The sequence below is a fragment of the Felis catus genome, chromosome B3 (assembly GCF_018350175.1).
Source record: "Felis catus isolate Fca126 chromosome B3, F.catus_Fca126_mat1.0, whole genome shotgun sequence".
Lineage (NCBI taxonomy): Eukaryota > Metazoa > Chordata > Mammalia > Carnivora > Felidae > Felis > Felis catus.
The window spans coordinates 69,894,522-69,966,610 of record NC_058373.1 but is presented as its reverse complement, the minus strand read 5'-3'; the positions used below and the strand labels follow the sequence as shown (position 1 = coordinate 69,966,610).

Below are 72,089 nucleotides of genomic sequence, written 5' to 3'. Positions count from 1 at the left end.
AAAAACAAATCTGGGGGTATCACAATTCCACATCTCAAGATATACTGCAAATCTGTTGTAATAAAAACAGTATGGTACTGGCACAAAAACAGACACATAAGGGGCAGCTGGTTGGCTCAGTCAGTTGAGTATCTGACTCTCGATTTCGCTCAGGTCATGATCCTAGGGTCATGGGATCAAGTCTTGCATCGGGCTCTGTGCTGAGCATGGAGCCTGCTTAAGATTCTCCCTCTCTCTCCTTCTGTCCCTCTCCCCTGCTCACACGCTCACTCTCTCTCTAAAAAACAAACAAAAATAAACAAAAATCAGACACATAGATCAGTAGGATAGAATAGAAAGCCCAGAAATAAACCCAGACTTATGTGCTCAATTAATCTATATAACAAAGAAAGCAAGAATATACAATGGAGAAAAGAGTCTGTTCCTTAATGGGTTCTGGGAAAACTGGATGGCTACATGCAAAAGAATGAAATTGGACCATTTTCTTACACTATACACAAAAATAAACTCAAAATGGGTTAAAGACCTTAGTAAGACCCCATAAAACTCCTTGAAGAAAACAGAGGCAATAACTTCTTTTACATTGGTCATAGTAACATTTTACCAGATATGCCTCCTCAGGCAAAGAAAGCAAAATCAAAAATAAACTATGGGGACTACACTAAAATAAAAAGCTTTTGCACAGTGAAGGAAAAGATCAACAAAACTAAAAGGCAACCAATTAAACAGGAGACTATATCCCCAAATGATATATCAGATAAGGGGGTAATATCCAAGATATATGAAGAACTTATGCAACTCTACACCAAAAAAAAAAAAAAAGCTAGTAATCTGATTTAAAAACCAGAACATCAGAATAGACATTTTTCCAAAGAATACATACAAAAGCCCAACAGATACCTGAAAAGATACTCAGCATCACTCATTATCAGAGAAATGCAAATCAAAACCACAGTTATCACCTCACACCTGTCAGAATGGCTAAAACGAGAAACACAAGAAAAAAGTGCTGGCAAGGATGTGGAGAAAAAGGAACCTTCATGCACAGTTGGTGGGAATGCAAACTGGTGTAGCTACTGTGGAAAAACAGGATGGAGGTTCCTCAAAAACTTAAAAATATAAATACCATATGATCCAGTATTTCTACCACTGGATATTTACCCAAAGGGGGAAAAAAACACTAATTTGAAAAGATATATGTACTACTATGTTTACTAAAGATTATTTACAATAGCCAAGATATGGAAGCAACCCAAGTGTTAATCCATAGGTAAATGGATGAAGAAGCCATTTCAATGAATGAAGCCAAAATGAATGATATTTTGCATTTATGACTTCATGCATGGGTGGACCTACAGGGTATTATGCTAAATGAAATAAGTCAGACAGAAAAAGGCAAATACCATATGCGTCACTTATATGTGGAATCTAAAAAAAAAAATAAAAGAAAAACTAAAAATTGGAAACAGACAATAAACAGAACTTGATGGTTGTAGGGATGTGGGGAAGGGCAAAATCGATAAAGGGAAACAAGAGACACAGACTTCCAAATGATTAACTCACAGGGATAAAAAGTACAGCAGAGAGAATATAGTCAATGGTAATTTAATAGTGTTGTATGGTGATTGATGATAGCTTCACTTGCGGCGAGCATAGCCTAATGTATAGAGGTTTCATATAACTAAGTTGTACACCTGGAACTAATATAACAGTAACATTTTGTGCCAACTACAACTTTAAAAAAACACTGTAAGGGAAATAAATGACCAGTAACTTCTGTGACAAAAGATTTTAATTGAGGCAAATTCTACATCTCTGAAAACCAGACAGGAAAAACCGGGGAGAGATTTCTTTTGGAAAATGAATATAATAAAAATCACTCATTTGTACTTGGTAATTGAAAAAGTCATGTGCATGTGCAGTCAGGACACATGCTCATAAAATGCCTAAAAAGATGCAAAATTCCATCCCTGGCTGATTTCTAGGATGGTACAAGAGAAAAGTACAGGTTAATGAAGGTTTTTTATACGGCCTACGAGTTTAGGGAGTAAATTAACTAAGACTGGGAGAGGCTTTTTGTTTTTTTATCTTTTATCCTATATGTTTGTTAATCCAAACGTGTTTGGTCAAAGCTCTGTATCCAGCTGCCATTTGGATGATCCCAAGTTCAGTGGAAATGCTGAACTGCAAGGAGAGTCTGCAATGACCAAAATTCAGAGGGTGGGAAATCAAGTGTCAAAGACCCAAGTTTTTCAACAAATAAATTTATGGAAAAGAAAAAGATTGGAGGAGAATCTACACTGAAAAGATTGGAAAGGCATGTCAAATGAAAAAGAAATGGGCAAGACAAACTATGTATTGTCTTGGGATGCATATTTGGAAGACAAAGCTGCAAAAAAAGAAATGGAAGGAAGTCTTTAACAGAATCACAGTTACTTGTGAGGGGAAAGCTGGTTGTGATTTGGACAAGTTACAGGGATTTCTGGGATGGACTACTTGACTTAGTTCTGTATCTTGACTTAGGTGACAATTACTTTATAAAATTTTATTAAGAAATAAACTTGTTTTGAACCATTATCTGTATGTTTTATTTTGTAATTAAAAAATAATGAGTAAATAAAATCAAAGCCAAAGCATGATGAATGAGTGGTAGCACAAAACCTCCCACCTATAACCACCCTTGTCTAGAGACCTACATTCAACTATTGTTCATAGAGGCTAGTCCCACCAGTGCACCTGTATTTTTAATACTAAAACACAATGGGCAAGGGAAGGTGTGCTCTTCTGCCTGAGGGCATACAGCAACTGTATCTTTAGGGAGTCAGAACAACTCAAAAAGTTTTTGTCTGCTGCACAATTCTCCCCTGTGCAAAGAGTTACACAAAATACTGCAATCATAAAAGCAGTTAATTAACAGCACTAATTGCGCTTGGGTAGTGACCAAGTTCAACTTGGAAACTTGGTGCTGCCAGCCAGAAATCAGTCTATTATGGGAATTGTCTCCTAGAATCATGTCGGTTTTCCCAGAGTAACTATGGGGAGAAGCGGTTAATGAGTCACCTGGGAGGTCACATCTCTTTCTGTAAATTACCATTTCCTTCCCCTACTTAAAAAAAAAAAAAAAGTGGCCATGAAGGCAAAAGAAAGCTCTTGAATAACAAGGAAAGCAAGTAGTAAAAATAACAGGAAAGGGAAAATTGCATTAACAATTACAGCACTGCAGTGTCCCTCAGCCTTTGAATAACTTCTTCTAACAGTATAAACTAACAAGGTTCTGGTCGATCAGACTCATTCTATGTATTCCAATTTGGGTCTAGGTTTGTAGTCAACCAAATAAATCAAACTGTTATGGTCACTCCAAGCCTTCTGAGCTAACACAGAACCATTGTTTAGTGTAATAGTATCATTAAATGTGACCCAATCCAACATTATTTTACTTCTATCCTAGTCCAACACCCTTAGGATCCATTCCCATACATATGTTACAGGTGTCTGTGGATACAAATATGTAAAATCTTAGTTATTTTGGAGTGTACTGTATCTTGTCATAGATTCCACTTTGTCCCTGACTCACTGGAGTTTTCTGGGACTTGAGCCTGACTATAGGACTACGAACAATGTGAAGAGGTGGGAACAGGCACTGATAATTGTCAGCAATCCCCTGTCTGGTAACCAACTCAGGAGAGGTCGTTATAGTTTTCAGATAAGCACAGACAAATCTCTTCAGATAGAAGAGGAAAATTCTTCCACCAGGAAGAATAATTTAGAAAACTTATGAATTCAAGTTTCCTTCTTTTATTAGAATCTGCCAATATTCCCCATCTTGATTTTCAAAGGTTTACCCCTTCCCAGCCAACCCATAACTTTAAGGGACAGTATGAGATTGTAAATTCAATTTACCTTGTAACTCAGCAAGCCACATATCAGGATTTCCCCCCCCTAAAATCCATGACCTTGCAGCTATAATAAAAGTATCTTTGAGGGCAATCACAGAGGCTTTCTGGTCCCTTACTTGGCCTTTAGATGGGAATTTAAAGCCTTGAACTCTCCCATTTTCTTTCCCCATGATCTCCAGACTACTATAAACAACCAACCAAACCCAGTATACTCCACGTTTTTACTGAATGATTCTGTAACAATGTCTTGATCATCCAAAGACTTGCCTCCTATCAACACTCAATTGCTAGTGTTTACAGGTGATAATTGATGTAATTGTTTTGCTACTGCATGGTAATGACTACCTATATCCCCTTTATTGCTGACAACAAGGTCATTAATACTTTTAAATCTAATCTGATCAGAAAACAAATTTCCAGAAATAGAAATAATATAAAACCAATTTAGAGAACTCATTCTCTTTTTTATTGTAATGTAATTGATGTATAAAATCACATTATTTTCAGGTGTACAACTTAATGATTCAATATTTGTATATATTGCAAAATGATCACAATAAGTCTAGTTAACATCACCACACACAGTTACTTTTTTATTATTTAGAGAGAGAGAAAAAGCGCAAGCTGGGGAGAGGGGCAGAGGGAGAGAGACAGAATCTGAAGCAGCCTCCACACTCAGCATGGACACAGGACTCGATTCCACAATCATTGGATCATGACCTGAACTAAAATCAAGAGTCAGGCACTCAACCGAGCCACCCAAGCACCACTTTTTAAATTTTAAAAAATTTTTATTTCTCATGGTTACATTTTTTGTTCTTGTGATGAGAATTATGATATATTCTCTTAGGAACTTTTAAATATACAATATGATTTTATTAACTATACTCACTATGCTATACATTTATATCCCCAGGACTTATTTTAAAACTGAAAGTTTGTACCTTTGACTACCTTCACCCATTTTGCCTACACTCCATCCCCCAACTCCCTGCTTCTGGCAACTGCCAATTTGTTCTCTGTATCTACAAGTTTGTTTATTTGTTAGATTCCACATATGCATGCATCATATTTGTCTCTGACTTATTTCACTTTACATAAATCCATGTTGTCACAAATGGCAAGATTCCCTTCTTTCTCATTGTTGAATGATATTCCATTGTGTATATATGTCACATGTTCTTTATCCATTTACCCTTTGATGAACACAGGTTGCTTCCATGTCTCAGCTGTTGTGAATAAGGCTGCAGTGAATATGGGAGTGCATATATCTTTTCAGTATTTTAGTATTTAGTATTTTATTTCCTTCAGTATAGATCCAGAAGTGAAATTGCTGGGTCACATGGCAGTTCTATTTTAAATCTTTTGAGGAAACCCTGTACTGCTTTCCATAGTGGCTGCACCAGTTTACATTCCCACTAACAATTCACACAGGTTCCCTTTTCTCCACATTCTTACCAACACTTGTTAGCACTCATATTTTTGAGGATAGCCATTCTAACAGGTGTGATAGGTCAGGTGTGAGATATCACAATGAGGTGATATCTCATTGTGGTTTTGATTTGTATTTCCCTCATGATTAGTAATGCTAGGCAGCTTTTTATGTGCCTGATGACCATTTGTATGCCTTCTTAGAAAAATATCTATTCAAATCCTGTGCCAATTTATCAGATTTTTTTTCTATTAAGTTCTGGGTTATTCATATACTTTGGATATTAACTCTTTATTAGATACATACGTTGCAAATGTTTTCTCCCATTTTGTAGGTTACCTTTTCATTTTTTTTCTTTTGCTGTAATGAGGCTTTTTGTTTGACACAGTCCCACTTAATTTTGCTTTGTTGCTTGTGCTTTTGCTATCATATACAGAAAATTGCTAAAAAGACTAATCAAGGAGCTTCTTCCCTATTTTTTTCTCCTAATTTTAGTGTCAGCCTTACATTTGAATCTTTAACCCACTTTGAGTTAATTTTTAGTATGGTGTAAGATAGGAGTCCAATATCACCTTTCTGCATGCGCTTCTTCAATTTTCCCAGCACCATGTGTTGGAAAGACTGTAATCATTTGCTTTATTTTGTTCACATCATACTTAGACCCAAAGTTAGGATACACAGAATGAAGCTGATTTGCCATAACGTCCTTAGTCTACTGTAGAAGATATTCGAAGGCTAAAGGGAGACTGTAATGCTGCTCACTCATTTCCAACCACGTTCCCCATGAAATCCACAGAATACTCCATCAAGACTAGAAGAAATAAAATCAGAAAGGAAGTTCTAGCATTATGGAAAAGGTGTAGGTCAAGAATGTCAGCACTGCCTTTAAACTTGGCTCCCTGAATTCAATAGGGCTGATGAGGTAATTAGGGTATCAGTGGCCAAGTGGCAGCACTTAATTGCCAGACATAATATGGGTGTGGTACCATAAGAAGCAACAGAACTAAAGCAATAATAAAATAGTTTTACCTGACAATACCTTTGGCATTAGATAATTAATCACAGTACCTCTAGAACTGAAAAAAGATGGGTAGCCTAATAAAAGCCTTATTTGATTTGTATGAACAGAAAATATTTCTATCTGGTCACCTGGTCACCAAGAATGTGACAAATAAAAGCAACAGAGATTCACATTGTCTCTACAATTTCCAGACTTTAGCCACTTGACAAATACAGGACTCTTTGAATAAAAAAAAGACTGGATCTCTTTGAAGAAGGACCTAGTACAGGGTAAAAAGAAATACACTGTAAATATTTGTCATTGCTTTTATTAAAGCTAGGATCATTTACCAGACTGAATGTACATTGGGGAAGGAGAAATAACGAGACTTCTGGAGAATTTCTGGACTGTAACTCTGAATTTACACTATTTCTGGACACTAAAATACTACTGTGGTCCACCAGTCAGAGGAGGGCCTACTGGAGATGAAGTGAGGGGAATTTTGCTTGGTTCTATCTCACAGTGGGCCCAGCAGGTCCTAACCCTTTTGGGTTATTTCAGGAGTCCTAATATTCATAGTTGGAATAGACATACATGGCAAATGGAAGAATATTTGCATTGGTTCTCTGATACATGTGATATGAACTATTATAGTATCAGTGGTATAGTGTAAGCCACTACTACTGTCTCTTCATACCAAAAGAGAAAACTAGACACAAAACCAAATTCCTGGAGCAGCTTCAAGGATTAGTGACATCATCATGGACTTGAAAGATATAAGACAGGTGATTCCTAACATATCCTTATTAAAATCACCTATGAGCCTGTGCAGAAGTCAAAGGATCTTAATGAAATACTTTGTCAACTCACAAAAGTGGTGATTTAATTGCAGCTTCTTTACCAGATGCATTTAACTGTCCTGATACCTGGTAGGTAGCTATTAATGTAGCAAAGAGTTTTTTTTTCTCTATACCTATTAGCAAAGATCATAAACAGTTTGCTTCCAGCACCCAGAACCAAAAACAAACCTTCACTGTCCTATGCTAGAGTATACCAGAATTCCAAGTCCTATGTCATAATCTAATCTGCAAGGAACTTCATTTCTTCTCTATTCCAAATAATATCACCATGGCTCACTATATTGTTAGTCTGACAACTGGACCAGAGCAAGAAGTAGCAGCTACTCTAGATACCTTGGTAAGATATACATGTATATCATAGAATGGAAAATAAATCTCATAAGTATTCATGGGCTGTCACGGCAGTAAAATTTCTAGGAGTATAGTGGTCTGGGGACGGCCAAGATATCTTATACAAAGTGGACAAGTTGCTGTATCTTGTGCTGCTGCATCTACCACAAACAAAGAGGCACAATTTTCTGTGTGACTTAATATTTCGGAGGTAACATATGCCTCATTTTGGCATAATATTCCAATCTAATAACCAAGTAACTCAAAATATTTCCAGTTTTGGACAGGGCATAGAACCAGAGAAGGCTTTACAGCAGCTTCAGACTATTTTGAAAGCCTCTCTGACATTTGGTCTCTCTGATCCAGCAAATACTACAAAGAATGTATAACATATAGGATCACTGAATGATGCCTTTGGAGGTTCCCTATGGGTGAATCATAACCTCAGACCTTTAGACTTTGGGAGCACCCACATACCATCTTCTACAGATACTCAATATACTTTTGAGAAAGAACTGTTAGCTTGCTTCTAGGCTCCAGTAGAGACTGAACAGTTGAACAAGTGTCACCAAATGCGATGCAATCTGAGCTTTCCACCATTGTATGGATATACCAGTTTATGCATCCACATATTTAAAGGTATATTGCTTGCTTTCGGTGTGGACAATTGTTAATAAAGCTCTATAACCAGCCATTGCATGTTTTTGTGTGGACATAAGTTTTCAACTCATTTGGGGAAATACCAAGTAGCATGACTGCTAGATAGTACATTAAGAGTATATGTAGTTTCGTAAGAAACTGCCAAACTGTCTTCCAAAGCAGCCGTACCATTATGCATACTTACTAACAAAGAATGGGAGGCCTCACAAACATTTGGTGTCACAAATGTTTTGGATTTTAGCCATTCTAATAGGTATGTAGTGGCATTACACTGTCTTATTTTACAGTTCCCTAATGATGATGTTGAGCATCTTTTTACAATCATTTTCTTACCTTTCCTAGCTCATAATTTATTATGTTTACTCTTTTCCCAGCTTAATTGAAGTCTAAATGAAATATAAAATTGTATATATGTAAGCAGTACGACATGGTATTTTAATATACACGTACACTATGAAATGATTACCATGATCAATATTAACATGTCACCTCAGTTACCTTTGTATATGTGTGTGCGTGTGTGTGAAGAGAACGCTGAAGTTATACTCACCCTGTTAGTAAATTTCATTTATATAATACAAGATCATTAACTACAGTCAACTTGCTGTATATTAGAACTCCAAGACTTATTCGCCCTAAATAACTCGAACTTTGCTCCATTTGACCAACATCTGCCCATTTCTCCTATTCCCTGTATCTTGGAAACTGTTGGTTCTTCTTCTATTGGTTCCAAGTTTTAGATTCCACATATAAGTGAGATCATATAGTATTTCTTTCTGTGTCTGGCTTATTTCACTTAACATAATAACCTCCTGGTTCATCCATGTTGTCATAATATTCCATTCTCTGTGTCACATTTTTGTTACCTACTCATCCGTCAAAACTTTCCATATCTTGGCTACTGTGAATAATGCTGCAATAAACATGGGAATGCTGTTGTCTCTTCAAGATACTTATAGTTCTATTTTTAATTTTTAAAGAACTTCCATACTGTCTTCCATGATGGCTATAGCAATTTACATTCTTACCAACAACATACAAGAGTACCTTTTGTCTACATTCTTAAAAACACTTGTCTTTTGCCTTTTTTGTATTAGCCATTCTAATAAGTGTGAAGTGATACATCATTGTGGTTTTCGTTTGCATTTCACAGATGATTAGTGATATCAACCATCTATTTATATACTTGCTGATGATTCGTAAGTCTTCTTTTCAGAAATATCTGTTTAAGACATTTGTTCATTTTTTAATCAAGTTATTTATTTTCCACCTGTTGAGCTGTAGGTGTTTCTTACGTATTTGGATGGATATTAACCCCTTGTCAGAGTTTGCAAGTATTTTTGTCCCATTCCATGAGTTGTCTCTACAAACTGCTGATTGCTTTCTTCACTGTGCAGAAGCTTTTTAGTTTGATACAACCCCGTTTGTCTATTTTTGTCTTTACTGCTTTTGCTGTTGGTATCATATTTTTCAAAAACACACCTAGACCAATGTCAAGAAGCTTTTCCATATCTTTTCTTTTAGCACTTGTCCTAGTTTCAGTTTATGCTTTAAGTCTTTAATTAATTTTGCATGTTGTTGGGTTTTTTTTGGTATAAGATGTGAAACAAGGATCTCATTCTTCTGCATGTGATATCCAAATTTTCCAACACCATTTATTAAAGTGTCCTTTACTTATTGTGTATTCTTGTGGCTTTGTCAAAGATTAGTTGACCATATATCTATGCTTTTATTTCTGGGCTCTCTATTCAGTTGGTCCATTTTCCTGTTTCTATGTCAGTACCATACTGTTTTGATTACTATAGATGTGTAATATAGTTTGAAATCAGGCAATGTGATGCCTCCAGCTTTGTTCTCCTTGCTCAAGTATGCTTTGGCTATTCAGGATCTTTTGTGGTTCCACACAAATTTTAGGTTTTTTTTTTTTTCCTTTTCTGTGAAAAATGCCATTGGAATTTTGGTAGCATTGCATTGAATGTACAGATCACTTTAGGGAATATAAATATTTTAACAATATTAATTTTTCCAATCTATGAACATGTGATATTTTTCCATTTTATTTGTGTCTTCAGTTTCTTTCATCATTGACTTAATAGTTTTCAATGGACAGATCTTTCCTCTTCTTGGTTAAATTTATTCCTAAGTACCTCATATTGTTTGATGCTATTGCAAACAGTTTAATTTCTTTTTTAAATACTTGTTAGTGTATAGAAATGCAAGTGATTTGGGTAAGTTCATTTTGTATCCCACAACTTTATTGAATTCATTTATTACTTCTAATGGGTTTTTTTGGTGGAGTCTTTAGAGTTTTCTCATATTATATCATGTCATCTGCAAATGGAGACAGTTTTACTTCTTTTCCGATTTGGATGCACTTTGTTTTTCTTGTTTAATTGCCCTGGCTTAACTATGTCAAATAAAAGTGGCAAGACAGCATCCGTGTCTTATTCCTGATCTTAGAGGAAAAACTTTCAGCTTTCCATTATTGAGTATTGTATTACGTGTGGTTTTGTTGTATATGGCCTTTATTATATTAAGTTATATTCCTTCCATGCCTAGTTTATCACCTTTATTATGAAAGGATATTTTTCAAATCCTTTTTCAGTATCTATTGAGATGATATGTTTTTTATCCTTCATTCTGGTAATATATGTCACATTTATTGACATGCATAGATTGAACCATCCTTGAATCCCAGAAATAAATCCCACCTGATTATGGTATATAATTTTTTAATGTGCTGTTGAATTTTGTAGACTAGCATTTTGCTGAGGGTTTTTACATGTATATTCGTAAGAAATATTGGCCTATAATTTTCTTTTCTTGTAATGTCATGGTCTAGCTTTGGTATCAGAGTAATGCTGTCCTAGTAGAATAAATTCCGAGTATTCACTAGTCTTCAACTTTTTAAAATAGTTTGAAAAGGACTATTAATTTTTCTTAAAATATTTGGTAGAATTAACCAGTGAAGCCATCTTAACCTGGGATTTTGTTGTTGGAAAGTTTTTGATTACTGATTTAATCCCCTTTCTCATTATTAGTCTATTCAGATTTTGTATTTCTTTTTGATTCAGTGTTGGTAGATCACATGTTTCTAGAAATTTGTCTATTTCTTCTAGGTCATCCAATTTGTGGGTATATCATTTTTTATAGTAACCACTGTCATCCTTTGTATTTTTGTGGTATCATTTTTTGTGTCCTCTTTCATTTGTAATTTTACTTGTGTCTTTTTTTTTCTTAATACCCTAGCAAAAGTTTTCTCCATTTTGTTTATCTCTGCAAAAATCAGCTCTTAATTTCATTGATCTTCTCTATCGTTTTTCTACTCTGTATTTATTTCTATTCTAATCCTTTATTATTTCTTTCCTTATGCTAATTTGGGCTGGGTTTGTTCCTTTTCTAGTTCCTCAATATGCAAATTTAGGTTGTGATTTTGAGATCTTTCTTTTTTCTTAACATGGACACTTATCATTATAAACTTTCCTCTTGGAACTGTTTATGTGCATCCTGTAAGTTTGGTTATCTTGTGTTTTATTCTTTTTCTCTCAATTTATTATTTTCCTTATGATACTTTTTTGCTTCCCTTTTACTTCTTTCATGCATTGGCTGTTTCCTAGGGTGTTGCTTAATTTCCACAGATTTGTGAATTTCCAAATTTTCCTTCTGTTATTATAGTTTCATACTATTGTGGTCAGATAGGATACTTGAGGGGCACCTGGGTGGCTCATTCAGTTAAGTGTCTGACTCTTGGCTGCAACTCAGCTCATGATCTCATGGTTCATGCCCCACATTGGGCTCTGCGCTCACAGCACAGAACTTGCTTGGGATTCTCTTTCTCCTCTCTCTGCTCCTCCCCGACCCTCTTTCTCAAACTTAAAAAAAGAAAAGATACTTGAAATTGTTTCAATCTTATTGAAATTTAAGGACTTGTGGGGCACCTGGCTGGCTCAGGCAGTGGAGCATGCAACTCTCGGTCACAGGGTTGTGGATTCAAGCCCCACACTGGGTGTAGAGATTACTTAAAAACAAAATCTTAAAAAATTTTTGTTGACTAGTTTGGGGGTTTAACATATGATCTGTCCTGGAGAAAGTTATGTGTACATTTGAGAACAATGTGTACTGTGCTGCAGTTGTATGGGAATTTCTGTACCTGTGAGATCCCTGTGGTCTATACTGTTGTTCAAATTCACTGCCTTATTTATTTAGAACTGAGCGATCTACACATTGCTCAGGATAGGGTACTGAACTCCCTGACTTTTATTGTATTGCTGTATATTTCTCACTTTATATCTCTCAATATATCCTTTATGCATGTAGGTGATCTGATGTTGGGTGCATATATATTTACAACTGTTATATCCTATTAATGAATTGACTCTTTCACCATAATATAATGACCATTTTTGTCTCCTTTGATAATTTTTAAGCCTATTTAATCTGAAATAATAAGTATTCCTGTGTTCTTTTCATTATCACTAATGTGAAATATCTTTCTCCATCCTTTGTATTTCAGCCTATGTGTGTCTTTAAAACTAGTCTCTTCAGGAAACCATCAAAACCCTAGAGGAGTGGGGCGCCTGGGTGGCGCAGTCGGTTAAGTGTCCGACTTCAGCCAGGTCACGATCTCACAGACCGTGAGTTCGAGCCCCGCGTCAGGCTCTGGGCTGATGGCTCAGAGCCTGGAGCCTGTTTCCGATTCTGTGTCTCCCTCTCTCTCTCTCTGCCCCTCCCCCATTCATGCTCTGTCTCTCTCTGTCCCAAAAATAAATAAACGTTGAAAAAAAATTAAAAAAAAAAAAACCCTAGAGGAGAAAGCAGGAAAAGACCTCTCTGACCTCAGCCGCAGCAATCTCTTACTTGACACATCCCCAAGGCAAGGGAATTAAAAGCAAAAATGAACTACTGGGACCTTATGAAGATAAAAAGCTTCTGCACAGCAAAGGAAACAACCAACAAAACTAAAAGGCAACCAACGGAATGGGAAAAGATATTTGCAAATGACATATCGGACAAAGGGTTAGTATCCAAAATCTATAAAGAGCTCACCAAACTCCACACCCAAAAAACAAATAATCCAGTGAAGAAATGGGCAGAAAACATGAATAGACACTTCTCTAAAGAAGACATTCAGATGGCCAACAGGCGCATGAAAAGATGCTCAACGTCGCTCCTCATCAGGGAAATACAAATCAAAACCACACTCAGATATCACCTCACGCCAGTCAGAGTGGCCAAAATGAACAAATCAGGAGACTATAGATGCTGGCGAGGATGTGGAGAAACGGGAACCCTCTTGCACTGTTGGTGGGAATGCAAATTGGTGCAGCCACTCTGGAAAACAGTGTGGAGGTTCCTCAGAAAATTAAAAATAGACCTACCCTATGACCCAGCAGTAGCACTGCTGGGAATTTACCCAAGGGATACAGGAGTACTGATGCATAGGGCCACTTGTACCCCAATGTTTATAGCAGCACTCTCAACAATAGCCAAATTGTGGAAAGAGCCTAAATGTCCATCAACAGATGAATGGATAAAGAAATTGTGGTTTATATACACAATGGAGTACTACAGGGCAATGAGAAAGAACCAAATATGGCCCTTTGTAGCAACATGGATGGAACTGGAGAGTGTGATGCTAAGTGAAATAAGCCATACATATAAAGACAGATACCATATGGTTTCACTCTTATGTGGATCCTGAGAAACTTAACAGAAACCCATGGGGGAGGGGAAGGGAAACAAAAAAAGTTAGGTTGGGAGAGAGCCAAAGTATAAGAGACTCTTAAAAACTGAGAACAAACTGAGGGTTGATGTGGGGGGTGGGAGGGAGGGGAGGGTGGGTGATGGGTATTGAGGAGGGCACCTTTTGGGATGAGCACTGGGTGTTGTATGGAAACCAATTTGACAATACACTTCAGATATTGAAAAAAAAAACTAGTCTCTTGTAGGCAGAATTTATTTGGATCATGTTTTTTATACATTCAGTTATTCTATATCTTTTTACTAGAGATTTTAATCCATTTACGTTTAAAATAATTATAGATGAGAACTTATTATTGCCACTTTTCTGTTTTGTATTTCCTTTGTTTCTTTCTACCCACTGTCTTCCTTTATTATTTGATAGCTTTTTTGCAGTGGTATGCTTTGATTCCTTTCTCTTTATATTTTGTGTATCTGCTGTGGGTTTTTGTGTTTACAAAGAGACTTATATAACACATCTTATAGTCCATTTTAAGCTGATAACAAATTAACTTTGATTACATACAAAACTTCTACACTTTTTTTCTGGTGTATACATAACATTTATTGTGGTAAAATATACAAAAAAAATACATTTACCTGCCATTTTGAAGTGTACAATTCAATGGCATCAAGCACATTCACACTGTGGTACAACACTCCCCACTATCCATTTTGAGAATTTTTTCATGATCCCAAGCTGAAACTTTTTATTCATTGACAATAACTTCTCATTACCCCTCCCATAGTTTCTGGTTACCCCTGCCCATCCCATACATATTTTATGATAGTGATTTGACAATTTACATCTTTTGTGTATCCATTAAATTATTGTACTTATTTTTATTATTTTTGTCTTTTTACTTTTATGAAAGGGTTGAAAGTGATTTATATACCACCATTATAGTTTACACACCACCACTATAGTATGGGCATATTCTGTATTTTAGTATATATCTACCTTTACCAGGGAGTTCCATACTTTTTTTATCTCATGAATTAGCATCCTACACTTGATCTTAGCCAAAAGACTGACAAGAAATCATGAATTAATACCCTTTTGTTTCAGTCTGAAGAAGTACCTTTATAGCATTTTTTATAAGGCAGAACTGGTGGTGATGAATTCAAGCTTTGGGGAAACCTTTCTCTCCCCTTCATTTATACAGGTGATATTTGCTAGGTATAGCATTCTTGTTTGGATTTTTTTTTTCTTTCAGCATTTTGAATATATTCCACCACGAACCACCCCTTCCCCGCAAGGTTTTAGCTGAAAAATTCACTGACAGTCATATGGTGGCTCCATTGTATGAGTCATTTTTTTCTTGCTGCTTTAAAAATTCTCTTTGTCTTTGACTTTTGACAATGTGGTTATAATGCATCTCATTGTAAATGTTTTTAATTTCAACCTATTCAGAGTACTTTGAGTCTCATGATTGTGGATATCCATTTCCTTCCCCAGATTTAAGAAGTTTTCAGACAATATTTCTTTAAATAAGCTTTTTGTCTCTTCTCTCTCCCTCCCTCTCTTTACTCCTCTCATCTTTCTCCTCCTTTTCCTCTTTGTTTAGCTCCCATAATGTATATATTAGTTCACTTGATGGAGTCCCATAGTCCCTTAAGCTTTCTTTACTCTTTTTCCTTCTTTTTTTCTTTTTGCTCCTCTGACTCAGTAATTCCAAATGACTTGTCTACAAGTCACTGATACTTTCTTCTGTTTGATCTATTCTACTTTTGAACCCCATCCATGATTTTTTCAGTTATCATATACTTAAGCTCCAGTATTTTTGTTTTTTCAATTCATATCTACTTCCATGCTAATATTTGCATTTTATTAATGCAGAGCTTTCCTGATTTCATTTAGTTGTCTATCCTGTTCTCTACCTAATGAGCTTCTTTAAATGATTGTTTTGAATTTGTTAGGCAATCTACAGATCTCCATTTCTTTTGGATTGGTTACTGGAGACTTTTTGTCCTCATTGGACTGTGTCATATTTCATGATTCTTCATGTTCCTTGTAGGTTTGCTTTGTTTTCTTCATTTAGAGAATCCACTTTCTTTCCCAGTCTGTACGGACTGATTTTGACTGGGAGAGACCTTCACTAGTCAGCAGTGCTCAAAGTGAAGCAAGAGAGAGACCAATCCATTATAGCATGTGTTAGGACTGGAGGAAAGCATCAGTTCTGTGCTTTTCCCAATCTCACAGAACAATTCCAGCTATAACAGCACATCTACCCCTTTCCTTTTTTGCTAGTGGATCCAGAAAACTGAGCTTTTCCATTTTTTACCATTTGATATAAGTGAGATAGAAATTGGCTCCACAAACAGCACTCTGAATTTCCGGGGATTGGGCCCCCTTTGTTTCTTTCCTTTCTTCCTAGAAGAAAAACCTCAGTTCTGTGCTCATTTACAATCTCAAAGAGCATCAGCATCAGCTGTAACTGAATGGCCTTACCTTTTCTATGTTCTGAGCAGTCCCAAAGGACCAGGCTCTGCAGGTTGTTCAGTCCTCAGCATAAGGTGAGACAGGATCTGGCTGTGTTATGGGCCATAGGACAAGTCTCCATAGATTTAAAAGCATTCAAATCATACAAAGTAGGTTACTGATTACAATGAGAATCAACTAGAACCAATAACAGAATTATATCTGGAAATTTTCCCTGGGAATTATAACCTGTGTGTTAAAGAAATTTAAATTGTTAAAGAAATTACAAATAAAATTAGGAAACATTTTGAGCTGAATCAAAACAAAACAAGATCTATAGAAATTTATATATGTAGTTAAGGAAGTGTTTAAAAGGTAATTAATGGAACTAAATACCTATATTAGAAAGGTATCAGATGAATGACTATGGTTTCTACCTAAAGAAAGGAGAAAAGGGTCAGGGAAGATGGCAGCAGAGTAGGGGGACCTTAGGCTCATCTCATGCCACAAATACAACTAGATAACTATCAAAGCATCCTAAATAGCCCAAAATTGACCTGAAGACTGGCAGAACAAACTCCACAACTCAAGGTAGAGAAGAAGCCACATCAAACAAGGTAGGAAATGCAGAGACATGGTTTGAGAGATAAACAGATCATGGGTGCTGCAGAAGGGCAAGAGACAGACTAGCCCATAAGGAAGCACAGGGGGAAAACAAATCCCCATAGCAATCAGCTTGGAAAGGCACAGGGGCTGAATTTCATGAGTTCTTGCAACCAGCAGGGCTTAAAGCTTTGAGTTTTAAAGGTCAGTGGGTAGGGCTGGGATAGAGCTCAGAGGACAACGTACCCTTCTGGGAGAAAATTCAAGATGCTGATATACAGCATGAAAATAGTGATATGAAGAATGCCTGGTGCACACAGTGAGGTGCTCTGTCTCAGAGCACATCCCAAACAGGCAGCATTCACAGAGAGACCCCTCTAAATATAAAGGAACTGGCAAGTACCATTTCCCTCTCCTACCCCTCAGCATAAGCACAGGACCACCTGCAGGAATGAGCACAGTGCTGAAACATGCTACCTAACTTGCTTACACCAAGTCCTGCCATTCCCCACCCACCCACCCAATCTAGTGGAATTGTCCCTCTTAGTGACACTTGCCTTAATCTCAGCTCAGGAAGCCACTCCTCCAGAAGACCAGCCAAAACCCCTACTAACACTGCATCTCCCAACTTGGGAATTTTTCAGAGCCTCAGCTCTAATGGTGTTGTGGACAGATATCATTTCACAAACAGACCAGAGGAGACCTACTTAAAATGTGGCACATTCAGTCGAGGGACCACATACTCCACACAAGAAGTAAAGAGAGCCTCTGCAGACAACAGACCTGAAGTGGCCAGAACAAAGCTGCAGAGTACACACAGCACACATTGGAGACATTCTTAGAAGTACTAAGCACTGAAGAACAGGGGGTACCTCTCAACAGGGCACCACGGGACCTCTTATTCATAAACAGGAGACATAGTGACCTTCTCAAGAACAGGAGACATAGTGACCATCCTAACCACAGACAGGCAGAGAAACTTAGGCAAAACGAAAAGACAGAGAAATTTATCCCAGATGAAAGAACAGGACAAAGCCATGGTCAGAAATCTAAATGAAACAGATATAAGTAACATACGTGAGAAAGAATTTAAAGTAATGATTATAAGGATACTCACTGGACTTGAGAAAAAAGTGGAAGATATACGCGAGACCCTTAACATAGAGATAAGGAATAAAATAGAAAAGATAAAGGGCTCAATAAATGGAAGTGAGAAACACTCTTGATGGAATGAACAGAAGGGTGGGAGAAGCAGAGGAATGAAATAGTGACATAGAAAAGAGTAATGGAAAGTAATCAAGCTGAACAAAAGAGAGTAAAAGAATTATTCAAAACAAGAACAGACTTTAGGTACTCAGGGACTCCATCAAACATAATAACACCTGTATTATAGGAGTCCCAGAAGAAGACAGAGAACAGAGGGAAAAAATTAATTTGAATAAATAATAGCTGAAAACTTTCCTAATGTAAGAAAGTAAATATCCAACCAGATCCCGGAGGCACAGAGAATTTCCATCAAAATCAACAAAATCAGACTGACATCAAGACATAATTAAAATTGCAAAATATAGTGATAAAAAAAACCTTAAAAGCAGTAAGACAAAAGAAGTCATTAATTTACAAGGGAAAATCCATTAGACTAGCAGAATATTTTTCAACAGAAACTCTCCAAGCCAGAAGGGAATGGCATGATATGTTCAGCGTGCTGAATGAGAAAATTTTACAGCCCAAAACACTCTTGATAGCAAGGCTATCATTCAGAATAGAAGGAAACATAAAGAGTTTCCGAGACAAACAAAAACAAATGGAGTTAATGTCCACTAAACTAACCCTGTAAGAAATATTCAAGGGGACACTGAGTGGAAAGGACAAACCAAAAGGGACAGTATAAAAGTAGGAAACACAACAGCAGCAAAAATGATTATTTCTGTAAAAAAATCAATCAAGAAACTCACCAAAAAAAAGGGTATTAAATATAATAACATACACCTAAAACATGGAGAGGAGAGGAGAGAAGAATGGATTCAAACTTAAATGACATCAACTTAATATAGGCTGCTATATGCAGAAATCATATACAAAACTAATGATAACCATATATCAAAACCACTAATAAACATGCAAAGAATAAAGAGAAATAAATCCAAATCTATCACTAAAGAAAATCAGCAAAACATGACAAGATAAAGGCAAGAAAGGATCAGAGACAATCTTCAAAACCAACCACAAAACAAGTAACAAAATGGCAACAGATACATACCTATCAATAATTACTTTGAATATGAATGGATGAAATGTTCTAATCAGAAGACATATGGTGACAAAATGGATTAAAAAATAAAACAAGATTCCTCTATATGCTGCCTACAACAGACTCATGTTAGACCTAAAGACACTTACTGAATGAAAGTGAGAGGAACAAAAAATGTCTATCACACAAATGGATTATCAAAGAAATCCAGAATAGCAATGCTTATTTCAGACAAAATACCCTTTATTTCTATGATTTTTCTTTGGCTGTGTACTGTATACTTTATTGATGGTACAATGCAAGGTGGAGCTCCACAATCCCCTCCTTTTCTTCAAGGACTCTTGGATGGAAACTGTGGAGGTCAAGAGATATTCAGTGTGTTGAGGGATGAGTTGGGACAAAGACTCCCCTGCATCTGAGAGCCTTTCTCTTCCTGTTGCTCTTGCTGGGGCTGGTGGTCCAGGGGGCTCTTACTCCTTGAAGGCCATGTGGGTGATAATGTCTACCACCCAGTCACTGTAGCCAAATTCATCATCATACCAGGAAATGAGCTTGACAAAGTAGTCACTGAAAGCAAGGCCAGCCCCAGAATCAAAGGTGGAAGAGTGCATGTCACTATTAAAGTTGATACTCAGTGTAGCCCAGGATGCCCTTCAAAGAGCCTTCTAATGCCTGCTTCACAACCTTCTTGATGTCATATTTGGCAAGTCAAATCTATGACTGACATGCCAGAAAGGTTCCCATTCAGCTCAGGGATGACCTTGCCTACAGCCTTGGTGGTGTCAGTAGAAGCAGGGATGATATTATGGGCAACCCTTCAGCCATCACATCACAGCTTCCCAAAGTGGCAGTCCATGGTCTTTTGGGTGGCAATGATGGCATGGGCTGTGGTCACATGTCCCTCCACGATGCCAAAGTTGTCATGGGTGACCTTGGTCACAGAGGTCAAGCAGTTAGTGGTGCAGGAGGCATTGCTGACAATCTTGAGGGAGTTATCATACTTCTCATGGTTCACGCCCATCACAAACATGGAGGCATCAGCAGAAGGGACAGAGATGATGACTCCTTGGGCCCCACCCTTCTAATGATCCCCAGCCTTCTCCATGGTGGTAATGACCCTAGTGGACTCCACAACATACTCAGCACCAGATTCATCCCATTTGATATTGGCAGGATCTCACTTCTGAAAAATGAAGATGAGCTTTCCATTGATGACAAGTGTCCTGTTCTCAGCCATGACTGTGCCATGGAACTTGCCAAGGGTGCAATCATAGGAGAACATCAGGAACATGTAGACCATGTAATGGAGGTCAATAAAGGAGTCACTGATGGTGACAATATCCACTTTTCTAGAGTTAAAAGCAGCCCTGGTAACTAGGCACCTAATACACCCAAATCCATTTATTATGACCTTCTCCATAATTTCTCAGGGACACTGCTGGCACTACACCAGAAGAAGCAGCTTTCTGTTGAACATGGAGGAGCAGAGAGCCCAGACAAAAAAGACTTTTAAATCAAAAACTATAACAGGAGACAAGAACACTGTATAATAATAAAGGGGACATTCCAACAAGAAGTATAACAATTATAAATATTTATACACCCAAGTTGGAAGCACCCAAATATATAAAATAGTTAATAACAAATGTAAAGGAAATAATAATAATACAATAACAGTCCTGACTTTAACACCCCACATACAATAAGGGACAGATCATCTAAACAGGTTGTGAACAAGGAAACAATGGCTGTGAATGACACACTGGAACAATTAGACTTAATAAACATACACAGAATATTCCATCCTAAAACAGAATACACATTCTTTTCAATTGCACATGGAACTATCTCAAGAATAGATCATATATTAGGTCACAAAACAAACTCAAGAAAGTCAAGAAGACTAAAGTCATACCATGTGTCTTTTCTGACTACATCCCTATGAAACTAGAAGTCAACCACAAAAAATATATCCAGAAAGAACACAAATACATGGCAGTTAAATAACCCAATGAATGGGTCAACCAGGAAATCAAAAAACAAATTAAAAAGCACATGGAAAGAATTAAAATGAAAACACTACAATTCAAAACCTCTGGGATACAGCAAAGCAATTCTAAGAGGGAAGTTAATAGCAATACAAACCTATCTCAAGAAACAAGAAAAATATCAAATAAACAACCTAATTTTGCACATACAGTAGCTAGAAAAAGAACAACAAAACCTAAAACCAGCAGAAGGAAGGAAATAATAAAGATTAGAGCAGAAATAAATGATATAGAAACAATCAAACAAACAAACAAAAACACAACAAATCAATAAAACCTGGAACTGGTTCCTTAAAAATAAATAAAAATAATTGATAAACCTCTAGCCAGACTTATCAAAAAGAAAAGGACTCAAATAAAACCAAAAATGAGAGAGGAGAAATAACAACCAACACCACAGAAATACAAATAATTATAAGATAATATGAAAAACTATATGCCAAAAACTGGACAATCTAGAAGAAATGGATAAATTCCTAAAAAATGTATAAACTACCAAAACTGAAACAGGAAGAAATAGAAAACTTGAGCAGATCAACGATCAGCAAACAAACTGAATCAGTAATTAAAAAAAAAAAATCCAACAAACAAAAGTCCAGGATCCAATGGCTTCACAAGCAAATTCCACCCAACATTTAAAAGGCGAAAGATTTATACAATCTGAAGAGAAACCAGAGTATTCCACCCAACATTTAAAGAGTTCATACCTATTCTTCTAAAACTGTTCCAAAAAATAGAAAAGGAAGGAAAACTTCCAAATTCATTCCATGAGGCCAGCATTACCCTGATACCAAAACCAGATAAAGATACCACTCAAAAAGAGACCTATAGATATCCCTGATGAACACAGATGCAAAAATTCTCAATAAAATACTTGCAAGTTGAATCCAACAACACATTAAAAAATCATTCACCACAGTCCAGAGGGATTTATTTCTGGGTTGCAAGGGTGGTTCAATATCTGTAAATTAATCAACATGATACACCACATTAATAAAAGAAAAGTGAAGAACATTATGATCATTTCAATAGATGCTAAAAGAATCCATTCATGATAAAAATCCCTCAACAAAATAGATTAGAGGAAACATACCTCAACAGAATAAAGGCCATACATAAACTCAGAGGTAATACCATCCTAAATAGGAAAAAATTGAGAGCTCTTCCTCTACAGTCAGGAACAAATAGGGATGCCCATACTCAACACTTTTATGCAACATAGTAATGGAAGTCTTAGCCATAGCAGTAAGATAGCAAAAAGAAATAAAAGCATCCAAATCAGCAAGGAAGAAGTAAAACTTTCGCTATTTGTAGAAGACAGTATACTGTGTATAGAAAACCTGAAAGATTCCACCAAAAAGCTGCTAGAACTGACAGATGGATTCAGTAAAGTTTCAGGATACAAAAATCAATGTGCAGAAATCTGTTGCATTTCTATACACCCATTATGAAGCAGGAGAAGGAGAAATTAAGGAATCAATTCCATTTACAATTGCACCAAAAACCATTAACATACCTAGGAATGAACCTAACCAAAGGGGCGACAGACCTATAATCCGAAAATTGTACAAGACTTGTGAAAGAAATTGAAGAAGACACAAAGAAATGGAAAAGCACCCCATGCTCATGGACTGGAAGAACAAATATTGTTAAAATCTCTATACTATCCAATACAATCTACACATTTACTGCAGACCCTATCAAAATACCAATAGCCTTCTTCACAGAACTAGAAGAAACAACTCTAAAATTTGTATGGAACCACAAAAGACCGTGAATAGCCAAAGCAATATTGAAAAAGAAAAGCAAAGCTGGAGGTATCACAATTCTGGACTTCAAATTATATTACAAAGCTGTAGTAATCAAAACCTTATGGTACTAGCCCAAAAATATACATGTAGATAAATAGAACAGACTAGAAAACCCAGAAAGAAACCCACAACTATATAATCAATCTTCAACAAAGCAGGAAAGAATATCCATGGGAAAAAGTCCCTTCAACAAATAGTGTTGCTAAAACTCAACAGCTACCTGCAAAAGAATGGAATTGGACCACTTTCTTACACCAGACACAAAAATACATTCAAAATTGATGAAAGACCTAAATGTAAAACCTGAAACCACCAAATTCTAGAACAGAATGCAGCCATTAACTTTTTTGACATCAGCCACAGCAACTTCTTTCTGGACATGTCTCCTGAGGCAAAGGAAACAAAAGCAAAAATAAACTATTAGGACTACCTCAAAATAAAAAGCTTTTTCACAATGAATGAATCGAAAAAACTAAAAGGAAACCTATGGAATGGGAGAAGATATTTGTAAATGACATATCCAATAAAGGGTTAGTATCCAAAATATATAAAGAACTTATCAAACTCAATACCCAAAAAACAAATAATTCAGTTAAAAGGTGGGCAGAAGACATGAACAGACATCTCTCCAAGAATACACAGAGATGCCAAACAGACACATGAAAAGATGCTCATCATCATTTATCATCAGGGAAATGCAAAACTACAATATCACCTCACATCTGTCAAAATGGCTAAAATCAACAATACAAGAAATAACAGGTATTGGCAAGGATTTGGAAGAAAAAAAGGAATACTCATGCATCGTTGGTTGGAATGCAAACTGGTACAGTCACTCTGGAAAATAATATGGAGGTTCCTCAAAAAGTTAAAAATAGGGGCATGTGAGTGGTTCAGTTGGTTTAGCACTCGTCTCTTGATTTCATTGTAGGTCATGATCTACCAGTTCATGAGATCGAGCCCTGTGTTGTGCTCTTCACTGAGAGCACAGAATCTGCTTGGGATTCTCTCTCCCTCTATGCCCCTCCCCCACTAATGTGTGTGCACCCACTCTCAAAATAAATAAACTTTTTTAAAAAGTTAAAAATAGAACTACCCTATCATCCAGTAATCACATTACTGCGTATTTCCCCCAACGAATACAAAAACACTAATTGAAAGTGATACATGAACCCCTCTGTTTATAATAGCATTATTTACAATAGCCAAGATATAGAAGCAGCCCAAGTATCCATGGATTGATGAACAGGTAAAGAAGATGTAATATACATATATAGGAGTATTACTCATCTGTAAAAGAGAATGAAATCTTGCCATTTGCAACAACATGGACGGAGCTAGACAGTAGAATGCTAGGTGAAAAAAATTAGTCAGAAAAGACAAATACCATATTTCACTCATATGTGGAATTTAAGAAGCAAAACAAATGAGCATATGGAAAAAAGAGAGAGAGAAATCAAGAAATATACTCTTATTTATAGAGAACTGATGGTTACCAGTGGGGAGGAGGTTGGGGGTATGGTTAAATAGGTAATGGCAATTAAACAGTGCACTTATGATGAACACCAGGTGATGTATGTAACTGTTGAATCACAATAACATACATCTGAAACTAACAACACAGCTAATTGGGATTAAAATAAAAAATTAAAATAAATAATTAGAAAGTAGAAAAGGCAAATTAAAAACAAATAAAGAAGAATATAAACAATACAAACAGAAATTAATGAAATAGGTAACAGAAAACAACAGAAAAAAAAATACAACCCAAAGGAAAGAAATAATAAAGAGCAGACCAGAAATAGAGACTAAAATGACAATAGAAAAGATCAATAACACTAAGAGCTTGTTCTTTGAAAAGATAAACAAAATTTTCCTTTAACTAAACTAACCAATAAAAAATAGAGTGCTCAAATAAATGAAATCGGAAATAAAAGAGGTTGCAACAGATACCATAGAGTATGATTATAAGAAAGTACTATAAACAAGTATACACCAACAAATTAGACAACCTAGAAGAATGGATAAATTCCTATAAACACATAATCTTCTAAAACTGAATCATAAAAAAATATAAAATGTGAGTAGACCAACTTCTAGTAACAAGATGAACTGGTAATCAAAAACTTCTCAATAAACAGAAGTCCAAGACCAAACATTTTCACTGGTTAATTCTACCAAACATTCAAAGCAGATTTAATACCTATCCTTCTCAAACTCTTCCAAAACACTGAAGAGAAGGAAATGCTTCCCAAGCATACCCTGAACCAACACTACACCAGGACAACATAAAAAAAAAAAAAAAAAAATTACACGCTGATATCCTTGATGAATGTAGCTGTGAAAACCTTCAATAAAATATAAGCAAATTAATTTCAACAATATATAAAAGAATCATACATATTGATCAAGTGGGGATTATTCCAGAGATAAAGGTGATACAACATCCAAAGAAATCAATCGATATGATACAGGTTAACAAAATGAAGTATAAAAATCATAAGATCATCTCAATAGATACAGAAAAAAAATCATATGACAAAATTCGACATTTATTTCTGATAAAAATCTCAACAAAGTGGGTATAGAGGGAACACACCTTAACATAATAAACGCCATGCATGACAAACTCACAGCTAACACTACACTCAATGTTGAAAAATTACAAACTTTGTTTTTCACTCTCATCACTTTTATTCAACAAAGTGTTCAAAGTTGTAACCACAGCAATAATGCAAGAAAAAGAAAAAAGGCCACTCAATTATGAAAGGAAAAATAAAACTGTTACTATTTATAGATCATGTAATACTATATATAAAACAACCCTGAAGCTTCCACCAAAAACCTTGAGGAACTGTTAAATTCAGAAAAGTTTGAGGATACAAAATTAATACATATAAATCTATGGTGTTTCCTATACACTAATAACAAAATATCGGAAAGAAAAACTAAGAAATAAACCCCAACTCCAATTATATCAAAAAGAGGGGCTCATGAGTGGCTCAGTTGGTCAAGCATCCAACTCTTAATTTTGGCTCAGGTCATGATCCCAAGGTCATGGGATCAAGTCCCACATTGTGGAGCCTGCTTAAGATTCTTTCTCTCCCTCTGTTCCTCTCCCCTGCTCACACTCTCTCTCTCTCAAAAAACAAAACAATCAAACAAAATAGTAATCAAAACAATATGGTATTGGCATAAAAATAGACACACAGATCAATGGAACAGAATTGAGCACCCAGAAAAAAACCCACACATATACGGACAATTTATGTATGACAAAGGAGCCAAGAACATACAATGGAGAAAGGACAGTCTCTTCAATAAATGGTGGTAGGAAAACTGAACAGCCACATGCAAAAGAATTAAAGTAAACCACTATCTTACACCATACATAAAAATCAACTCCAAATAGGTTAAAGATTTGAACATAAGACCTGAAACCACAAAATTCCTAGAAGAAAATACAGTCAGTCTTGACATTGGTCTTAGCAATGTTTATGAATCTGACTTCAAAGGCAAGAGAAACAAAAGCAAAAATAAACAAATGGGCATACATCAAACTAAAAAGCTTCTACATAGCAAAGGAAACCATCATAAAAATGAAAAGACAACCTAATAAAGTGGAGAATATATTTGCAAATCACATATCTAGTAACAGGTTAATATCCAAAATATGTACAGAATTCACACAACTCAATAACAATAAATCAAACAGATTTTTTAAATGGACAGAGGATCTAAGTAGACACTTTTCCAAGAAAGACATACTACCAAAAGGCACGTGAAAAGATATTTGTTTATCACTAAATATTAGAGAAGTGCAAATCAAAACCACAATGAGACATCACTTCACGCTTGTTAAAATGGCTATAAGCAAAAGACAAGAAGTAAGGGTTGGAGAGAACATAGATAAAAAGGAAATTTCATACACTGTTGGTGGAAATGTAAATTGGTGTGTCCACCATGGGAAATAGTAGAGGTTCCTCAAAAAATTTACATCTACCATATGATACAGCTATACCACTTCTGGGAATTCATTCAAAGAATATTAAAACACTAATTCAAAAAGATATATGTACCACTATGTGCACTGCAGCACTATTTTCAATAGACAATATAAGGAAGCAGCTTAAGTATCCACGGATACTTTATCCAATGGATGAAAAAGATGTGGTATATATAAACAAGATAAAACTACTCAGCCACAAAGAAAAATGAAATCTTGCCATTTACAACAACATATATGGACTTCAAGGCTATTATGCTAAGTGAAATAAGTCAGAGACAAATATTGTATGATTTTACTGATCTGTGGAATCCAAAAACAAAAAAGTAAAACAAACAAACAAAAACAATACAAACCCAAACTCATAGATATAGTGAAGAGATTGATGCTCACCAAAGGGGAAGACTATGGGGGGTGGGGGGGGTGAAATGGTCAATCATATACTAATGAACAATAACTAGACTTTTGGTGGTAATCACTTTGTCATGTATACCGATGTCAAATAATAACACTGTACACCAGAAACATGTATAATGTTATATATTAATTTTACCTTAATAAAAATAAGCTGAAAAATCTCTGGAATGCTGATAATATCTTTTTAAAAGGTACAAACTACCAATAGACAATGAAAGAGAGGAATATATTGAAAGTCTTAGATATATTTCTTTTCTTATTATTATTTTGAGAGAAAGAAGAGCATGTGCAAGCTCAGGAGAGGGGCAGAGGAAAAGGGAGAGAGGGAGGGAGGGAGAGACAGAGAATCCCAAGCAGGCTCCACACCCGGAACAGAGCCCAATGCGGGACTTGATCCCATGACCGTGAGATCATGATCTGAGCCAAAATCACGAATCTGATGCTCAACCAACTGAGCCACCCAGGCGCCACTTGCAGATATTCCATAAGGAGAGAATATTAGGAACAGCTTTTCCAATAATGATGACAACATAGATTAATATGCACATTTCTTTAAAGACACAGACTACCAACAATTGAATTTATAGTTGAAAACTTTCTCCTAGAGAAAACTGCAGGCTAAAATTACTTTTCTGGTAAATTTTACCAAACGTTTAAGAAAGAAACTACAACATTTCTACAAAACTTCTGCAGTAAATTTAAAACAAGGAAATATATTCTAAAAGGCCACCATTATCCTGATACTAAACTAGATAAAGCACTGTTTCATAACCCAACATCCACTGCTGATTTTAAAAACTAAATAGAAAGGAATTTCCTCAGCCTGATAAAAAGCTTGTATTAAAGACCTATACCTAGCATCATACTTAACAAAAAAATGAAATTTTTTCTTATAAGAATAAAAACAAGTCAAAGATGTTCACCCTAACCACTTGTATATTCAGCACTACACTATTTGACCTGGCAAGTACAATAAGGAAACAGAAATGAATAAAATTATCCATACTAGAATAAAAGAAGTAAAATGTGTTTATGCACTGAAAAAATGACCATCTATGAGGAAGATCCTACTTACTCTGTAAAAAACCAAGAGGAAGTGAACGATTTTGCAAGTTTTCAAAATACAATTTCAATAAAAAAAATCTATTATATTTCTATAATTAGCAATAAACAATTATAAACTAAACAAAAATGCCATTTAAAACAGCACCAAAAATTAAAATAATTAGGAACAAATCTCAAGAAAGATATGCAAGACCAGTTCACCCGAAACTATATAACATTGCTGAAACAAATTAAATGGGACTTCCATAAATAGCGAGATATACTGTTTCCATGGCTCACTCTTCATAAGGATTAAATAGATTCATCATGTAAGAATTATGTCACAGCTGTGATAACACTCATATCAATATTTGGTGTCCCAAGTTTTCTGAATCCAAAATATCAAAGATAGAAACAAAAGGCTATCCCATGATTAGTGAGAAGTCATATATCACTTATGAGATCTTCCTGTAAATCACTAGCTGTCTGCATACTCTCTTGATTGCTGTCTTCATCTCTTTATTCCTGAATGTGTAGATGACTGGATTCAGAAAAGGAGTGATGACTGCATCAAAAATGGCAAGAAATTTGTCCATTTGGGAATTGGGATGTGGCCATGTATAGACAAACATGGTTGGACCGAAAAACAAAAGGACCACAGTGATGTGAGCTGACAGGGTGGAAACGGCCTTGGATGAGCCACCGGAGGAATGTTTCCAAACAGAAAAAAGGATGATGACGTAGGAGATGAGGAGTATGAAGAAGGAACCCACACAGATAAACCCACTGTTAACAGTGACCATGAACTGCAATCTGTAGGTATCTGTACAGGCCAGTCTGAGGAGCCGAGGAAGGTCACAGTAAAAGCTGTCCAATACATTAGGACCACAGAAGGGTAAATTAACAATGAATGCTAGTTGGAACAGTGAGTGACTGACACCAAGGGCCCAGGCAGCAGCCAGAAACAAAATGCACATTCGTGGGCTCATGATGGTCAAGTAGTGGAGAGGCTTGCAGATGGCAACATATCTGTCAAAGGCCATGGCGATGAGCAGCACCATCTCCACACCACCAATGACGTGGATGAAGAAGATCTGGGCGATGCAGCCTCCAAAGGAGATGACTTTGTGCTTTCTGAAAAGGTCATAAATCATCTTGGGTGAGGTGGCAGAGCAGGCTCCCAAGTCAATGAAAGAGAGATTGGCCAGTAGGAAGTACATGGGGGAATGCAAGTGAGGATCAACGGTCACAGAGAACACAATGAGGATGTTCCCGGTCATGCTTGCCACATAGAGCACAGAGGAGAACACCAGGAGGAGAAGCTGGATCTCCCACGAATGAGTGAGTCCCAGAAACACAAACTCAGACACAACCGAGTGATTCCCTCCATCCATTGATCCAGCCAACTGGGCTGCCAATGAAATAAGAACTAAGAAAATGAGGAGGAAAATGTGATTATGGAGATAATAGGTCATAGAATTACTAATGTTTCAATATTCTTATGAATGAAAAGGATATAGTTATCTACTTCCTCAAATATAAAAAAAACAAAAATCAACACACTACCATCACATGTGTGAGTTAAGACATAATTTTAAACTTGGGGCGCCTGGGTGGCGCAGTCGGTTAAGCGTCCTACTTCAGCCAGGTCACAATCTCACAGTCCGTGAGTTCGAGCCCCGCGTCGGGCTCTGGGCTGATGGCTCAGAGCCTGGAGCCTGTTTCTGATTCTGTGTCTCCCTCTCTCTCTGCCCCTCCCCCGTTCATGCTCTGTCTCTCTCTGTCCCAAAAATAAATAAACGTTAAAAAAAAAATTTTAAACTATCACCAATACTCTTACTGCAACGTTCTGTTCTCAAATGAACAGATTAGCCATGAACATGGACAGATGAGTACCCATGACATTCATCGTCTGTTTAAATCACTTTTGAGGGCGCCTGAGCGGCTCAGTCCTTTGAGCATCCAACTTCAGCTCCAGTCATGATCTCATGGTTCGTGAGTTCAAGTCCCACATCAGTCTCTGTACTGACAGCTTGGAGCCTGGAGTCTACTCCTGATTCTGTGTCTCTCTCTCTGCCCATTCCCCCCACCCTCAGAAATAAATAAAAAACATTAAAAAATTTTTTATTTATTTCACTTCTGATATTGACTATTTCTCACTTCTAACATAGTCCATCTTACTTTTATGTATGTCCTCATAATCTACTCCTCTTCCCAGAGTGCTCCCACAATTTTCTGATAAAAAGTAGGATGAGAGGAAAGCATGATTAACAAATCAATTGTCACCTTGAGTGAGAGAGTGACTAATATATGAGTTGAGACTAAATTAAGACTGGCTGTAGATTAAGATTGAATAAAGACACTGACTGGGGTATGTGAAATTGAACAGCCCACTAGTAAAACAATTGTTAGGTGGACTCTAAAAATGGAACAAGTGTTTTCCATCACATTTTATTATGTTCACTATCCTGGGTGCCTCTAGTTCCCATGCAATTTTTCATAACTACAAAGCCCTAAACTGGCCTCGACATTCAATAAAAATGTCATGCCACTAGGATGCAAGGCTTTTTCCAAACCTAATAAATGTGTATTTGAAAGATTTCACCAGATTCTGCTAAGGTGCATGCCTAAAGTGGCCACCAAGGGTGTAACATATTTTTGCAAACAGCTTTTCCCTACCCATCCATATGAAAGTATTAAAGATCAGCACTTGGAATAGCTAGGATTGTATGTTTTAATTCATCAGTGTCTCATCCTCCCTTTGGTGTCAACCTTTATGTCCACTGACATCCCCACCCACACCATTTAAAGTGCTTAGTACCACCTGCAGGTAACCTGTTGTTGTGTGGTATTTTCCTGCTTACTGTGAAATCTATTCAGATATTTTATCTTCAAGGCAATTTGTATTTTGTACTTTTGATTTAGGATTATAAAATAAGAACGTCAAACATTAATAAATCACATTTTAAGAAGAACAGAGGATCTTTCTTCTTGATCTTAAACCATAAAATACAAAATGTGACACTGGAGATTCAGTCCTTTAATATGTATAATATTTATATGTGAAGTGGATGGTGAGCAGACGACAGTGTTCTATTTGTCTCTGTGTTCAGATACCTACCTCGATCATATCCTGTAATAGAGAGTAATTTCCAAAAACAGTAATAAGGTTGATTATTTTAGGAATTGATGAGGTACAGTAGAATGGTATAATGACATCCTTCATTTTTACAACTACAATTCCAGACTTTCTCATACAAAGGAGCATCTAACTGATGCCCTCAGTCATCCCAGACTGCAAAACACATGGAGACTAACACTGTGTCCTGCCCCCCATTCTGGGTCTCCACCACTAGCATGAATCTCTATTCTCAACCACATGTAGTGATTATACTGTTACCTCTTGAACTAACAGTCTACAGTCTCAAGGTGCACACTTTCTATTCCCAGAAAACTGGGGCCTAGAGTAGGGGGCACTTCTGCTGCTCATCCAGGGAGGAAAAGACAGCTCCAGCTCAGAAAAGGACTGACAGGATGGATATGCATGGGGAAGTGATAAAGGCACTGGAAAGGGAGTCAGGAAACTCAGTAATTATTGAAAAAGTCCTAAGGCCTTGATGAGGAAAAGCACATTTCCCCAGCATAATGAGATGAAAATTCTCATGGAACTATATAAAGTCTGTTTTGTCCAATTGGTCATCATTCAGATGAAAAACATGAGACCCATCAAAGTAAACAGAGTTTCCAAGATTCACACAAGTGGCAATCTGGGGACCAAAACTTCTGTGTCTTGATTCTTATTCCAAAAAGAAAAATCCTAGGGAAAACAATCAAGTAAAAGAAAGCAAAACTCAAAACAGTGATTTTTTTCTTGGTTAAAATCAAAGCTAACTAGAGACATTCATCCATAATGTCCATTACTCTATAGCAAACTAGCAATAATTAAATATTACATAGAATGTGTACTCAATTAAAAATTATTTGACTAGTACAATAGGAAATTATACCTGGGAAAGTGATTATTCATTGCTATTATAATTTATATACTGATTCTTTGTATTTTGGTGGTTATGTAACTAGTCGCTACAATGGTAAAAAACTTAATACAATGTTTCTAGGAATTCCATCCTTTGGTCTTTCTAAAAGATTTTTTTAAAGTAGGGGCGCCTGGGTGGCGCAGTCGGTTAAGTGTCCGACTTCAGCCAGGTCACGATCTCGCGGTCCGTGAGTTCGAGCCCCGCGTTGGGCTCTGTGCTGACCGCTCAGAGCCTGGAGCCTGTTTCAGATTCTGTGTCTCCCTCTCTCTGACCCTCCCCTGTTCATGCTCTGTCTCAAAAATAAACGTTAAAAAAAAATTTAAAGTAATCTCTATACCCAGTGTGGGGCTCGAACACATGACCCCGAGATCAAGAGTCGCATGCTCTACCAACTGAGCCAGCCACGCACCCCAGTCTTTCTAAATTTTATTGTCCTCAAAGGTCAGTTAAAATCCCAAATACTTCTTGCAGCTTTTGTTAACCATTTTCCTTGATACTGATTTATTCTTTTGCTAACTCCTGTAAGTCAAAGAAAACAGTTGGAAAAAAAACATGAATTGTACACATACAAATACAAATCTAATGTATTATACAACACATGCCAAGTGAATACTAAAATAAATATGTGGTCAATTGGGGCGTGGGAAGGGAAATGTGCTATAGACATTCAAAGGTAGATGGTAGCTGGTATCAGCAAGAGCAGATGGATAGCAGATGGCTACACTAAGAACACAGATATTGATCTGGCCCTTTGGGAATTATAATTGAATAAAAAGACACAATATGTGGAAAATACCTTGAATTATATAATATGAAAGTAACTTTTAATAGTAACCATCATTATGCATGTAGGTATAGCCCATACTATGAGAAGTTAGAGTAACAACCCCAGGCTGTAGTAAGGCAATGCCTTTAGGTCAGTGATCTGTACTATTTTTTATTCTCTCATTTCTTGGTCTTCTTTTCCAATTGTTTTAAAAGACACAAGGGGAACTTTTTCATTTGAAAACTTACAGTAGCCATGGCTAATAGTCTCCCCATGAGAAGGCACCTAAGGCCTTGTAGCATATTTCTTGGTAGGGGTCAGATAGCATTTAATCTTCAAGCCTATACTCAGCACTCAGTTTATTTTCTTGAAGTCTTGAAATAATCTAGGATGCAGAAAAAAATAAGGCAGAGAGAAAAGAGAAAGAATGAAGATTTTAAATGTGGAGAGAAATAAGAAAAGGGGGAAATTAGGAAAGATATTTATGATAAAGGGAAAAAAAGAAACTGTTAGAAAAAAAGGGAAAAAGCTAAACAAGGTTCAGATGTATTAAATATGGCAGCCAAGGTTAGTAAGAACACAGGTAAATTAAAGAAAACACCAATCTCTCACCTTTAATTCACTGATTGAGGGTTCCTCCTGACTTTGACATTGGATAGGATTTAAAGTAGGCAGATGCTTCTATTACTTGCCTTATTCAGGCTCACAGAGTTTCTGTGAAAATCACACATGATAATAAATGGACAGACTGCCTTTTATACTGTATAATGACATACACAATTCACTGTAAAATATTTAACTGTTTTTTAATTATTTGAGAAGTCTAGTCATATACTAAGCAGGAAAAAGAGGCATAGAGAACAACAGAAAATAGCCATGTGAAATTCTCCCCACTGTGTGTTTTCTTTGGGTTCTACTATTCCAGTAGGGTTATCTGTCCAGTCAGCTTCTCCTGCTGAGGGTCACAGTAACTTCCAAAGGTGGTGTTCTTCTACATGGTGGACTTATCGTACAGTGATAGGCTCACAGTCAAAAGTCCAGAAATCATTTCCAAATTTTCATCTCTATATTCTTCAATCCTAAAAACACAAAAATTCACAGACTTCCTTTCACACATTATAGAATGATTAGCAGCTTGGGCTTTGATGGCAGGCATCACCATTCACTTGCTATGTGAGCACGTCAAAGTTACTTGACCTCTGTGAGCTTCAGGATTCTCATTACTAATGTGGAGATCATAATACCTCTTCGCAGGGTGTTGTGAGAAATGAATGATATATATAAACTTACCTAAACTCAGTGCCTACCACATAGTATGGCACAATAAATGTTTTCTATTATATACTGAAGAATATGCACACGAGTGACTTTTTAAGTACAGAAATCATTCGTCAAATTCTGAAACTTCCATTATTCTAAAGCATTGAAACTAGACCTGGTTTTAGGCAAAGCTTTCATATCCACACTTGTATTCAATCACTTGAGCATATTTCCCAAATAACGATTTTGCTCCTTGTGGAAATACTAATCACTTTCACATCTGCTGTTCCCAGAATCCAAAGCCATAAATTTCAATTTAAAAAAAAATTTTTTTCTGACCACCACAGAGAACACTGGACATTTCTCTTGTCATTAGTGGTAAGAGGGAGAAGGGAATGGAGAAAGGGCCAAGGTGGGTGCTTTAAGAAATTTTTGAAGGCTGTGCCCATCCAGGCTCAAATATGTGCTGATCTGCCAGCACAGACTCTCTGGAAAACAGACTCTTCTTTCTAACTGCCTTTTTCACACAAAATTCTTTCATTTTTACTTCTACTTTAATTGTACGAGTGGAGAAAGCAGGGGTACTTCAGGTACATTATAGTCACATTCAAAACCAAAGTCTTAGGTATGTTATATTCCCCATTCTTCTCACTTATTCATTTTGTTAAAGTGGAAATGCTTAGTATGTGTCAGACCTCAAGATGGACCAATGTTGTAAAAATTCAATCCTTATCCAACCTGTATATAAATATACTTCAGGCATTGCATGACACATGTCATAGAAGTGTCCTCTAATACATGAGGAGAGTGGGAAAAGACAACTATAGTGATGAGAAAAGGCAGCATACCAGATGTGGCATTTGTGTATAGCTTTAAGAATTGGTAAATATTACAATACACAGCATCCAAGAGAGTCATTTCAAGCAGATGGTAAAATATGAAAAACAGGTAAGTTTGGTGCTCACTGGGCTAAGGGTGAAGCATGCAGATTATCTACAGAATAGATATTGGTTTTGGAGAAGAGAAAAAGTAAGATGAGAAAAAAATGGTAGAGATTAGTTTGTGCCTCACCTTAGGAACTAATACAGATATTCAAGAATTATTAAATAAATATACAGAGTCAATGAAGAAGAGGATGCAAGGAATTGGCGATAAGGCCAATAATTAGGGAAGATGCTCCATCTGAAAGTGTGATGGGTCATTTGGAGGAAAGAAACAATGGAGGCAGGAAGTCCTCTAAAGAGAATGCTGAAATAAAGCAGATCTTGGGGGGCTACACAGATGTACTAAAATTTAAGGTTTTAGCTTTAAGACTGTCAAAGCAAAAATGAAAATACTAAGAAATACACAAAAAATTGGTGGCCAGTTAAAGTTGGAGTGAACCCGAAGAGTGACGTCAAAGATGACATCAACGTTAGACCATGAATAGATAGGACAATGGCAGATTCATTTTTATAAATAAGGAAAATGGACACAGAATTTGTGAGGATGGAGAAAATAGATGATTTTATTTATATTAAACAATCAGAGTTTCAGATACTAGTAAGATATCCAGATGGAAATATGAGTCAGGATGTATGGGAAGAAATATAGGTTCAAAATATAACTGTATAACAATCCATATGAGTAATAACTGAATGTACAAGAGTGAATAAGGTCCCTGAGGGAAAGAGTATGGAGAGGGAAAAAAAGCAAAGACCCAACTATATAGAAATTCATAGTGAAAATGTGAAAGGAGACAAAGGAGCCAACAAATTGGACAAAACAATCACAGAGGTCAGAGGACAATAAGTGGTGAGCCAGAGAAGCCAAAATTGACGAGACAAAGTGAAAGATGAAACAGAAGAAAGGGAAGGAGTAGAGAAATTTTATGACAGTGAAGAAAATGTGATGAGAGAGTAAAAATATATATACAAGAAAATTGAGATACCAACTCACATAAATTTCTTTGCTTTGTAAATGGGCAGTTTGGCGTATCAGAGGCACACACTAAATATCAAGTGGGTTCATTAATGAATAAATAATATAATAAATGAGAGAGAATTGTCAAAGAAGGATGAATGAAAGGTCTTCATTAGGGGCTGGATGACAATGTTTTCGAAGAACCTACATGCCGCTGTGTTGTGACACACACTTAATATTCAGCAGCCTGAAAGCAATCAAAGAGCAGTGACCAGTAGGAAGAGGGAGGAGCAGTTCAGTGGCAGGTGAGGCAGAAGTTTACAAAGGGATGAAGTTTCTAGGTCCTGAATAGATGGACCAGGTGGCTAAGCTGAACATAAATCATAGGCCATAAAGGAAGTCACAGAACCTGAAAAAATAACTAAAAACAACACAAAATTAAAAAACACAAGCTCAAACAGTTGGGAAACTTGAAAAGGAAGATAGTCATGTGATAAACTTTGAGTCTTCTGTGATATTCTTCTCTAGCTGTATTCTTATTCTTTGAGGCCTTTCCCCTACTAGATGTACACTTTCCCCTACTCGTATCCTCATCTGCCTATACAGAGCAACTCTCCTTCATGGGCTTGGTTCCTGCTCCATCCTCCTTCTCTAGGATGCCAGCAGCAACATGCCTCATAGAAGGCTGACATTAGAGGGGAGTTGAGGAAAACAATCTTTAGATTCCTGGAACACAGAAATCTTAGCTTGCTGATTTACTCACTAAAGAGTGTCCTTCTGTCCCTCCCACTTACCTGCTTTGCCAAGAAAACTGAGAGGATAGCATCCTTAAAGATTCAGATAGATTATAGTTCTTCCAAAATCAAAGGGATCCTATACAGGATCATTAAAGACACTCACAAATAGCTGTATAAAACAATCAGAACGGCAGCTAATTATATCCCCAGGAGGTAGTGACCAAGTGATGCTGCAGAGATCTGGGATTGCCAAACTGAAATTACTTGGCCTGGGGAATTATTGCCTATAGTTGTTTCGGTTTTCCCAATGAAGCCCAGCAGAAAAGCTAACAGTGTTAATAAGAAAACAATGAGAGGCATTTCACCTTGTAACACATAGGTCTTTTCCATTTTTTAGAGTGGCTTTAAATCTTTATCTTATGATGACTAAAGGTGAATTCCAGAGCAACATTAAAAACTGCCCTTTACAATTTTTAATCATTTAATCATTTCTATGTTGATTACCATAATACTATTCAACTTAAACAGAGAATATATCAAAAAGTATGAAGAACACATGGAGATAAAACCATATTATATGGCATGAGAAAAGTAGAGAGAATATGTAAGAAAATGAGATTTAAAGCGATTTCAAATATAATGATTCTATACATACACTATTGAATGCTCACTGCAAAGTAGGTGTTGCCACCTAATCTGAAATTATATTTCACTTAAAATTATAGAGATATTAAAAGTCTGGTGTATATACGAATTTAGAACAGTCCCAAAATTTTCTTCTCTTTCTCCTACAGCTAACCTCCTTAAATTATAGAAAAGTCAGTATTGCCCAACATATTCATGAAGCACATATGATCCTGAATCCAAATTTTAAGCAAGTACAGCAGCAAAAATAAAACTACATTAAGCTCAATTATGTAAATAAATGCAGACTTTCAGACTAAGAGTCCAAACTTGAGATGCTTTTTTCCTCTTCCTTTATGCCAGAAAAAAACATAAATGTAAACTCCATCCTTAGGCTAGGAAATATATCTACAATTCCAAACCACAAAACATGAAGAAAAAAAACTTATGTGCAACAAAAATTGAAACAGGGCAAGAGTGAATACCAAAATAAAAATCATGCCTCCTAAAATCTTGAGCTAGGCACCAAACTCAGCAATCTCAAAAAGAGGTGGATACACTTCGAAAACAACCGGCGATCTTTCCTTTGAACAGAAACATGGGAGTGTGTGAACCCTCACTCCACAGAGTAACCAAGGAAAGAATCTTAAAGAGAAAGACACAGATACAGCATCTTTGGCGTAAGGAGGCCATTTGTGGAGGAATGAAAGAAAACTCAAGGCAAGAAGCAGGGGGTTGGGTGGGGGGAAGCAGCCAAACACCTGACTGTTCCCATTATGTAATGAAAAGGATAAATCTTAAGACACATGACCAAAATTAACAAGTATGGCTGCTCTGTGCCAGGGAGTAGTTAGCCAAGGAATCCATGAGAGAGTCGTCCCATCAGGTGAGAGTGTATTTGCAGACAACATTCCAAACTCAGATGCCTTCTATCATATCCATTAAATCCCTTAGTTCCTCCTTCACACTATTCTTTCACATTTCCAGTATATTTAATTAGTATATGAGATTAATAATTCAGGTGCCTGAATGGCTCAGTCTGTAGAGCACAGGATTTTTTTTTTAATATAGTTTATTGTCAAATTGGTTCCATACAACACCTGGTGATCATCCCAAAAAGCGAGAGCACATGACTCTTAATCTCAGGGATTTAAGTCTGAGCTCCACGTTGGGTGTAGAGATTACTTAAAAATAAAAACTTAAAACTTAATCATATTATATATTATAATAATTTTATTATAAAATAAATCAGGTGATGACCTATATGAAAATACTTCAGGGGCCCCTGGGAGGCTCAGTTGGTTACGCGTCCACCTCTTGATTTCGGCTCAGGTCATGATCTTGCAGTTTCTGAGTTTGAGCCCCACATCAGGCACCACATGTGGAGCCTGCTTGGGATTCTAGCACTCTCTTTCAAAGTAAATAAACTTTAAGAAAGTCTTCAAGGAGAAAAGGGAAAATGGCATAATGTATATACAATAAACAGAAGGTTTTATGCCATGAAGTAGTGAAAGGAGCAAAATTTTCTATACATTTTTCAAGATATAACTTCTTTCTAAAATGACAGAAAATATACATGGGTTATGCAAAGAAATAACTGACAGAAAATACGAAATGGTAAAAAACAAATCGGACAAATTCAAGAAGCACAAACATACCTCATTTTATTGCACCTGACTTTATTGCACTTGGCAGGTATTGCACTTTTACAGATTGAAGTTTTGTGGCAACCCTGCATTAAACAAGTCTATCAGTGCCATTTTTCCAACAGTATTTGTTTACTTCATGTCTCTGTGTCACATCTTGGTATGCTCACAATATTTGAAACTTTTTCATTATTATTATATTTGTTAGAGAGTTCTGTGCGATAATGCTGGAAAATAGTATGGAGGTTTCTCCAAAAAGGTAGAAAAGGAACTACCCCATGACCCAGCAATTACAGTACTAAGTATTTATCCAAAGGACACAAAAATACTGATTCAAAGGGGCCACATGCACCCCAATGTTTATAACAGCACTACCAACAATAGCCAAATTATGGAAAGAGCCCAAACGTCCATCAATTGAGAATGAATAAAGAAGATATGGCGCACATATATATACATATACATATATATACATATATATATATATGCACATACATACACAGTGGACTATCAGCCATCAAAACAAAGAAACCTTGCCACTTGCAACAACGTGGATGGAATTAGAGTGTATTATGCTAAGTGAAATAAGTCAGAGAAAGACAAATAGCGTATGATTTCACTCATATGTGTAATTTAAGAAACAAAACAGATGACCATAGGGGAAGGGAAGGAAAAATAAGATAAAAACAGAGAGGAAGGCAAACCATGAGAGATCCTTCAGTACAGAGAACAAACTGAGGGTTGCTGGAGGGGAGTGGATGGGGGGCATGGGCTAAATGGGTGATAGACATTAAGGAGGGGACTTGTTGGGATGAGCACTGGGTGTTATATATAAATGATGAATCACTAAATTCTACTCCTAAAACCAATACTATACTATATATGTTAACTAACTTCAATTTAAATAAAATCTTGGAAGAAAAAAAGAAATAAAAAATACAGATTAAAATAAGATCTAAGAAATGAAAAATTAGTGTTCCTTAGCGTTCACTATAATTGGTAAAGAAAAAAATTCAAAAGAAAACTTCTCTGAAATGAAAGAAGCATTGAACTACAGTCTAAAGAGCCTGTCATGGGGCTCCTGGGTGGCTCAGTCGGTTCAGCGTCTGACTTTGGCTCAGATCATGATCTCACGGTCCGTGAGTTCGAGCCCCGCATCAGGATCTGTGCTGACAGCTCAGAGCCCGGAGCCTGTTTCGGATTCTGCGTCTCCCTCTCTCTCTGCCCCTCCCTTGTTCATGCTCTGTCTCTCTCTGTCTCAAAAATAAATAAATGTTAAAAAAAAAAATTTTTTAAAGAGCCTGTCATGACCCAGGGGAAAAAATGTTATTGCATGGGCCACATCAAGGCCAATCCAGTTGAAGTTACCAGACTTCACACACACAAAATAAACAGCCTACAAAATAACAAAACAAGCAAACAAACACCTTAGGAAACAGAGTTCCCTTGAGGTCTTATAAAAGGAAACCATCCAAGAATAAGCTCCACTAATCAAAAAGTGACTAGAGATGACATATTCAATTATAAAGCCTAATATTAAACAATTCTGGAGATTATGATTAAAGAACAGAATACAAACGTTACAAACTATGACACTGTTAAAGAGTAATTAACTTAAACAAAAATTAAAAAAAAAAACATTTCTACTGAAAAACTCTGTTTTTCCTCACCTTTCGCAGTCAAAGAAAATCAACACATCACTTTAAGGATAATTAAGTATGTTGAAGTATAAGGATAATGATTAAAAGAACTAGGAATACTAAAATCAAATCAAACTGAGTGAAGGGAGATGGAGAAGGGGGTAAAGGGTTAAAGTTTAATAGTTTCTTTCTCATAGTGAGAAGTCAATGGATACTGTCTGTGGAGGTAATGCAAAATTAAAGAATTAACTTATAAACAGTGAATAATTAAAAATGAACTATAAACCTTCAAAACGGTTAAAACATTCACACACAAAAGAAATGAAACATCATATGGAGAAATCTTAATGACAGGATTAAATGGATGCATAAAATTTATGCATTTACTAATATTTACTGAGCACCCTGTAAAAGTGTGTTAACTTCCAAATATTTGGGATTTTCCCACATGTCATTCCATTCATCTTTAACGTAATTCTGTTATTGCCAGAGAATTATTTTGTATGATTTCAATTTTTAAAATTCTGGTAAAGTTTGCCTCATGGTTCAGAATATAATCTGTCTTCATGGATATTGCATGTACACTTGAAAAAAATGTGTGTATTTTGCTATTGTTGAGTAGATTGCTCCAGAAATGATTATTGGATCCACTTGGTTAAGAGTGTTACCTAGGTCTTCTGTATCCTAATTCATTTCTCTACATACATTTTCCATCAAGCATAGGTGTGGACTTTTCTATTTGTCTTTTCAATTCCACCCATTTTTTACTCATGTATTTTAAAGCTTTTTCATTCAGGACATGAAAATTTATGATTTTTATGTCTTCTTGTTAAATTTACCATTTTATGATTATGTTATGTCTATTTTCCTCCCTAGTAACGTTTTCTGAAGTGCACTTCAGAAAAGTAATATAAGCTATTAATATAACAACTCCCATTTTTTTTCACCATTTGTATGATACATTGTCCATTCTTTTTAACATATATATCTTTATATTTAAAATGGGTTTGTTGTAGACAGCATATAGTAGGTATTTTTTTTCAATCTGATGACACGTCTTTAATTAGTATGCAGTCCCCTATAGTTAATGAAATTATTAACACTGTCATTTAGGTCTAGCATTTTATTATTTATTTTGTTTTCTCTCCCCATTGTTGTTCTTCCCTTCATCCTTTTGGGTCTCCTTTTGGGTTATTTGAATATTTTTTTAATTTGATAAATTTTTATATTTACTTTTTTTTTTTATTATTATTATTATTATATCCCGGTTACTGTTGCTGCTGCTATTAGTGCTACTCTGGAGATTACACATACCTAATTTTTCACAGCTTATATTTAATATTGTGCCACTTCAAGCAAAATGTAAAAGGCCTACCATAGAGTTCTCTATATACTCCCCATTTTATGTCATGGTTGTCATATGTATTATACCTAAAAGTTCCTTGATCTGAATATCCCACATCTGAACATCGATGATTCAATGTGATGATTTTTACCTTTAATATTCATACATATTTTAGAGAACTTAAGAGGAATATTGTAATATTATATTTTTATATGTACCATTCCTGACCCTCCTGAAATTCCACGCTCTTCTGGCCTTTATGGGCTTTTTTCTGAGTAATCTGTTAACATTTATATCATTTCCCTTCTATATAATGTGTCCTTTTTCTCAGACTGCTTTCTGTAATTTTTTTTTCTTTTTTCTTTTTTTTTTTTTTTTTTTTTTTGGTCAGTATTTTATGAAGTTTCACTGTAATGATTCTGGCCATGTTTTTCTTTAAGTATATCCTGCTTCGTTTTGCTGGGCCTTTTGAGTCTATACGTTTACGTCTTTAAATATATTTGGGAAGTTTTCCACCATTGTTTCTCCAAACATCTTTTCTATACTAATCTCTGTCTCCTCTTCCTCTGGGACTTTGTGAAAAGAATGTTAGACCTTTCCCTATTGTCCCCAGACCTTGAGAATCTGTTCATTTCCTTCCAAATTTTCTTAATCTCTCTTCTTCACAGTGGATCATTTCTACTGATTCATCTTCCAGTTTCACTGCCTCTTCCTTTTACCATCTCCATCTGCTATTGATCCTATCCTGTAATTTTTTCATTTCAAATACTGTATTTTAAAGTTCTAAGTCTTCCATATCATTTTTCTTTATACTTTCTATATCTCTGCTGAGAGATTTATTTGTACTCATGTAAGCCATCAGTTTATCTTTCCTCAAAAATGATAGCAGAAATAGTTGCTGTAAAGTATTTGCCCCTTCCAGCATCTTGGTAGTCTTGGGGCATCTGTTGATTGTTCCCTTCGGAACGGATCACACTTTCCTCATTCTTAAGTGTCAAGTCATATTAGATTGTATCTCAGACACTTTGAATATTAAGTTGTGACATTCTGGGTAATGTGGAATCCTCTGGAGAACTGTTTGTTGCTGTTTGCTTCTTTTAGGAGGCAATAAGTTGGATTCAGACATGAAGTTCTGCTGCACCTTCAAATGGTAGGAGATCCAGGGTCAGCTCCGCTTTCAAAGCCTTAGCTATGCTGTTTTGAGTATGCCTCACTCATGGGACACCCGTTGGTTTGCCTGGAATTCTGGAAGTAGTTTGTACCATAGATAAGTTCTCAAGGGTCTTGTTATCCTATTTTCGATAGGTCTCACATGTGCACAGCTCAGAAACCAGCACAGGATGTGTGCTGCTGCATACAGTGAATTAGGGGATCTCTCTCTATGGGTTGTTCATCTCCAAGAATCTTCCCACACTTTTTGAATTGCAGGGCCTATTTTCATCAGCTGACCAGAAATATGGGGTTTCTCTTAGAGTGAAGCAGCTGCTTCAATTCAGCTGAGCTGCAACTCCATAACTGGGTCCTTTCCTTGGGTAAGGCAGCAAGATAAAAGAGGCAGAAAAAATATGTAAAACTTATTTCACACTCTTCAGATCAAAGGGGCTCTCTCTCAGTTCCCTTTTCCAAAAGGATGTGGTATCATCCCTCAGAATTTGAGCTGTCTGTGACACTGTCACTGCTCTGTAACAAAAGCTGCCCTGGATGGGCAAACAGAGAAAAGAGAGGGAAAGAAAGAAAAAAAAAAAACTATTTCCCTTATACTCACCAGTTTGCAGGAACCACTTCTCACAGTTCCCTGGCCAGAAGTCTTGATTTTCACTTAACATATTTTCTGCCTGTATCATACCAACCATAGCTCTGCACTGGGGATCTGTTCTTAGTGATAAGCTATGAGAGAAAATATCCAAAAAACCTCACCTGCCCATGGGTTGCTTCTTCAAAGCTGATTCCCCTCTACAAAATACCAGATGTTCTTTTTTTCCTTGTCTCAGGTACTTAATTTGCATTTTTGCAAGACTGTTTAATCTAAATAATGGGAAAAATAGGCTGTGCTGAGCTTATTATATTTGGACACCACAATGGATTCTTACAAAACACTATAAAAAAAATCATACATTTCTATTTGGCTCATTTCTCTAATTATAACTCATCTAGATTTTTAGATAAGGAATACACACATGCATACACACACACACACACACACACACACACACACACAATGGAATATTACACAGCTATAAAAAAGGATGAGATCTTACCATATGCAACAACATGGATGGATTTGAGCACATTATGCTAAGTGAAATAATTCAAACAAAGACAAATATCATATGATTTCACTCATATGTGGAATCTAAAAATCAAAACAAATGGATGAGGAGAGGAAGATGGCAGCAGAGGAGGAGGACCGTAGGTTCATGTCATCTCATGAACACAACCAAATAACTATCAAACCATCCAAAATATCCCAGAAATGAACCTCAATACTGACAGAACAAACGCTTCAACTAAAAGGAGACAAGAGGACATATCAAAACAAGTGTGAAGTGCAGAGAAATGGTTCAGGAAAGAAGAAACAGATCACAGGGGCTGCAGAGGGGAGAGAGCCATGGCCACAGAGAAGGGTGAGAGAAAGAGGAGTACATAGGGGAACACACAAGCAGAATGTTTCTCCAAAGCCATTGGCCTGAAAAATGAGAGGGGCTGGATCTTGTGAGTTCTTGCAACCAGTGTCTTAAAGCTTGATGTTTTAAAGGTCTGGGGAGTGGCTAAGATACAGACTGGAGGCCACTGCACTGCTCCTGCACAGAAGGCAGGTCCCCTGGGGGTAGACAACATGCAAACAGTTATCTAAGGAGTGCCTTGGGCACACAGTGAAGAGATTATTTGATCTTCTTGGACCATGTCCCTGAGGGGCAGCATTCAGAGACACCTCTCCAGGAATAAGGAAGCTGGCTGGTGCCATTTCCCTCCCCCACCCCTCAGCATAAACACAGAGCCACCTGTGCACAGCAGCAAAGTGCCAACACTGGGTGCCTAACTTGCTTACACCAGGCCTCACTCCCCTGCACACTGGTGGCACTGCCCTTCTCAGTCAAACCTGCCTTAGTCCCAACAGGCTCCTACCCCAGAGGACCAGCACAAATCACTGCCCACACCACATATCCCAAACAGACACGTCTGCAAGAACTCAGTTCTGGTAGAGGTGATGTCAGGTCTCATGTCACAAGCAGACCAGAGCACACCTAGTTGAAACTCCCCACATTCAGGCGAGGGACCAAATACTTCTCACAGCAGGCAAGGAGAGCCACGGCAGATGAGTGGCCTGAAGGACACAACAGTCCAAATACAACAGCAAAGCACACACAGCACACACCAGAGACACTCCCTGAAGCACCAGGCCATGGGCACTATACGACTTCTTCCTCAGAAGTCCATTACTTTCAGGAGCAGGAGACATAACTGGTTTTTCTAACACACAGAAGAAGGCAAAGTCTTAGACAAAATTCAAAAACAGAGGAATTTATCCCAAATGAAAGAACAAGATAAGGCCACTGCCAAAGATGTAAGTGAAACAGATATAAGTAACATGCCTGATGGAGAATTTAAATCAACAATCATAAGGATACTCACTGGGCTTGAGAAAAGAGTGGAAGACTTCAGGGAGACCCTTACCACTGAGATAAAAGAGTGTTTAAAAAATCAATCAGAGGGACGCCTGGGTGACTCAGTCAGTTAAGTATCTGACTTCGGCTCAGGTCATGATCTCACTGTTGGTGGTTTGAGCCCCACGTCAGGCTCTGTGCTGACAGCTCAGAGCCTGGAGCCTACTTCAGATTCTGTGTCTCCCTCTCTGTCTATCCCTCCCTGACTAGTGCTCTGTCTCTGTCTCTCAAAAATAATAAAAATGTAAAAAAAAACTAAAAAAATTTTTAAATCAATCAGAGATGAAGAATGCAATACAGGAGACTGGAAACACGTGTGATGCAATGAAAAGCAGTCTGAAAGAAGCTGAGGAATGATTTAGTGACGTGGCAGACAATGAAAAAAAAAAACTAATGAGGCTGAACAAAAGAGAGAAAAAGGAATTATACAAAATGAAAATAGACTTAAACTCACTCTATCAAACATAAAAATATTCATATTATAGAAGTAACAGAAGAAGAACAGAACAAAAAGGGGGCAGGAAATTTATTTCAAGAAATAATAGAAAACTTCCCTAATCTGGGGAAGGAAACAGACATTCAAGTCCAGGAGGCATAGCAAACTCTCCACCAACAAAATCAACAAACACAGGCCAACACCAAAATACACTGTCACTTCGTTTGCAAAATGTAGTGATGAAACAATCTGAAAACCAACAAAAGAAGTCCTTAACTTATAAGGGAAAACCTGTAAGGCTTTGGAGATTTCTCAATAGAAACTTGGTAAGCCAGAGGAAGTGGCATGATATATTCAATGTACTGAATGGAAAAATCTGCAGCCAAGATTATTCTATCAGGCAAGGCTCTGAGTCAGAGTTAAAGGAGAAATAAAGGGATTCCAAGACAAAAACTAAAGGAGTTTGTGACCACTAAGCCAACCCTATAAGAATTGCAAAATTTTAAAATAAAATACTCACAAATTGAATCCAACAATACATTAAAAAATCATTCACCACAATCCAGTGGGATTTATTCCTAAATTACAAGGGGGATTGAATATTTGTAAATCGATCAACATGATATCCCACATTAATAAAAGGAAGGAGAAGAACAGTATGATCATTTCAATTGATGCAGAAAAAAACATTAACCATTCACGGTAAAATCCCTCAACAAAATAGGATTGCAGGCAACATACCTCAAAAGAATAAAGACCATACATAAAAACCCACAGCTAATAAGGGGAAAAACTCAGAGCTTTTCCTCTACAGTCAGGAACACAAAGGGATGCCCACACTCATCACTGTTATTCAACACTGTACCGGAAGTCCTAGCCACAGCAATAAGAGAACAAAATATTGCTGTGTTGTGTACCTGAAATTAATGTACCATTGTGTGTCACCTATACTCAAAAATTTTTTTAAGCAATTTAATTAAAATAAAGCAAATTAAATTACATAATTTAATATATATATAATTTTCTAGGACATATATTTTGGCGTGCTTCCATGAATTCCTAGACACAATTCCAGATACAGGGTAAGCACAAGTCCATATATGTAGTAAGAAAAAAAAATAACTTTAGAGGACATATGAATAAAGCAAAGAATGAATTATTGGTTCATGAATGTGCATATGTATGTGATCAAAAGAAAATCAGAGAATGTCATCAGTTTATGCTTTTCAAACTTGTTCCCACAAAGGTTTATATCACCAATAGAAAAAATATTGAGTGATCATGAAGCAATTATCTAAGAGAAAGATTAGTGAGAAAGGGACATGAAGGCAGAATGCTATCAAGTAGGAGAGATTAGTAGCCCTGCAGTCTGCAATCAGATTGTTTTTAAATACTTGAAGAACAATCTGAATGCAAAATTTTCCAGCTAAACAACATAACTATGCCCTCCAAATCATAAAGAAAAAGTTGAGAGATTATAATAGAACTGAAAAACCTGGATTAGGTATGTACATTTTCCAACTCACAAGAAATAAGCAAAAGAGCCATTATTGGTAATAGTGGAGACTATCAATCACCAGTGAATAATTAGCATCTTGGTTACCTCAAGAGGTAGATCATAAGAAAATATATGGATAAATTGAAAAACAGATGATAAACTGAAAACGTGACTTTTAAAGTATTAGCAAATATACTTAAATTTCCTAAGTATTTAAATAGTGAAGCCAAGAAAAGATTTCAAGTAACATATACATGTGCAACTCCATGTGAATCAACCTGTTTTGAATTAAGGTTTATCTCTCTAGGTCTTCATTATCTAAGGGAAGAAGAGCATTTATAAGAGTGTGCTAACATTAAAATCAATTGCAGAACCACTAAAGAAACCAATTATACAATTTCAGATACCAGCTACACAATGATCAGGATAAAAATCTTACACCATTTTTTATGAAATCTTCCTAAAAATCATTAATGGTCTCAAAGTTCTCTTCACTGCTGCCTTCATCTCATTATTCCTGAGCGTGTAGATGACTGGATTCAGAAAAGGAGTGATAACTGCATCAGACAGGGCAAGAAATTTGTCCATTTGGGAATTGGGATGTGGCCATGTATAGACAAACATGGTTGGGCCGAAAAACAAAAGGACCACAGTGATGTGAGCTGACAGGGTGGAAACGGCCTTGGATGAGCCACCGGAGGAATGTTTCCAAACAGAAAACAGGATGAAGACGTAGGAGATGAGGAGTATCAAGAAGGAACCCACACAGATAAACCCACTGTTAACAGTGACCATGAACTGCAATCTGTAGGTATCTGTACAGGCCAGTCTGAGGAGCCGAGGAAGGTCACAGTAAAAGCTGTCCAATACATTAGGACCACAGAAGGGTAAATTAACAATGAATGCTAGTTGGAACAGTGAGTGACTGACACCAAGGGCCCAGGCAGCAGCCAGAAACAAAATGCACATTCGTGGGCTCATGATGGTCAAGTAGTGGAGAGGCTTGCAGATGGCAACATATCTGTCAAAGGCCATGGCGATGAGCAGCACCATCTCCACACCACCAATGACGTGGATGAAGAAGATCTGGGCGATGCAGCCTCCAAAGGAGATGACTTTGTGCTTTCTGAAAAGGTCATAAATCATCTTGGGTGAGGTGGCAGAGCAGGCTCCCAAGTCAATGAAAGAGAGATTGGCCAGTAGGAAGTACATGGGGGAATGCAAGTGAGGATCAACGGTCACAGAGAACACAATGAGGATGTTCCCGGTCATGCTTGCCACATAGAGCACAGAGGAGAACACCAGGAGGAGAAGCTGGATCTCCCATGAATGAGTGAGTCCCAGAAACACAAACTCAGACACAACCGAGTGATTCCCTCCATCCAATGATCCAGCCAACTGGGCTGCCATTGAAATGACAAGAACTATGAATGTGACAAAGAAATTGTGATGATCAGGAATGATACTGGTATTAACAATTTACGTTGCATTACAAAAGAGAACTACCTGGTAATCCAATGCTTCACACTTCATAAGTAATGATGATAATGATGATGACATAAGCACAACTCAGGAGATTATAAGTGGAACTATCAGAAAAATCTCTCAGAGCCTAAAATTAATAGGAGAAGTAGGCAAGAAGAAAAGCTTCACAGGGGCCTGTAGCAAGAAACAGAATATACAATCAAGACAGTATATTTACTTACAAAAGAAAAAGAGGCAGTAGGTGGAAATAAATTTATTTAATTATGCACAAAGGGAAATTCAACAATGATACAAATTATATCTGACCTTACTTTCCCATGTCAACACACTTAATCTCCCTTTTATGATCATTTTCAATTACACTCAGAGAGTAGGGTTGTGGGGAAACTGATTAATCAACAGATCGGCATCTAGGAGTGAAAGTCTTCTGAAACATGAGATGGGAATGAATTAAGGAGAAATGCACAGTAGACAAGGATGTAGATGGAGATTAGGGACTATGAAACGGGGAAGAAGAAAGCACCAAAACCAGGCAAGAGTAGTAAAACAGGGAGAAATGGACCTTAACAAAGACAGAATTTCATTCTTTGTCACTATGTCAGATCAGGTTCACTGCTTTTCTGAATATTCCTTTTTTTTTTATTGTGGTAAAAACCATGTAACATTAAAATGTACCTTAGAAACCCTATGTAAGTGTACAGTTCAGTATTATTCAATATATTCATGTTATGAAAAAATCCCCAGAACTTTTTCATCTTGCAAATGTGAAACTCAATACCTGTTAAAAAACTCTTCTTTCCACTCTCCCTTCAACCCCTTCTAACCACCATTCTACTTCCTGTTTCTATGATTTTTGACTACTTCAGATACCTCATAGATATAGAATCATACGTCATTTATCTTTGTCTTATTCCCCTTACCACAACATCCTCAAGGTTCATCAACTACATCTTCCCATTTTTTTCATTTTATTAAGTTCAATCAATGGGTATCTCAGTCGGTTAAGCCTCCAGCTCTTCATTTCAGCTCACATCATATTTCACAGTTTGCAGGATTGAGCTACGATCCTGTAGGCTTGGGCTCTGTGCTGGCAATGCGCAGCCTGCTTGGGATTCGCTCTCCCTCTCTCTCTACCCCTCCCCCACTCACTCTTGATACATAAGAGAAAAAAACTTTATTTTTTTTAATGTTTATTTATTTTGAAGGAGGGAGAGAGAGAGAAAGCGCCCAAGGGGGGTGGGGGAGGGCACACAGAGAGGGAGAGAGGGAGACAAAGACTCTAAAACTGGGTCCAGGCTCTTCTCTGTCAGCACAGAGCCCTACAACGGACTCGAACTCACAAGCTGTGAGATCATGACCTGAGCTGAAGTCAGATGCTTACCCGAATGAGCTATCCAGGCAACCCAATAAAAAATTAAAAATAAAAATAAAAACTTTAAGGAAAACTTCAATCAAAATCATACAGAGACCGCTACTGGTCACAAGACTCAATACAGTTCCCTCTGGTGCCTACACCTGGCCCGGTGACAATTTTATCCAGACCTAATACAAACAAATATTTGGGATTTCACCCTAGGTTTTGCTAAAGCATGGGCCTATACACCACAAGTGATGTGAAATACACCTGCAAAGAGCAGGTGTCCACTCACATAAGGTGCTTATGGCCAGCACTTGGCAACAGTGAAATTATCAATTTTTCTTCATCAGTGACTTAGCCACACCTACCCTGTCCCCTTTTCCACTCGGTAGTATCTCCATCCTGTTAAAACATTCACAAAGTACTTTCTTTTATTGTGACCTGCTCTGGTGCTTGACAACATTGTGCTCATTCTGTCTGAAATCCATGCAGATATGTTTTCTCTCCAAGGTCATTTGTACTTTTAAGCTTTCAGCCCATTTTGAAATGAAAAGAATATAAAACTTCAGTAACATTATGGGAGGGCACCAGAGCTATCTCCTTGGCTTGATCACCTGTACCTAAAGCTGAAACTAAAAGGTTGGTAACTGGGGTGCCTGTCTGGCTCAGTTGGTAGAGCATGTGACTCTTGATCAGGGTTGTAAATTCAAGCCCCATAGTGGATGCAGAGAGTAATTAAAATTTAAACCTTTAAAAAGAAAGTGGGGTGGCTGGTGACTTTGAAGTTTTGAGTATGCTTTGTATTTAGGAGGGGAAGGAATGAAAGTAGGAGAGAAGATTCCATTACTCTGTGTCCAAACACCCACCACACAATGAGGTAGAGGGTAAGCTCAGAAAATGACTGCTGAAGTTTCACTCTTTTAGAAGGTGCTGGATTGCAGTACAGGTTTACTGACATTCTTCTCCTTTTGCAGGCACAGTGCCAAGAATTTGAAGAAAATTCTCCAAAACAGACAAACAAAAACAAACCAAAAAACCTCCACTTGATACTCTCATCTATCCTAAAACATCCTTCTGCCCCAAAACTTACAAAAGCACTCACTGTGATCTGACCCCAATTCTAGCTCACCAATACTGAGCTGAGTCTCTCATATGTACCTAAATCAAATGCTTTTGCTGTCAGCTCCTGAGTCCACAGTCCATACTCTCAGAACACACACTCTCTATAGCTTCAAGCTCTTCCATCAGAAATCTCAGCCTGGGCTAAAGAAAAGGGAACCATCTTTGTGAGAGATGGAATGAAGGAAGAGGAATGGTGGGATGAATATGTGTGGGTGACTGACAGAGGCACTGGAGACACGGCCAGAAATACTCAGCAACTGAGCGAAAAACATGAAGACTTTCATGAGAAAAGCATATGCATGTGATGAAATCAGACCAGTATTTTTGTCTAAGAGACCGCCTTTTCCACAGTGACCATTACTCAAATGAAAAACCTGAGATTCAAACATCTAAACTGAATTGCTTATAGTCACACAAGTGCCAGAACTGGTGACCAGAGCCCATGTCTCTGGATTCTTGATCCAGAAGTCACAGGTCATGTAGAAAATGACCTAAGAAAGAGTAAAAACTGAACATTAAAAATGTGATCTTCTGGGGCACCTAGGCAGCTCAGTCAGTTAAGCGTCCAACTTCAGCAAAGGTCATGATCTCACAGTTCACAGGTTTGAGCCTCGCACTGGGCTCTGTGCTGACAGCTCAGAGCCTGGAGCCTGCTTCAGATTCTGTACCTGCCTCTCTCCTGCTCCTCCCCTACTCATTTTCTGGCTCTGTCTCTCAAAAATAAATGTTAAAAAAAATTTTAATGTGATTTTCTGAATTAAAACTGACACCAAACACCAGCATTTACACAAACTACCTATTATTTGCACTAAATTATTTGGCATGACAGTAACTACATATAACTACGTGACCAATTAAATATTGGAAGTACACTATATACAGAAATGAGATCAGTCATTACTACCATACTTTGCTCACTCTTCTCATCTTGGTGCTCATTTGGAAGGACACAACAGTGGTAAATTATTTGAAGGAATATTGGTTATCACATCATCCTTCCTGCCTCTCTATACTTTACTCTCCTCAAAAGTCAAATAAAAGTTCTCAGTTAGTTTACACAGCTTTCCTTAAGAGGAAAGCTATCAAGACATAAATTGCACACATAATAGCTACAATATAAGGCATCATACAATATATGCCATACAAACAGTAGAGAACATCACTGGCTGAATATGTGAGGGGGAAGAACTAATAGAAATTCAAAGGAAGGACCAGTATTATCCGGCAAGGTCAAGGATTTCAGGAAGAGGTTGGACTGTGGGGTATCCTTTTAAATACGAGTGAGAAAGACCTTAACTTGTAGTCTTTGCTTTTAATCACAATTCCTTAAGGGTTTTATTTGAATTGCCCAAAGCTCCTAACTAGGTGTGTAAGTCAGTAAGTATTTCCAGAATGGAAGGTTGGTTAATAACCCCTGCACTCTCCGGGAACCAAGGACTCCCATGTTGTTTCTCCACCATCTTTTGAAATAGATTCCACACACAGAGAAGAATATTTCTTAGCTCTTATCTCAAAATTGACAATAACCATAAATAATAGTCTCTCTTCAGAGGCACCCCCGCTCTACAAAATATACTTTGCTTGGGGGTGTAGGAAACTTGTGTCTGCAAGCCTACACCTAACACTCAACATGTCATGAAGCTTGGCAATAATCTGAGAGGCAGAAATAGGGGAGAGAGGAAGTATGAAGAAATATGAAAAGAGAGAAAGATACAAGGAAAGGAGAAAATAGAAGAGATACACATTGTGATAATGAAAGGAAAAGACAGAAAAGAAACCATACAAGGACAGAGGGGAAAAGTTCAGATAAAATTAAATAGGAAGATCCAATTCCCACCTGTGATGGAGTGATTAGGTTTGAAAAGGCAAACTCGTTCAGTATTTGCCCAGCAGATTCACAATTGCTTGTGGATATCACACATGGCAATGAATGCAAAGATTGCTTTTTACAATGCAGTGTAAATGGAAATTATCCACAAGTTCTAACTGCTACTCTAATTTGAGAAGCTTACAATAGAACTGTGAGTAGCTTGGGTTTACAAGTCTACCCAAAGCCTGTTTCTCAATCCAGACTCCCGACTCCACTGCCACTTGCTCTAGGAGCTTGGGAAAGTCACTTAACCTCTCTGAGCCTCAGTTTCCTTTTACATTTGTAAAAGGAGATAACAACACCTCCCTTGCAGGGTGTGGGGAGAACTAGGTGATATAGGTAACATACACCTAGTGCAGTACCTACCACATTGTAAAGGCACAACAAATGGTACCTAATATGTATTAACTATATGTCCCAGTTGTCAGTTCCAAGAATTAAAATTGTTTTAATTTTTAATCCATTATGCTGAGATAACGAAGAGGAGTTGGTTTCACTTTAGGCTTTCATGTCTATGCTGGTGTCAGGTAGCTTGAAAGGATTCATTAGGGATACTTCTGATAGAATAATTTTGCTCCTAAGTGGAGACACTGCTCAGGACTTGATTTGTAGGAAGTTTATGTTCTGACAAATCATAAGTCAGGCTGTGTCATTTCCACAACCACTCCTCTCCCTGTAGCCAAAGCCATGAATAAATTCTCACAAAAACTATTCTGAAGACTTTCTTGACCACCTCACATAACACTGGTCATTTGCACTTGCACTGGGGTGGAGTGCTTCATGGATTTCCAAAGGTGTGCTCATCCAGACAAAAATTTGCACAAACTTACTTACAAAGAGGAGGCAAACCCACAAATACTGACCTTTCAGGAAATAACACTTTTGCTCCCAACTCACTTTTGTTTTTCAAGATCCATTTAGCATCTTTAGCCACAGTATTGCTAACTGCACAAGTAGAAAACACAAGGACAGTTTATGCATGTCAAACAATCAGTTATGGATGCAGATGGCCAATGTAGTCCTAGTTCTGTGCATTCCTATTATTCTGTGCCTTCATATTTATTTTACTAACTAAAATGTATTTATGAGTATGTATTGTTGTCAATCACTTGGAAAGACAATGCCTATCTCACATTGTATGTCAATATCCAACAAACATAGTAAGATGAATGCCACAGACTTCATAATACCTGAGTAAAGTGAAAGAAAGCCACAGCTGTTGTGATCAGAGAAGACAAAATAGAAAACACGGCATTGAGCAGACCTTTTATAAATAGTAAACATTACAATACATACAGAGAGTTTGAAGAATCCTTTCAGACGGATGGTACAATATGAGAAACGACAGTTAAGCTCAAGGTACTCTGAGATGATGGCAAAGAGGGCAGGCTGCCTAACAGAACGGAAGTTGTGTAAAAGAACAGTAGAATATAAGACGAGAAGGAAAGTTGAGGCTGGTTTTATGACCTAAGGCTCTAACTGCAGATGGTGAGGTACTGGTAATAAATAAAGAGGAACAAAGACTCAGGAGCAAAGAATTAATGATAAAACCTCTGCTGGAGGAAGATGATTCATCTTCCAGTATGGCAGACACACTAGAAGGAAAGGACCAAGAAGAAAGACGCTCAGTTAAGAGACTAGTATAATAGAATGGATCGGACTTAAGAATCTTCATTATATCAGCAACACCATTTCTTACAACTGAGAAATTGGGCACCTGGGAGCATCTGACTTTGGCTCGGGTCATGATCTCAAGGTTCATAAGTTTGAGCCCTGCATCAGGCTCTCTGCTGTCCAAACAGAGCCGGGTTTGGATCCTCTGTCCTCCTCTATCTGCCCCTCCCCTGCTCATATTTTTCTCTCTCAAAATTGAATATTAAAAAAAAGAAAGAAAAAAAGCAGGGACAAATCTTTGTTCCTGGATTTTTTTTTACTGTTATCCCCCTCACCTACCTGTTTTGCCAAGGGAACTAAGAGATCAACATCACTAAAGATTCAAGTATGGTCTCCCAACCACATCCTATTCAGAACCATTATAGACATACCCAAATAGCTGTAAAACAACGGCACAGCAAGAGTGGAAGCTAATTCTAATTACAGCCCCAGAGGGCAGTGACCAACTGATGCTGCAAAGATCTTGGATTGCCAGATTGAGATCCCTTAACCTGGGGAATTATCACCTATGATCATTTTGGTTTTCCCAGTGTAGCCAAGGAGAGAAGCTGTTAATGAGAAGAAATAAGAGTTGGTAATTTTCTGACAAATAGACTCTTTGCATAATCAAGAACTATTTGGAATCTTGACTTTTACTGTGACTGAATATGTATTCCACAGGAAAATTTAAAGTGGACTTTTGCATTTTTAATCATTTTATGATAATTTTAGTAGGGTGTATTCCATTTTAGAAATGTGAAAATATAGAACAGTATTTTTTAAAACATTGAGGACACACTATTTTGAGTTTAAACAAAAAGAAATACTATTTTCAAAAGTGAAATTAAAGTGATTTTGAAAATCAATCCTCTTGAATATTATCTTGTTCACACTTTAGCACAGCAGAGTAAGCACTATTATCACATACAAAATTTCTTTTTCCTTTTTTCTAATTTTAATTTTAGTTAGCTAAAATACAGTGCAATACTGGTTTCAGGAGTAAAATTCAGTGATTCATCACTTAACATACAGCACCCAGGGCTCATCATAACAAGTGCCCTCCTTAATACCCATCACCCATCTACCCCATCTCCCATCCACCCCCCTCCATCAAACCTCATTTTGTCCTCTAAGAGTAGTTTGCGGTTTGCTCTCCTCTCTACTCTCCCCTCTCCCACCTTCCCATATGTTCATCTGTTTTGCTTCCTAAATTCTTTTTATCATTTATTTTTTTAATATGAAATTTATTGTCAAATTGGTTTCCATACAACACCCAGTGCTCCTCCCAACAGGTGCCCTCCTCAATGCTCATCACCCACCCTCCCCTCCCTCCCACTCCTAAATTCCAAATATGAGGGAAAACGTATGGCATTTGTCTTTCTCTGATTGATTTATTTTGCTTACCATAATATATTCTAGATCCATCCACATTATTACACATGCCATGACTTCATTCTTTGATGGCTGAGTAACATTCCAGTGTGTGGGGGGGGGAGGGGGGTGTGTGTGTGTATGTATGTATGTATGTATGTATGTATATACCACATCTTCTTTATTCATTCACCAGTCGATGGACATTTGGGCTCTCTCCATAGTTTGGCTGTTGTTGATAATGCTGCTATAAACATTGGGATGTGTGTACCCCTTTGAATCTATATTTATGTATCTTATGGGCAAATACAAAGAGTGTAATTGCTGGATCATAGGATAGTTCTATTTCTAGTTTCTTGAGGAACCTCCGTACTCTTCCCCAAAGTGGCTGCACCAGTTTGCATTCCCCCCAGCAGTGCATGAGTGTTCCTTTTTCTTCACATCCTCCCCAACACCTGTTGTTTCTTGTGTTGTAAATTTTAGCCATTCTGACAGGTGGGAGGTGGTGGCTCTTTGTGGTTTTCATTTATATTTCCCTGATGATGAGTCATGTTGAGCATCTTTGCATGTGCCTGTGAACCATCTCGATGTCTTCTTTGGAAAAGTGTCTATGACATGCAAGATTTCAATTTACGTAATAAACCAGATTATATAGCTAAGAAAGCTTAGTTTCATCTTTGAACACAGAACCACTAATTTGTTCCTGTTCTTCTCTTCAGCATACTCCTTTGCCACAAAGTACTGAATACAAGTAAAATGTTACCCAATTTTTTTAGAAGACAAAATCAAAGTATCAGGTAAGACCACCAACACCACAGAGATAATTGACTATCACTTTTGAAAATAGAGAATTCTAGATTAAGACAGCTGAAAACAAAGTGTTTCCTCTCCTCTTCCTGCTACACCAAGGTAACAAACAAGGCTCTCACCAAACCTCACACTTTATAACCCTTCCTTCTTGTGCACTCAAGAACCACTGCAGCTTCCCCCCCCCCCACTTTGGTATCATCCATGCTTCCCTGTTGTGTCATTCCCCTCAGCTTTCACCATACATAGATCTCCCAACGTACTAAATTTTTTTTTAATTTTAATGTTTATTTATTTTCAAAGAGAAATAGAGAATGACTGCAAGTGGTGGGTTGGGGGGGAGGCACAGAACCCAACATGGGGCTCGAACCCACAAACCACAAGCTCATGACCTGAGCCAAAGGCAGACCCTTAACCAACTGAGCCACCCAGGAGCCTCTAGAAACTCTTAATCCAACTTTCCTTTAATGCTCCATTTCTCTAAAGACCTTTCCAACAAGATTCCTCAAATGAGTTGCCTCTGCTCTCTTCTCCAATTCCTCTCCCAGATTTTCTTGCCAATTCACTCCACTCAGAAAGTTTTTTGAAAAGTTTTTAAAATTTATTTAGGTTGTGGGAAGAAGGGGGGAAGAGGGAGACAGAGAATTCCAAGCAGGCTCCACACTGTCAGCACACAGCCCAAAGCAGGGCTCAAACTCATGAACCGTGAGATCATGACCTGAGCCCAAATCAAGAGTGGGGTGCTTAACCGACTGAGCCACCCAGGCATCCCAGCACTCCAATCAAAATTTGAGTCCAGAACTTCCACTAAAACTTGTCTTTCAGTGTTCCCATGACCTTCTTATCAAAATCTAATGATCAAGTCTCAATCCTCATCTTTTAACCGTTCATTACCTACTCCAACCTTCAGGTACATTTTCTTCACTTGGCTTATCAGGTACCACACAATCCTGGTCTTTCCTTTTCATCACTGGTGGCTCCTCTTTACTCTCCATAAGTTGTTATTCAGTCTCTGAGCTCTTGATGTCTAAGAATACCAGTGCTCATGTCTTTTCCATCTATTTTCATGCTCTAGGTTTTCTCATCTAGTACCATGCCCTTAAAGAGCATCTGTGCATCAATCTCTTGCTCCTATTTCTACCCTATATATCACACTTGCTTATCCAGGTACCTACTTTACATTTCCACTTGGATAGCCAATAAACATCTTAAATGTAATGTGCACAAAATTGAGCTCAGGCTTGTTAAAGTTGGTTACTATGCCTTCATCTTTCTAGTGGCTTATATCAATCAATAAACAAACAAACAAACAAACAAACAAACTTAGAGTCACTTCTCTAAAATCCAGGATCCTCCAGCTGGCAAATTGTGTTAGCTAACCCTTCAAAAGCTCACCACATCTTACCATTTGCATTGCTACTCACGCCGACATTCCCCTCTCCCCTTAATTTCTGCAACACACTACTTAATGTACCATTGCTTAGGCCACTGCACCACTTTCTGTAGACTATTCTTAGAAGTACAACGAGTCATAAAGTTAATTTTAAATATAAGTGGTATCATGTCACCTCTCTGCTCAGAATCCTCCAATGGTACCCCGTTTCCTGTTACAATGGTTTACAGAATCCTACATGATTTGGCCTCACCTTACCTATGCAAATTTTCTACTATTCTCCTCTTTTTACACTGACTGGCCTTTTTGCTGTTTCTTGAATACAACCAAGCACTTTAAGCCTTTGCACTGACTATACCCTCTGCCTGGGATGAACTTTCCTCCTGACATTTGCAATGATAATTCACTTGCCTGTATCAAATCTTTACTCAAGGACACCTTCCCACTGATGCCTACACCCTAACTGCCCTGATGGGAAGTGCAACACACTGCCCACAACTCTGGACTTTCAGATGCACTTTAACCTTCCCTATTATATTGCTATTGCACTTAATTCCTATTAACTTTGTTTAGAACTTGTTTATTATGCTAAATATTATCTGGATAGGTGCACAAAAGTAGGAATTATATATAAATATATATATAACTTACATATACATAACAATGAAAAAAGTATGTAAATAAACTTTAGGTATATTTGTTTATGAATAGTTTTATATATATTTAATGTTTACTTATTTTATATATATTAAATGTACAAATATATTTTTGTTTTGTATATGTATATATTTATATATAAATTATATATTTTTTAAACGTTTATATTATATATAGTATATTTATAATACACAAACATAATACATATATATAATTTATTATATTTATATATCTAATTATGTAAATATATTTTAAATATACTTTATACACATTACATATTTTACCTATATATTATGTGTATATTTATCATATATTTATTTATATAATGTATACATAATTATAAAATATATAATTTATGTACATAAATATGTATGTGTTTTATATACGTTTAATATTTTCTGTATTAATATATATTAAATATACATTAATACGTGTTATGTATTTTATATATAAATTATATATTTATATATATTATATGTTTCACACATTTTATATGTATATTTTTGTATATTTAATATATATTAATATATAATATATATTACATGTACATTTTTTTTTACTTTATTGAGATATTCAAAATGCCTACAGTAATGCCTGGCACCCAATTGGCACCTGATACTTGCTGCATGAATGAAAAATTGAAAAGGGAAGGTGGAGGTTAAATCATAGGGAAAGAATGAGAATCACAACTGGGTTCTTGGTTTCATGCCTGGATAGATGATAGTCTAAGGAGATGGAGTTTTCAGTGCTGATCACAAGTACCATTTTGTGTCTCTTCAGTCAAAGGATATATGAGAGATGCCATTAGATATATCACATATTATTCTGGATCTCAGAAGACACCAGGACTGTATTTTATATAGTAATGTAGTATCAAATGGTTATACATCAGAAGGGAAAGGATTACTCACCAAACAGTACTAAGAAAATCAGCAAGCAGATTTGAAAACTTTAGATCCCATCCTATTATTTCTACCAAAAATAATTTTAAAATGGATAAATTATTTTAGAAATACATGTGAGTGAATATTCATTAGGTGTTCGAATGGAAAAGAACTAAGAACAAAACTTAGCCACAATAAAGAACAAAATAAAAATTCACAATTTAAAAGTTCCATAGATGGGGCGCCTGGGTGGCTCAGCTGAGCATCCAGCTTCTACTCAGGTCATGGTCTTGTGATTCACGGGTTCAAGCCCCACATCAGGATCTGTGCTGACAGCTCAGAGCCTGGAGCCTGCTTCGAATTCTGTGTTTCCCTCTCTCTCTGCCCCTTCCCTGCTCATGCTCTGTCTCTCTATCTCTCAAAAAAAGTAATAAACATTAAAAAAATTTTTTGGATCCTGGGAAGATGGTGGCGTAGGAGGACACTGGGCTCACCGCGTCCTGCTGATCACTTAGGTTCCACCTAAGCCTGCCTAAATAACCCAGAAAACCGCCAGAAGTCTAGCAGAACGGAGTCTCCAGAGGGAAGCTCAGAGAGAGGCCCACGGAAGAGGGTAGGAAGGGCAGAGAGGCGGTGCGCGCTCCACAGACTGGCGTAAGGGAGCGGGGGCAGAGGGGCAGCCCACTGGCCAAGCAGAGCCCCCGAGACTGGCTTGCAAAAGCGGAGGGGACAGACAAAGTGTGTTCCGACACCAAGAGGGACTTGACATCTGGAAGGTTATAAGCTAACAGCTCTGATCAGAAAATGGGAGGACTAGAGGACAATGGGAGGGCGAGTTGTTTAGCCACGGACAACAGAGCTCAGTTTGGTTGGGAACAAAAGCACTCACCAAGGCCATCTCCTTCGCCCATCCCCCTGCCAAAAGCCCAAAGGGAACCAGTTCCTGCCAGGGAACTTGCTTGCACTGCACAAACACCCAACTCTGTGCTTCTGCGAATCCATCCCTCTGGCGGATCTGACTCCCTCCCAGTGCTGCAGGGCCCCTCCCGAAGCGGAGCTCAGAAGGAAAAGCAAGCTGAGCCTGCCCCTCCCGCCCCCATGCACCTTGCCGAACCACCCCAGCTAATACGCCAGATTCCCAGCACCACAAGCCTGGCAGTGTGCAAGTAGCCCAGAAGGGCCACACCACCCCACATTGAATCCTGCCCCTAGGAGAGGGGAAGAGAAGGCACACACCAGTCTGACTGTGGCCCCAGCAGTGGGCTGGGGGCAGACATCAGGTCTGACTGCGGCCCTCCCACAAATGCCAGTTATTCAAGACAGCACAGGGGAAGCGCCCTGTAGTCCTGCACCACTCCAGGGACTACCCAAAATGAAGAAACGGAAGAATTCCCCACAAAAGAATCTCCAGGAAATAATGACAGCTAATGAACTGATCATAAAGGATTTAAACAATATAACAGAAAGTGAATTTGGAATTATAGTCATAAAATTAATCACTGGACTTGAAAACAGTATAAAGACCATCAGAGAATCTCTTGCTACAGAGATCAAGGGACTAAGGAACACCCAGGAGGAGCTAAAAAAATGCTATCAATAAGCTGCAAAATAAAATGGAAACAACTACGGCTCGGATTGAAGAGGCATAGGAGAGAAAAGGTGAATTAGAAGATAAAATTATGGAAAAAGAAGGTGAGAAAAAGAGAGATAAAAAATCCAGGAGTATGAGGGGAAATTTAGAGAACTAAGTGATGCACTAAAGAGAAATAATATATGCATAATTGGTATTCCAGAGGAGGAAGAGAGAGGGAAAGGTGCTGAAGGGGTACTTGAAGAAATAATAGCTGAGAACATCCCAGATCTGGGGAAGGAAAAAGGCATTGAAATCCAAGAGGCACAGAGAACTCCCTTCAGACGTAACTTGAATCAATCTTCTGCATGACATATCATAGTCAAACTGGCAAAATACAAGGATAAAGAGAAAATCTGAAAGCAGCTAGAGATAAACGTGCTCTAACCTATAAAGGGAGACCTATAAGACTCGTAACCAATCTCTCTACTGAAACTTGGCAGGCCAGAAAGGAATGGCAGGAGATCTTCAACGTGATGAACAGAAAAATTATGCAGCCGAGAATCCTTTATCCAGCAAGTCTGTCATTAAGAATAGAAGGAGATATAAAGGTCTTCCCAAACAAACAAAAACTGAAGGAATTCGTCACCACAAACCAGCCCTACAAGAGATCCCAGGGGGATTCTGTGAGTGAAATGTTGCAAGGACCACAAAGTACCAGAGACATCACTACAAGCATGAAATCTACAGACATCACAATGACTCTAAACCCATATCTTTCTATAATAACACTGAATATAAATGGACTAAATGCTCCAACCAAAACACAGGTTATCAGAATGGATAAAAAAACAAGACTCATCTATTTGCTGTCTACAAGAGACTCATTTTAGACCTGAGGACACCTTCAGACTGAAAGTGAGGTCATGGAGATCTATCATGCTACTGGAAGTCCAAAGAAAGCTGGAATAGCCATACTTATGTCAGACAAACTAGACTTTAAATTAAAGGTTGTAACAAGAGATGAAGAAGAACATTATATAATAATTACAGGGACTATCCATCAGGAAGAGCTAACAATTATAGAGGTCTCTGTGCCAAATACAGGAGCTCCCAAATATATAAAACAATTACTCACAAACATAAGCAACCTTATTGATAAGAATATGGTCACTGCAGGGGACTTTAATCCTCCACTTACGACAATGGATAGATCATCTAGACACAGGATCAATAAGGAAACAAGGGCCCTGAATGATACATTGGATCAGATGGACTTGACAGATATATTTAGAACTCTGCATCCCAAAGAAACAAAATATACTTTCTTCTCGAGTGCACATGGAACATTCTCCAAGATAGATCATATACTGGGTCACAAAACAGCCCTTCATAAGTATACAAGAATTGAGATCATAACATGCATACCTTCAGACCACAATGGTATCAAGCTTGAAATCAATCACAGGAAAAAGTCTGGAAAACCTCCAAAGCATGGAGGTTAAACAACACCCCACTACAGAATGAATGGGTCAACCAGGCAATTAGAGAAGACATTTAAAAATATATGGAAACAAATGTAAATGAAAATGCAATAATCCAAACGCTTTGGGATGCAGCGAAGGCAGTCCTGAGAGGAAAATAAATTGCAATCCAGGCCTATCTCAAGAAACAAGAGAAATCCCAGAAGAAAATCTAACAGCACACCTAAAGGATATAGAAGCAGAACAGCAAAGACACCCCAAGCCCAGCCGAAGGAAAGAAATAATAAAGATCAGAGCAAAAATAAACAATACAGAAGCTAAAAAAAAAAAAAACTGTAGAACAGATCAATGAAACCAAGAGTTTGATTTTTGATAAAATAAACAAAATTGATAAACCTCTAGCCAGGTTTCTCAAAAAGAAAAGGCAGAGGACCCAAATAGATAAAATCATGAATGAAAATGGAATTATTACAATCAATCCCTCAGAAATACAAGCAATTGTCAGCGAATACTATCAAAACTTATATGCCAACACACTGGACAACTTGGAAGAAATGGACAAATTCCTAAGCACCCACACACTTCCAAAACTCAAACAGGAAGAAATAGAAAATTTAAACAGACCCATAACAAGCAAAGAAATTGAATCAGTTATCAAAAATCTCCCAACAAGAGTCCAGGACCAGATGGCTTCCCTGGGGAATTCTACCAGACATTTGAAACAGAGATAATACCTATCCTTTTCAAGCTGCTCCAAAAAAATAGAAAGGGAAGAAAACTTCCAGACTCATTCTATGAAGCCAGTATTACTTTGATTCCTAACCAGACAGAGACCCAGCAAAAAAAGAGAACTACAGGTCAATATCCCTGATGAACATGGATGCAAAAATTCTCAATAAAATACTAGCAAATCGAATTCAACATCATATAAAAAGAATTATTCACCATTATCAAGTGGGATTCAATCCTGGGCTGCAGGGCTGGTTCAACATTCGCAAATCAATCAATGTGATACATCACATTAATAAAAGAAAAGATAAGAACCATATGATCCTCTCAATCGATGCAGAAAAAGCATTTGAAAAAATTCAGCATCGTTTCTTAATAAAATTCCTTGAGAAAGTCAGGATAGACAGAACATACCTAAACATCTTAAAGGCATTTATGAAAACCCACAGCTAATATCAACTTCAATGTAGAAAAACTGAGAGCTTTCCCCTGATATCAGGAACATGACAGGGATGTCCAATCTCACCCCTGTTGTCTAACATAGTGTTAGAAGTTCTACCATCAGCCATCAGACAACAAAAGGAAATCAAAGGCATAAAAATTGACAAAGATGAAGTCAAGCTTTCACTTTCTGCAGATGGCATGATATTATACATGGAAAACCCAGTAGACTCCACCAAGAGTCTACTAGAACTGATATATGAATTCAGCAAAACGCAGGACACAAAATCAATGTAATCAGTTGCATTCGTATACACTAATAATGAAGCAACAAAAAGACAAATAAAGATACTGATCCCATTCACAACTGCAGCAAGAAGCATAAAATACCTACGAATAAACCTAACCAAAGATGTAAAAGATCTGTATGCTGAAAACTATAGAAAGTTTATGAAGGAAATTGAAGGATATAAAGAAATGGAAAATAATTCCATGCTCATGGATTGGAAGAATAAATATTGCCAAAATGTCAATACTACCCAAAGCCATCTACACATTCAGTGCAATCCCAATAAAAATGGCACCAGCATTCTTCTCGAAGGTAGAACAAGCAATCCTAAAATTTGCATGGAACCACAAAAGACCCCAAATAGCCCAAGTAATATTGAAGAAGACCAAAGCGGGAGCCATCAAAATCCCAGACTTTAGCGTCTACTACAAAGCCGTAATCATCAAGACAGCATGGTATTGGCACAAAAACAGACACACAGAGCAACGGAATAGAATACCGACTCCAGAATTGGACCCACAAACATATGGCCAACTAATCTTTGAAAAAGCAGGAAACAATATCCAATGGAAAAAAAAATCTCTTTAACAAATGGTGCTGGGAGAACTGGAAAGCAACATGCAGAAGAATGAAACTAGACCACTTTCTGACACCATTCACAAAAAGAAACTCAAAATGGATAAAGGACCTGAGTGTGAGACAGGAAACCATCAAAACCCTAGAGGAGAAAGCAGGAAAAAACCACTCTGACCTCAGCCAGAGCAATTTCTTCCTTGACACATCTCCAAAGTCAAGGGAATTAAAAGCAAAAATGAACTATTGGGACCTCATGAAGATAAAAAGCTTCTGCACTGCCAAGAAAATAATCAACAAAACTAAAAGGCAACCGACGAAGAGGAAGAGTTATTTGCAAATGACATATTGGACAAAGGGCTAGTATCCAAAATTTATAAAGAGCTCACCAAACTCCACACGCAAAAAAACAAATAATCAAGTGAAGATATGGGCAGAAAACATGAATAGACACTTCTCCAAAGAAGACATCCGGATGGCCAACAGGCACATGAAAAGATGCGCAACATCGCTCCTCATCAGGGAAATACAAATCAAAACCATACTCAGATACCAACTCACACCAGTCAGAGTGGCTAAAATGAACAAATCAGGAGACAATAGATGCTGGCGAGGATGTGGAGAAACGGAACCCTCTTGCACTGTTGGTGGGAATGCAAACTGGTGCAGCCACTCTGGAAAAAGTGTGGAGGTTCCTCAAAAAATTAAAAATAAACCTACCCTATGACCCAGCATTAGCACTGCTAGGAATTTACACAAAGGATACAGGAGTGCTGACACAAGGGGCACTTGTACCCCAATGTTTATAGCAGCACATTCAACAATACCCAAATTACAGAAAAGGACTAAATGTCCATCAAGTGATGAATGGATAAAGAAATTGTGGTTTACATACACAATGGAATACCACGTGGCAATGACAAAGAATGAAATATGGCCTTTCATAGCAACATGGATGGAAATATAGAGTGTTATGCTACTTGAAATAAGTCCTACAGAGAAAGACAGATACCGTATGTTTTCACTCTTATGTGGATCCTGAGAAACTTACAGGAGACCTGGGGGGGGGGGAGGAGAAAAAAAAAAGAGGTTACAGTGGGAGAGACAGCCAAACCCTAAGAGACTCTTAATAACTGAGAACAAACTGAGGGGTGATGGAGGGTGGGAGGGAGGACAGGGGGGGTGATGGGTAATTAGGAGGGCACCTGTTGGAATGAACACTGGGTGTTGTATGGAACCAATCTGACAATAAATTTCATATTAAACACACACACACACACACACACAAACACAAAACAAACAAACGTTAAAAATTTTTTTAAGTGGATATACGTTTTAGCAGGTAAAAACCTTTTGGGAAAATTACAATGTGAATAAAGAATTTAAATGATTATGATCCTCTATTGATTCTAAATATATCAATCTCTAAAGGAGGTAATCTGAGATACAGACAACATATGTAAGATTTTCAAGCAGAGTACCAAATTAAAGATAATCTAATTGATCAATGAGAGAGGAATAACAAATATAATTATGATTCTCATATAATGCAGTAGTATGTATGTATTTAAAACTATTTTGAAAAAAATTAAATTAAATTAAAAAAATAAAAAATAAAAAATAAAAAAATAAAAAATAAATAAAATTATTTTGTACTGCAACATTTGATACTACGAAAAACTTCTCTGAATGTAATATTCATCAAAAAGGCAGGCAGGATAAAATGCAGAGACCATTAAATGTCCCTTTTATAAATATCTATTTTTATTTAGGCAGAGAAAAACACTACAAATTAGCATATCAAAATATTGCCACTAATTATCTCCACATAGTGATTTTATGGGTGATTTCTACTTCATCTCTAATTCAAAGGAAGCTTTTCTTTTTATTAGAAGAAAAAAATTGTATTAAAAAAATAGTACTTTCTTAGGTAATAAAACATGGAGGAATTCACATCAGAAATCATGGAAAATACACTCTTCTTAGAACCAGAAATGTATTTATCAATACCCTTTCGATTATACAGGACAAAACCACACCTCAAACAAACTTAAGCAAGAAGGTTAATGTATTCACCCATGTATTAGCTCAGCTGGTCACCAAATTCATTGGTGGGCAAGAATGAAGCTGAATGCCAAAGACTGTTGGAACCAAGAAACTGGCTACTGCCAAGCTTCTATCTGTTAATCCTACGTCTCTTTCCACATACGTTTTTTCAGCATCCCAGACTTGATTTTTGACAGCAGGAAGTATGATGGCCAGCAGTTTCTCCATATCACAGCTCAAAAAGGGATGAGCTTGTTTTCTCTCTGTTCTTGGGTCTACCATCCTGAGGAAAAGCTCAGATTTGGCCCATCTTGGTCAGAGGCTCATACCTGAAGCCTTCAACTATGGCTAAGAGATGTGTCATCGAGACTTGGTTCAGAAGCATCCTTTAGGCAAACAGAAGTAGTCAGAGAGGTAGGATTCACATGTCACATTCCAGTCATATGACATGGTTACGGCAAGACAAAACTACATTTACCAGGAGAAGCAGGTTGCTGATTTGAGCAAATAACAGACTAGATGTCCACTAAAAGTAGTTATTTCTTCAGAGTACAAAGAATGACCTTTAGAATTAAGTGATACAGAAAATCTTCAGGTACTATGCAGTTGGTGCATCTGCCTTATCATACATACAGACCTGATAGAAGAGCAGACAGACAAAAGATTGGGAGGCGTAGAAATTTTTTTTCAATCAGAGAGGAATCTGGCAATCCCTGCTACCCTACTGAACATTATTTAATCAGTCAAAGAGAAACCTGGAATCTCCCCTTTGAAAACACTACTTCCAAACAAATCTTAGCAGACAGAGTATAAGTGCTAGCTACTAAACTTTTCCAAGTATCCATCAGGGGTGTCAAAAATAATGAATGAATGATAAAAAGAGCAATGGAAATTGAAAGAAAACACAAATTAGCAAGTGAAATTGTAATTTCATTAATAAGGACCACTTACAAGACAATAGGAATACTGATTAACTGGTTAAGGACTATGTGTAAGGATACATAAGGTTCAGAGTTATTTGTACTACCTCTCTGAGAATGAGCCTTGGTTCTTCTTTCTTAAAGTGGATATGAATGGAAATTTCTAAATCCATGTATGCAAATACCACATTCTTATAGAATATAATACAGTCATATAAAAAAAAACACCTCCCAAACTAAAACTCAGCTTGCAATGACTCAAATCCTGTAAATGCAATGGGAACAGTATTATTTCATAAGAAAGAAAAGGAAGAACCGGGCTAGTTACAAAAAAATGAGAACGAATCTTAAAGAACATAGGAGTTAGATAGTCTGAAACAGAGTACAAACAAAAGTCAAAAGGTAAATCTTGTGAGACCAACCAGCTCTGTCCAGACAGAAAGGTGGCCTGGCCTAAGGATCCATTATTTTTCCACGTCTGATGGCAGGCCTATCCTCAAAGGCATCACAATCTCATGTGATTATTTGAGTGTCCAGCTGACTCCTCTTACTCCGGTTCCCTCCTCATTAATGTCCTTACCATCACTTGACTTCTCATAAATTTCCCTTCACTGAATTAATCAATTAGGCTTACATGAAAGTTCAGACCACTTGCTGATCTTTCACAGCAAGTTAATCAATTGACATCTTGATATACGTATATATTTCTATCTAGTATCAATTTATTTAGTGTCAATCAGCATCCCCTTACATAACACACTGACACTGAAGAGACACTATTTTGAATTCTAGACCACAGTAAATTCATCAAGGTAATGTCTCCTGAGAGACAAGCAATTGTCCTTCTCTGGGAGCTACCGTTTTTCACACCACAAGCTTCCTTCAACCAACCGTAGGCAGCAACACAATCTCTCAGTTAAGATTTTTAAAGACCCTTGTTATTTTAATCTGGGACAACTCAATGGTAGTAAGGTACTTGGAATCTAGTATTCAAACTATAGATATGTAATGTTACTTCAAGTCAGTAAGGAAATTTTGTAATACTTGTGTCATTTAAGAAATCCTTCTATAAATAATAAACCGACTACACACTTTCCTCATTGCCACTTTCATCTCTTTGTTCCTGAATGTATAGATGACTGAGTTAAAAAAAGGAGTGAGAACTGCATCAAAAACAGCAAGATTTTTGTCTAGGTGTGAGGTGGGGTGAGGCCAGATATAAACGAAGATGCAAGGGCCAAAGAACAAAATCACCACCATGACATGAGTTGACAAAGTGGAGAGGGCCTTAGTTGTGCCTGCTGAAGAGTGTTTCCAAACAGTGATCAGGATACAAATGTAGGAGACAATCAATATGAAGAATGATCCCAGAGATATGAACCCACTGTTGGCTATGACCATGAACTCTAGACGGTAGGTGTCTGTGCAGGCAAGTCTGATGAACCGAGGAAAGTCACAATAAAAGCTGTCTAACACATTAGGGCCACAGAATGGCAATGTTATTACAAAAACCAGTTGAATCACAGAGTGGGTCAAGCCAATTACCCAGGCAGCAACTGTAAGCAAAATACACATTTTTCGGTTCATAATAGTCAAGTAGTGCAGAGGCTTGCATATGGCAACATATCTGTCAAAGGCCATGGCGATGAGCAGCACCATCTCCACGCCACCAATGACGTGGATGAAGAAGATTTGAGCGATGCAGCCACCAAAGGAGATGACCTTACGCTTTCTGAAAAGGTCATAAATCATCTTCGGAGAAATGACACAAGAAACTCCCAGGTCAATGAAGGAGAGGTTGGCCAACAGAAAGTACATGGGGGAGTGTAAGTGAGGGTCAGAAATCACAGTGAACATGATGAGGGAGTTTCCCATCATGCTTGCCACATAAAACGTAGAGGAGAACACAAAGAGGAGAAGTTGGATCTCCCAGGAATCGGTGAGTCCCAGGAACACAAACTCTGACACCACAGAGTGATTTGCTCTATCCATTGATTTATCTGCTAGAATGTTCCAGACAAAAGAAAATAACATGAAACTAAAATGAGAATGTTAATGAAGTTCTACATTAAAATGATTAATTAATTAAGGATATTCACAGTGTGAGAACAAGATAACTCCTCAATTCCTTCTCAGGGTCATTATTAAATATGCATTTTACTGGGATCACCTAAAGCAGTTGAGTCACTTCCACATACAGTATTCCTAACACAATGGCTGCAAGGACTATGGATCTATAAACAAGAAAATGATGCAAATATGAAAACATAGATGTAGATAGCAAGGATCATGAGGCACGGGGAAGGTGGTGCAATGCAACACAAACAGAAAAAGAAAGAAGAGGTAAAAATTGCATTTGCCAGAATTCACTGCTATTGCTTTTTTTTTAATATTTTAAGTTTATGCATTTTTATTGAGAGAGACAAAGACAGCACCAGAGGGGGAGAGCAGAGAGAGAGGAAGAGAGAGAAGGAGAAGGAGGGACATGGAGGGAGGAAGGAGGTGGGGGATATGGGAGAAAAAGAGAGAGAATTCCAAGCAGACTCCATGGTGCCAGCAAACAGCTTGATGCAGGGCTTGAACCCACCAACCATGAGATCATGACCTAACCCAAAGTCGAATGCTTAACTGATTGAGCTACCCAGGCACCCCTCACTGGTACTATTTTAAATGTTCATACAACAATTCCTCAGTCATTCAAGTTGTCTTATTTCTTACCCTCAAGTCATCTCAGGCACATATTATGTCTCTTGTAGTAGGTCTTAGACCAGTACCTACAAACACTTTTGCAATTCACACTAAGCCCACAGTGTAGTGGCAAGCTAAGGAAACCTGACTTAGGATACACAGGTGACTTGGGTGTATGCCAGGACCAAGGGCAGAAAAACCTAGCAGTAGGAAAAAAAAAAATGGATTCTAAAGCTTTTCCTTTTTTAAAAAAAATTTTTTAATCTTTATTTATTTTTGAAGGAGAGAGACAGAGCATGAGCGGAGGAGGGGCAGAGAGAGAGGGACACACAGAATCTGAAGCAGGCTCCAGACTCCGAGCTGTCAGCACAGAGCCCAATGTGGGGCTTGAGGTCACAAGCCATGAGATCACGACCTGACCCGAAGTAGGATGCCCAACTGACGGAGCCACCCAGGTGCCCCTTGTCCTTTAATATGTGTATTTATATATGTACACATGTGCACACCTCAGTTGTACATGATGAGTGAAATCAGTCATAAAAATATCCCACAGACGCGTCTGGGTGGCTCAGCCGGTTAAGCGTCCACAGCTCAGGTCATGGTCTCGCAGTGTATGAGTTCGAACTCGGTGCTGGATTCCGTGCCGCCCTCTCTTTCTGCCCCTCCCCCACTCAC

At 37.4% G+C, this 72,089-nt stretch overlaps 3 protein-coding genes, 1 long non-coding RNA gene and 1 pseudogene across 4 annotated transcripts; all 5 read right to left on the bottom strand.

Moving 5' to 3' along the window:
- Positions 1 to 19,438: 19,438 nt before the first annotated feature.
- Positions 19,439 to 20,653, bottom strand: LOC101099722 (annotated as a pseudogene).
- Positions 20,654 to 28,749: 8,096 nt separating this feature from the next.
- LOC101092189 (olfactory receptor 4F3/4F16/4F29) lies at positions 28,750 to 29,921 on the bottom strand. Its single transcript, XM_011283093.3, has one exon. It carries the CDS (start codon positions 29,911 to 29,913, stop codon positions 28,975 to 28,977), a length of 939 nt encoding a protein of 312 aa, XP_011281395.3. The 5' UTR covers positions 29,914 to 29,921; the 3' UTR covers positions 28,750 to 28,974.
- Positions 29,922 to 32,928: 3,007 nt separating this feature from the next.
- On the bottom strand, positions 32,929 to 44,662 carry LOC123385999. Its single transcript, XR_006599372.1, has 3 exons — positions 44,394 to 44,662; positions 33,935 to 34,036; positions 32,929 to 33,707 (listed from the first exon to the last, which is right to left on the bottom strand). It is a non-coding gene; the product is annotated as an uncharacterized LOC123385999 (long non-coding RNA).
- A 3,860-nt stretch (positions 44,663 to 48,522) lies between these two features.
- LOC101091946 (olfactory receptor 4F3/4F16/4F29-like) lies at positions 48,523 to 49,485 on the bottom strand. The gene has a single exon (XM_003987355.3). It carries the CDS (start codon positions 49,483 to 49,485, stop codon positions 48,523 to 48,525), a length of 963 nt encoding a protein of 320 aa, XP_003987404.1.
- A 20,294-nt stretch (positions 49,486 to 69,779) lies between these two features.
- LOC105260634 (olfactory receptor 4F3/4F16/4F29-like) lies at positions 69,780 to 70,743 on the bottom strand. Its single transcript, XM_011283092.3, has one exon. It carries the CDS (start codon positions 70,716 to 70,718, stop codon positions 69,780 to 69,782), a length of 939 nt encoding a protein of 312 aa, XP_011281394.3. The 5' UTR covers positions 70,719 to 70,743.
- Positions 70,744 to 72,089: the final 1,346 nt, after the last annotated feature.

Bases quoted from the DNA above. Each gene is read 5' to 3' on its own strand.
- LOC101092189 (XM_011283093.3), bottom strand. From the start codon at position 29,913: ATGGATGGAGGGAATCACTCGGTTGTGTCTGAGTTTGTGTTTCTGGGA.
- LOC101091946 (XM_003987355.3), bottom strand. From the start codon at position 49,485: ATGGCAGCCCAGTTGGCTGGATCATTGGATGGAGGGAATCACTCGGTT.
- LOC105260634 (XM_011283092.3), bottom strand. From the start codon at position 70,718: ATGGATAGAGCAAATCACTCTGTGGTGTCAGAGTTTGTGTTCCTGGGA.